This window comes from Ambystoma mexicanum, chromosome 7p (genome assembly GCF_040938575.1).
Source record: "Ambystoma mexicanum isolate Mex_15411 chromosome 7p, UKY_AmexF1_1, whole genome shotgun sequence".
NCBI classification, from domain to species: Eukaryota; Metazoa; Chordata; class Amphibia; order Caudata; family Ambystomatidae; genus Ambystoma; species Ambystoma mexicanum.
The window spans coordinates 487,304,646-487,376,734 of record NC_090939.1 but is presented as its reverse complement, the minus strand read 5'-3'; the positions used below and the strand labels follow the sequence as shown (position 1 = coordinate 487,376,734).

Genomic DNA, 72,089 nt, shown 5'->3' with positions numbered 1-72,089 from the left:
TTGCTTATGTTTCACTTTTTTACTTAAATTGTACTGTATGTTCTCTTGTAAAGTGCTTACGCGTGAAGCGCTATAAAAGTTCAATAGTAATTCAAAATACAAATAATGATGTAACATACAAGCCAGCATGCTAAAGACATAGTTTGGGCTTAACATACAATGTACAAATGACAATATTGGGTGCAGCAAGCGTGCATTAAGATTGTAGACAATATTGGACATGGCAGCACAATGCATTAAGGATTTGGCACAACACGAGAGCTGTGAAGGCATCCTGAGTCAGGATACAGACAACAGATTCAAAGTTCGAAGTAAAACACTTTATTAACTTAATTGTCAGAATTGAAAAAGGCCTATCTTGCTCTAAGCTAAGGTGGGTTTTCCCTACCTGAATGAAACTAAGGAAAGTCTTAGTCAAAGAGTTCAGCTTAAAAGTCTGTCTGTGTCCAAAACCTATACTTGCCCTCACAACTAAATCTATACAATGTGTAGGGATGTCAGCAACCAAAGGAAACTGTGTTCAACATAAAGTTCTATATGATTGATATGCAAAACTTTGTAAAGTTATAAGCATATTATTAATAATAAATACATAAAATAAAGTTCTGTGCATCTTCCAGCTCGCTGCTTCCTTCCATCTCCCTTTCCCAAGTGCAAAGCAGTTCCAAATAAAGTCTAAAAATTACCTTTCTTGGGTTCAAGGTGATAGAGTTTCAAGCATTCCTCCAGGATCCCTTCCCCAAGTTCCAAGTAACACAGTTCAAACACAAAAGAACCTTGAGGCTCTGTCCTCAAGCCAACACATGTAGTTCCTCAAGTCTCAGGGTTCCCTTGATCAATACTTTAATTTCCTCATCACAAATGTACTGTCTTATTATAGATCTCTGTCACACTTTGTTTGTTTGTTTGTTTATGTATTTGTATAGCGTGCCAAGCCCAAGGGTATCTTGTGCCCCTTTCCATACTCTGTTTTCATGTGGGGAGCTTGGTTGTATAGGGTTTAATTTCAGGGTTTCAGTTAATTCTGCTTTCAATTTATATTCATGCGGTTTGAGGCTTTTACTTAATTTGGTATTCAATACTCCTCTCTTTGGTTCAATTTTAAAGTTCCATTTAATTCAATCTTCAGTGTACCTTTGTTTAACTTAATTCTTAAAGGTCCATTCAATTCAGAATTTAACATGTCATGGTTTTGCTTAATTTTACAATTAGGTTCACTGCGGAATTCAACAGGCTGTAGTTTTGCTTAATAATAACGTTTTTATTGAGTTCAGTTTTCAATGGGCATTGGTTTGGCTTTAGATTCAATCTCGGTTCAGCCCGATGTTCAATATTCATTTTTTTAACTTTAAGTGAAACATCCAGCACTCTGAGACTTTCGATAACGCTCTCCCTGAGACATGCATCCACTCTGCTACAAAGTATTCTTCAACAACAGAAATGTTCAAGCATTCGCGAAACAGGTTTCTCATCTGACAGAAACACACTGGTCGATTTGATAGCTTTCCCAGCTAAGCGGAACACACAAGCTTCTGCTGTCAGGGGCCCAACTCCTGCGGCTCAGACACTCCTCTGTTGGCTCCTTGACACAGGGGAAAGAGCACTTATGGTACAAGGGAAAGGGACACCCTCTCCACACAACTCCCTTCCATGCTCACAGTCCAATCCATGGAGCCCCACCTCCCACACCATGCTACCTGAGACCACCTCTCTCTGCAGCCCCCAGCATCTCAGCATGCTGCACATGGCAGACCGACCCACATCAATTTCCTCCACTGGCTCGCCTCTTCTCAAACAAGGATCCCTGCTGACTGCCCAGGCCTTCCTGCTGCTTCCCCCTGCGTTGCTTTCTCCTCCTCATGTTATACACCTGCAGTCATTTAACAGGTTGCAGGTGTGCTTTCCCCATTAGGCTGCCTGACCATGATTAAGGGGCCATGCCTGACCCTCACAACTCTTTGCAGGCATCTTCTTCACAATTAGGGGAGTGGATTTACAATAACCCATAAAGGTCGGGGAAAGGTTAGGTTGCTCAATATTAGGGAAAGGGGGATACCATGTCTTGCCTGGTTGTAATTTTTTCTTTCTTACTCTCTTTCTATGTCTCTGAGGTTTATAATTCTTTCTGATGCTATCTTGACCAAAGGAAATGGGATAACAATATCCTGAAAAACCTTTTGGGAATATAGGCTCATTATAAAATGGTAGGGGGGTGGACCACATCTCTCTCAGGGCTGTCCCCTCCCCAATTCCCAAGAACCCTCCACCCAGGTGATCCTCCCTTGGTTCTCCACCTCCAGGGTCAGGATCCAAGAGTGATGACCTTTCCCTGGCAACCCGACAAGAGGATTCAAGGGAGGTAGATGTGAGGACACCCTAGGTTTCTCACAGAGCACATAGGTCATTACTAATTCTTTGTTTTGAGACCACAAATAAGAGTCTTCTAATTTAGTGCATTTGGGCAGCACAAAAGAGAGGTACAAGTACTCATGCATTCTGACCTAAAGCATAGTAAAGGAACCCCAATCCTATTAATACTAACACCATCCATGCCATGCCCAGTGAAGAAATTGTGTTTTTAACACATTCTTCACCAATTCACCCAATGTGGGGGAAGTGCCATTCAATTACTTATTGGTATATACTTATTGGTATATATGGAGTACGGACATAGCTTTGAGAAAATGTGGAGTACTCTATAATAGGAATACACATATGGGCGCACAATTAACAGACAGGCGTTGTTATGTTACAATTAAGCAACTGGATCCATATTTGGAGGTGAGCTTGGGTAGGCTGGTCGGTTGCCTACAGCGCATGAAGAAGGTGATCCTTGAAGAGGGGAATTGTATGAGATTGAGTGCAAGCTTAATGTTGATGGGGGTGCAGTTTCACAGTCTTGGGGCAGTCCAGCACCGAAATGCAATGGCAATTCCAACCTGAACAAGAGTACCACCAGCAACCCCATACACGTGTTTCACCCTTGTTGGGGATCATCAGTGAGGTGAAGCTGATGCCTCTCTAAGCACAGTGAGAGGGAGACCACGTCTGGTTGCCCCCAGGAGACCTAGGGTTACCAATCCTAGGTTCCTTGAAATTTAGTTTGCAAAGGTAGCCCGCTACCTTTGTAAATCTAAAAGGAAGTACTTGATTATCTACAAAAGAGGGAGTTGTGACCAAGCCGCCTGGGTTTTCTTTGATATGTGTTTTTTAAGGAGTGTTATCCCAGGGAGTTGATGCATGTTGTCAGCTGTGGAGTGAAGCCCTCTAGGTTCATAGCATATGTCCAGGTATGAATAGGGGTTTGTTTGGTGTTATTGGAGAGAATGAGGAATTCTACTTTGATGGGGTTGAGTTTGAGGTATGCACTGTACATGCAGGTGTGTTTCAGGGTGAGGACGTTCTTGAGTTGGTAGATAAGAAAAAAAGATCTCCTTGAGGTAGATTTGAGTATCGCTTGCATATTTCTGGATGTCGATGTTGTAGCTGGCATGGAGGGATCTCAGGGTCTTTATGTTGCAGTTGAAGATCAATGGCGAGAGAATGGTTCCTTGCGGGACAGCTAAGGTGGCTGATATGGGGCGTGATCTAGAGGTATCCATCTGGAAAAACTGATGGTGGTCTTCTTGATATGAGATGAACCACTGCAGGAAAGTCTCAATGATTGTCATGGGATTATATACTATGTCAGTTTGGGCTTAATTATCCATTGTATCCAAGACTGTAGAGAGATCAAGAAGCATCATAGTCTAGGATGAGAAGAGCATTGTCTACCAATTGGATGGTCGCAGTCTCAATGCTGAATATGTGGATGAGGCCAGATTGGTGGGGTTATAGAAGTTTGTTTATGTGTCCTTGAAGTTGAGTGGCTCTGGCTCTTTTGATGATCTTCCCAAAGAAAGGAAGGTGTGTGATGGGGTGATCGTTGCTGAAGACATTGGGGTCTCATATTTTCTTTATAGAGGTGGCAGTATTTGTCTCTTTTTTTAGGGTAGTGGGAAATGTCCCTTGCGTGAGGGATACATTTACAATAGCCAGGAATTAGTGGTGTGCTTCCATGGGTATTGTCTTTATTTTATTTATTTAATTAGATTAATATACTTTCAGCCTTTCGGCTTTGTATATACAACATTAACAATTACATACAAATACACAAATTCAATTTATAAATTACCTTTAAAATAATCCTAATACATCACCATCTAAAATTCGATTAAAATATAATTCATTATTACATTAAACAATTAAAAATGTCCACAATTCGTAAGTAAAATATATCAAATTACAATCATTGCCACTCATTAGCAACTCCAGTACATTGATATATTGCAGGGATAAATATTGTTAAAAGATTTCAGGTATTTAGTTTGCAACATACTCAAACTCTCACATCTTAAAATTAGGTGTTGCAGTGATTCAATCACAGCACAACCACATAGCCTGCATTGTCTACTTTCTCTTGGCAATTTTAACTGGGCCACCTTAGTTTCGAGAGCCTCAGAATGATTAAATGTTATCAATAAATATGTTCTAAATACAGTAGGATCTGGATATGCCAAGATATATCGAGGTACGGTTAATCTGGTCATTCTATATTGACAAAAAAAGCCACTGTGAGATTTAGTAGCCAATTCTACCAAATGGTATTCATGAAAGTGTTCCACAAGCTTACTTTTTATCCATTTCTTAAACTGTGCATACTTGTTATAGTTAGAATTACTAACAAATCCCTGTGCATGAAGTTTTTTCATTCCACCACTGTGCCCATCAAGGAAGAATTTACGATTTTTGCAAAAGCTTGTATGTAAGTTACTGCAATCGTATCATTATCTAGGTTAACTACATTTTCGTAGCACATGATCGATCGTTGAATGTACTCCAACATAATACATTTTATGTCAAATTCTAAGCATATACTTTCAACAAATACACTCCTTGGAAATCACATCAGTTTACGTAAGATCAATGCTTGGAATTTAATCAGGTGGTCAGTGTGTTTGGGACCCCGTACTTCTATTGCATAGAGTAACATAGCTCTAATATTTGATGTGTATAACATTAGGACTGCATGTGCTGAGTATCCAACATTTCTACCAATAAAGCTGCTTAAAGCATAAGTAGATGATAAGCATCTAGATTTTATTGATTCCCATTGCAGTTCCCACCTCAATTTATCATCTACTATTATTCCCAAATATTTATTAGGGAGGATGTCATTAGAGTAGGAGGTAGCTTTGAGCGGTGCTGGTGTGTTAGTTAATTCCTCCATGGATATAGTGTTCCATGACATTGCATTTTTGTGCTATGGGATGACTGGGCCTGTGTGTGTAATGTGGTTGGCGTTGATGTTTTGACAAACCTTGCTGATCTTGTCAATGAAAATGTTGTTAATGGTGGTGGATTTCTTGGCTTCAGCTATGGTCTTCTGGTAGTAGGAGGCCTCCCCTGCTGTCTGTCTGTGGGTAGTCCTGAGATCTTTAAGTCTAATTGGGTCAGATGAGGTTATGGACTTACAACAGGTTTTCTCATGCATTCAGATGATGCTTTTGCTGATTTAAATTCTTGCGTATACCAGAATGCTGAGGTTTATATCTGATGGTTTGTTGGTTTTCTGGTGCATGTATGTTGATGATGTATTTTTATTTTTTATTTTATTGTTTAAAGCATGGACCAAGCTTGAGAAGAGTAGAACACTGTATAGGCTGTGGTAGACAACATTTGGACTGGCATTTCTAACAATAGTATAGTACTGTGAGTTGTGGTCTGTAAATCCGTTTGTGCATCCATTGGGATTAGTCTTTGGTCAGGTGTTGTTGAAAATACCATGTTTTGAGAAATGTGTGAATTTGGGGAATTTTAGGGACATTCATATTTGATACTGGGATCAAATTCCAGAGAGTGGGCACATGACAGGAGAAGGATTGTTTGTGGCTCCTCTCTTTGTGAACGAGTTGTGATTCAGCAGGTTGGTTGATTTGCTGCACGAAGAGAGTGCACCACCAGATATGTGAAGCTGCACAACCACGTACACTTGTGTGCTACTTGTATCTGCTTTATAGATGATACACGCAGTCTTGAACAGCATACTTGCCCGGAGATGAAGCCAATCTAGTTCACTGAGGATGGGGGTGATTTGGTCAAATATCCGTACACCTGTAATAAGACATTACAAGGCACTTTTTGGCCTCCTCTGAAACCGGGGCCTTTTTCAAATCCTCGATCATGGCCGTCGCATTCACAGGCACCGGAGTGCATGTCTTGCTCACACAACCTCCTCTCTGATTGGTCCAATCAACTGCAAAAGGCCCATTCCAGGTCGCCAGCAGCAAAAGCCACCCACATTTTTCAAGGACCTTCTGAGCCTGTCAAGGCCTAGAGGGCTCTCAGGACCCCTCCTTCTTGCAACCCATGGAACAGCCACCAGGCATGCAGCCTGTTACCACATGAACCTGGGCCTCTGGAACTTTGTGCTTCCCTCAAGAATGCATGTTTTTTTAAAACTCTGCACCCCATTTTGGATTGCATTCTCTGCTGCCAGTGAATTTGCATCCTGGTGTGTTTTTTAACATCTCTGCACCCCATTTTGTATTGAATTCTGTGCTTCTGGTGTAATTTGAATCCTGGTATGTTTTTAACATCTAAGCACCCCTTTTTCCATTGCATTCTGTGCTTCTGGTGTAATTCAAATACTGGTGTGTTTTTAACATCTTTACATGCCATTTTTGTATTGCATTCTGTGCTTCCGGTGTAATTCGAATCTAGGTGTGTTTTGTAACATTTCTGCACCCCAGTTTTGCATTGCATTCTGTGCATCCGGTCAATTTGAATCCTGGTCGGTTTTTTAACATCTCTGCACCACATTTTGCATTGCATTATGTGCTTCTCGTGTAATTTGAATCCTGATGTGTTTTTTAACATATCTTTACCCCATTTTACATTCCATTTTGTGCTTCTGGTGTAATTTGAATCCTGGCATGTTATTTAACATCTCTGCACTCCATGTTGCATTGCATTCTGTGCTTCTGGTGTAGTTCGAAACCTGGTGTGTTTTTTAATATCTCTGCACCCCATTTTTGTATTGCATTCTGTGCTCCCAGTGTAATTCAAATCCTGGTGTGTTTTTTAACATCTCTTTACCCCATTTTGCATTGCATTCTGTGCTTCTATTGAAATTCGAATCCTGGTGTGTGTATTAACATCCCTCCACTGGTACTAAAGTGTTCCCACTGCATCTGTTTTCTTGCTCTCCTTGACTACTAGGCTGCCTGGTGAGTTTGTGCTTGTACTGTGCTGTGCAGCCCCCTTCCCTATGTTCCTCCTATCCTCCACAGCCTATATGTCACTCACCATCTCCCCTATCTTCTCTAATTGCTATACTGTAACCTATCCTTCCTCCCTCATGAATTCTGGAGGAAAAAAGCATAAAACAGACATACTGACCACTAGCCCTGGCCTACCTATCGCAGACACCCATGTCAGCACAACTTCCCGACAGATTTTCACTGATATCCTCTTTTCTGTCCCCTCTCCAGATCTATGAACTCCTCATCTTATGTCTACTCTCTCGCCTCTTACATCTTCCCATTAATGGTGGCACTAGGTGGGAAGTACTCTTGGTGGGCTTCTCATTATCCAGGTGTATCATTAATGTCTATCCCAATGGCACTATCTTGGCTAGGGTCCTCAACCCACCCCCTCTTAGACTGGTGCTTGCCATCCTTTATCAACTTTATTCCAACACTGGCTACTCCTTCTTCCACTCTCTCTTCCCCCCTCCAACTGGTGCACCATGCCCCTGTTCCCCTCCTTGGAAAACCTTCAAAGGCAGTGTGCTCTTGCATCGAGCCACACTTAATGCTCGATCTGCTATCAAACACTCTGCCAACATCTGCCACCTCCTTGAAGACCTTGACCATGATATTCTTGCTCTTACCGAGATGTGGTTCAATGACAGGTCAGTCACTGCTTTTGACTCGCTTCTCCCTGATGGCTATAAGATCATCTTCATGCTGTGCCCTAACCACGCTGGCAGTGGAGTGGCCCCGATATTCGATGAGTGGGTCACTTCTTCCCTTATACCCTCCCAGTTGTACTCTTCCTTGAAGAGCCTGGTTTGCAACCTGGTCATCTCTCTAAATTCCTCCCTGACCATTGCCACTATCTACAGGCCACCCTCTACTACCCTGTTCCTCTCTGAATGGGCCGGTTTCTCCTCCTCTCTCCTCTCATCCACCTCTAAACTCCTTTTCCTGGGTGAATTCAATATCCACCTTGACTCCACAATCACGGCTTCCAATCTCTTCCGTGACCTCTGCACCTCACTCTCCCTCTTCATTTTCCCCTCGGCCCTACCCACTTCATTGGACACGATCTCGATGTCATCATCCACACTGATCACTTGCTCTCCTCACCACTCACCACCCCACTCTCCTGGTCAGACCATTCTCTCCTCTTCTCTGACAATGGCCCTCTCTGTTGTCTGACTGCACCTCCCACAGTCCTGCCAACCTCGTTCACAAACCTCCATCCGATGAAACAAGTGTCAACTGCTGCCTCTGTGTCCACGTTCATCCCCCTTATCCCCCCACTACAGACGCTACCTCTGACTCCGCTCTCAGCAACCTCCATCTTGCCATCACTAACACTCTTGACATTCTTGCCCCAGTCATGAGGATCTGCCTGAAACATGCCTCCAAGGGTAACACCTGGTATGACTCTGAATGTGCAGCCCTGAAACACAAGTGCATAGCTACGGAATGGAATTTGCAGACCTCAGGCTCTGACAAACTGGCCTGTCGACTGCTCCAAAAGCTATACCGGCACTCCATCCACTCCAGAAAAAGGACATGTGACCAGGCCTGCATCTCTGGTGCATCAAACAACACGGCTGAACCCAGGCCCTCTGCATTGCACTGGCCACACACTTCACTGCAAAAACTCAGGACATCCTGAGCACCCTCGCTTCTCTTTCCCCCTCCCCGTCCCACAGCGTCCTGATAACTATGATGTCCCATTCCCCCTGTGCCTTTTTCTCCTCCTTCTCTCCTATCACCTCTGACAAGGTCACTAGAGTAATCCGCTCTATGAAGGTCTCCTCCCAACAGGTCTCTTCCAGAACTATTAAGGAACATATCAGCTCTCTACCCCATGCACTTGCTGATTTCTGCAATCACTCTTTTGCTACTGGCTCTTTTCTCTCTTCCCTCAAACACTCTCTTGTGCATCCCGCCTGAAAAAACCTTATGCAGATCCATCCTGTCCGACTAACTACAGCCCCATCTCTATCACCACCTTCCTTGGGAAACTCTTGGAGAAGCTGGTCTTCCCCCAACTGACCCAGCATACTGAGCTTGTTGATTGCCTTCATGACCATCAATCTGGATTCTGAGCATCCAGAGGCACGGAAACTGCTCTTCTGTATACCCCTGCATCTCTTGATTGCAAATCTCCTGCCGTTCTCATTCTACTTGATCTGTCCTCTGCATTTGACATAGTCAACCACTCCATCCTCATAAAACGGCTCCACAATACCGTAGGTATCTCCAAATGGGCATTGGACTGGCTGACCTTCCTCAATGATGTGCCTCTCAGGTTACCCTGGGCTCTGTCTCCTCTCCCACCTCTATCCCCACTTAATTCTTTAACATCTATCTTGCCCCAATTGCATATGTAATTTCCACCTACTCCCCTTACTTCCAGTGTTAATGGAGATGACTCACAACTCTTCTTCAGACTTCCCTCTGATCCTCTCCTTACCTCCTCCATCATTCCAGATTGCCTATTTGCCATCCAGTCCTGGTGTGCCTTCAATGATCTCTGCCTCAATGCCAGCAAGACTCAAATCTTCCCCATTGGGACTCCTGCTCCCTCTTTCTTCGCCTTACTCTGACCCCCTCCCTATGGATTCTCCCGCTTCGCCTTCATCTGAAGCCAAAAACCTTGGAGTCATCTTTGACTCCTCTCTTTCCTTCCTCCCTCAAATCCAGGACCTTACCAAGAAAGTCCACTTTTAACTCCATCTCCTCGATGGAATCCTTCCTTCCTCACTTTTCCCCAGAAGCTCAATGTCACTAGAGCTCTGATACTATTCAGGCTTGACTACTGCAGTAGCCTCTTCCTTAATCTACTCTCCTCCTCTCTACGTCCCCTCCTGTTAATCCATAATTGAGCTGCAAGGTCTAGGAACCGCATGTCTCCAGTCCTAAAAAATCTACACTGGCACCTGGTTGCTGCAAGGATCAAATTCAAATCCCTCTGCATCACCCATAAGGCTGTCTGGGGCCGGGGACCACACTATCTAGAACTGACTCGCACTAAATATACTCCCTCCAGATCTGTATGGTCCTCCAACACCAAATCTATGCATGTCGAGCGATTCACTAAACAGCAGGCCTGTGGACAATCTCTTTCCTAGGCTGGCTCCCTCCTATAAAACAGCCTCCCCCTTCCTCTTTGTCTTGAGCTGGATCTCAAATTCCAGAAGCTCCTCAAAACTTTCCTTTTCACCTCCTCCTTCCCCCTCCCTCCTTTGCCAAACCCCACAGTCGCTGAGATTGGCGACCAGGGCTCTTATGAGTCTACCTGGGTCCTGGCCTCCCACCCCAATCACCTTCAGCCTTTGCCACTCCCAGCACTTGCCTTAGGGGCCCACTGAACTGTGCTATCACAGGCCTGTACTTATTTATTGGCAGTTGACCACTCTCACCAAGTGATTTCTGACAGTCACTTAACATTTTGTAGCTTACTTCCTAGCACTTCCCTCCTTGTTATTCCTAGCACTTACCCCCCACCCTCAGCCTTCTCTTTCTGTACTTGCACGCTCTGAATGGTCAAACGGCCTAGTAGGACCATCTCTCTCTTTCATTGTTATATTTGCCTTTCATTCCCATGTTCCCTCCCTGTTGCCCAGTGGGCGCTTTGAAACACAATTTACTTGATGTATAAGCGCCTTACAAATGCATAATAAATACATAAATTAAAAATACATGCTGGAGTGTGATGGACTGCCTTTTGGGGATCCCATTGTGCAGCTTGGATCCCCATCAGGATGGCATTTTCGCAATTAAAATACAAGACCACATGTGCCTGCAATACAGTCCAGAATCCTGCGCTGGGATGAAGTGTTTGATAATGTGAAGGGTGGAGATTTGCAGGCAGGCTGTTTGGGCCTTTTTGACTGTGTGTTTCTGGAACGACATGCTGCCATCAATGGTGACACCTACGGATGTTGCTGTATCAGGAAGTAGCTGATTCAATTCTTCTAGGTGTATATCTTTGAGCAGTTGATGAACCGGTTGTTGTTTATGGGAGGACCAATGAGGATGAATTCTGTATTGGAGGGGTCAAGGTAGGCAGTCGACATCCAGGACTGGATCACTGTTCGGTAATCTCAGAGATGACTGGTGCAATGTGGGATTTATACTCTCACGTACAACTGAGTATTGTTCACACATTGGTGTATGGCTATATTGGGATCTTTGAGGAGTGTGCCAAGACGATCCATGTAAATGTTAAGAAGGATTGATGAGAGGATGAAGCCTTGGGGGACTCTGCACTCTAAAGGAGACTGGCAGTCAGTAAGAATGCAATGTGTTCATCTGAACAGTTAAGTGTCTACCTGAGCCATAGGAGGTAAACCAATTCAGAACAGTGTGTGAGAATTCCATCCTGTTGATGAGGAGGGAGAGGAGGATGTTGTGGTCAATGGTGTCAAATGCAGCCAAGAGAGCAAGGAAGATGAGGAGGTATAAGTCGCCTTTATTCACGGTTTGGAGGGTTTTATTCACCCCCGTATGGTGGCTATCTTGAAGCTACACTCTAGGCAAAACCACAACTCATGGTCATTTAGGAGGTGGTGCGGTTGTATTTTGCTAATAAACAGGAGTTTCGTAATGGCCATTTAGTTTGCCAGGTTGTCTGGCTCCGGAGTAATTTTTTTCAAAAGAGGTGATATGTGACCAGTTTTGAGGGTGTCTGAAAATGACCCTTCAGTGAGGGAGCCATTATTAATGCTGAAGAGTGCATTGAGTGCCGGGCCCATCAATTGTCTAATGATGGAGACTGGGATGATATCGTCGGAGTTGGAGGTAGCTTGAGGGAAGCAAGTGCTATTAGGAAGTCTGGGTAGAGGGAAGAGAGAATTCAGTCCATAGGGGCAGCACACCTGCTGGTCTGCATGGGGAGCAAACCCTGGGGAGTTTGATTTGATGATCTGTCAGATTTGGTCTTTTTTTAAAGAACACAATTGTTATTTCTGTCAGGGATTGGGTGAATGTGCTCCTCGTAGAGGCTGCTGCAATGGTGGTGGAGTTTTTGGGGTGATGCTGTACTAAGCTGTTGCAGTCCTTGTACCGGTATTAGATAGGGAGGTGGTGAGGTCGTCTATGAGTGTCTTTATAGCAAATGTGTTGAAGGAGCAGAATGCCTGATTGGTGGGTCTTTGTGGTTGGTGGGGATGATATGGCCAATGGTGAAGTGATCAGACCAGCCAAGGGATATGTATAATCAATGGTCAGCTTGTCAGTGATGATGGGGTCTTAGATGTTGCCTTGTTTGTGGTTTGGCACAGTTGTGTGCTGGGTGAGGTTTAGTGTTTCCAATAGTCTTATCAGCAGATCCTTCATAATCTCGGTGGTCGTGATTTGAGGTTGAAGTCCCTGAGGAAGATGTTTTTGGCATGTTTGAAGAACAGTGTGGTGACCACGCCTGCATAGTTGTCAATGAAAGAGGTGTTGAGTTTGTGTGGCTTGTAGATGGGTTTGTAGGTTACTGTTTCAGTGGGTGAGAGGGGAACATGGCAGATGAGTGCTTTGTAGGAGCGGATAGTGGATACTCCTAGTCTGATGCAGGGAGAAGATTTGTGGATCATGTTAAGTGTTCCACCAGTCTTGTTTGGCCTTTCCCTGAGTTAACTGCTATAGCTGTTGGGTGATTGGACATCTAGGCTGTGGGTCGGTAAGGGATGTAAGGAAGGCATGGTATCAAACAGTAAGACAGACACAAGTGATCACAGTTCAAGGGTGTTTATTGAATTTCAATTGGGTTTGAAAAGTACCTATCTAATCCTAAATGTAAAGATCGGAGTAAACTATGACCATCAAATAATAATAATGCAGTCCTAGTCAAGCCTGTCAAAATAAAAGGCCTATTGACAATCCTTACTTCTAAAAACAAATAGTGTGGGAAACAATGTTATAAAACAGAAACAATATGTCAGGATATTCAAGCTGTTGGCTCCCCTTCCACATGTTTTCAGCATGGGACAAGGTGGCACAGTCGATTTTAGCACACTCTCTGACTTCTCTAGCTTGAAGATGCAGTTCAAAACTTCAACATCTGGGCTTCCTGTGCCAAAGTCTCTTTGCCATTCAAAGTCTCTTATTTCAGAGGGCCTGATGCAACACAGCAAACACTGAAATTCATTGAAGTTCCTTGCTTCTTAGGGTAAAACTTCTCGGGTGATTTACACTTCACCCCGGGTCCGACTCTGATGTGCTCAGACCCAATTTGACACTAAATCTTCAATAACGGTTCCTTGTCAAAAAGGTCAAGGGAACTTCCCTCCTTATGATCAGCTTCTGGTTTGCAGTCTTTCCTCTCTTGTTCAGCTGCCATCTCGAAACTGCTGTTTCCTTGTTTGCTTTGCCGCGCTCAGAGTGTGCTCTTGTGCTCTGCCTTTTATCTGTGTGGGGAAGCTTAATGGAAGTCAGGTGTATGTGATGATCAGTAATTGACTGACCTCGCCTCGCCTGACCATTGTTTTGGGACAGGTCAGTTACACTGATCAGCTGTTAGTCTGTTTTCTCTCATAGCAGGCTGTCTGTGAGAAAGTGTTTGTGTTGTAAAAGGGGGGGGGGGTAGAGTTCCTAAATATCCTACCTGATAGGATGGGGTAAAGATGTTAAAGTGGAGGGTACACCACGTCTGACCATCCGGTGTCCCTCCCCCACTCCCCGAAGACCCCTCACCCAAGTGATCCTCCCGCACTGGTCCACTCCAGAAACTGGATCCAAAAGCGGTGGCTGTGTCCTGGCTACCTGGAGGAAAAATTCCTGTGGACTAGTGGTTGAGACAATGTCTGGCTTCTTACAGAGGGTAATCCAGGTTTCAGTGATACAGTGTGATTCCAGGTTCTCAGTGGTAATGGTGTCTGCAATGCCAGTTGTATGTGAATTTGCCAAGTGAGTAACAGCTACAGCTTCTCTGTGTTAGTGAGAAGTGCTTTGTGTGCTGTTTTGAGGGGAATGTGGATGAGGTATGTTATGTGGATTCCATTATGTTGAGGGATTTGTTTGAAATAATTTGCAATGTCCAATAACAGAAGGGATGGGCTGTTAAGAAAGGAGGGGTGGTGCACACGGTTTTTGGCTTCCCTAAAATGTCTAGTGTACGGTGTAGTAGGTCCTCCTGTTTGAACATGGGAATATAAGTCATTGTTGCCTATCAGAGCTCTTCTCTTTTGATGCCCCAGATAGAGACGACCTAAGAAGGAAGGATACAGACCAAAAGGGAGATGGAGGAGCAGCACAGAGGGCCACAGGTGGGGGGGAGGCGGAAAGAAGATAAATAAATTACAGAAAAGCAGGAAGGGAGAGGAGAGGAGCTGCAAAGACAGCCATGGTAAGCACAAGAAAAAATATGTCAGAAGTGGGCCACGAGGAGAGGTCACTTAACCTGTTGAATTTAATGATCTAGACAACACACTCTTTAGCAGGTACATAACAGGGTTAATAGGAAGCAAGCTGGGAGTCAGTGGCTAAATATACACTAATTATTCACCGTATTTCATTACTCATAGGACCTTCAGAGAAAATCTTTCAGGCAGGGAGCAAAGATATCATTCAAAATTCCCCTGACTTCGGTTGGGCTCTTTCAGAAGGACAATATCCCAATTACTGGAAAAAACCTTGCAGAGGAGCTGGGAAATCTCATCATAAAGGAGAGGATGGATCTCACAGCACTCCCAGAAAAGACCTTTATGCCACTTGCTGCACTAGCATCAGGTAAGGCCCAAAGTCCAAACATGAGTCACCAGAATTCTTCAAAAATATCTTTTACTGTTAGAATCCATTACTGGCCTTGTTTGTTTAGAATTCCACAAGATAGCTGGTATTTCCACTATCCTTCAAAAGCGGCATTGAGTTGCCAATGCACAAAAAAGCCCAATCAACCTGATATGTTCCTACAAACCTATCCAACCTGATAGATAATGGGCCTCAATACATGTTGGCCAGCCGGGAATTAACATGCTGGTAATTCCATTTACCGGCGTGTTTCTGGACCTGCCAACTACAGGTTTTCTGGTGGGGTGGCAGGGTATACCTCCACAAACACTACACAATAGACCAGTGGAAGAGAGGAATGATCTCTATCAATATGTATTGCCTTTTTACAAATACCGACCAATACTTTTTTCAATATCAAATAAATTAATTTTAATTAGAACACATATATTAAAAAATACATCAAATATATTTTCGTCAATTTTCACAATATATTGAATTCCAGAGCCCTGTAATAATTCCATGACTGGTTACAAACACCACAGTTCATCTTTCCAATCTTTCTACCATTCATTCACTCTCATACTGCATCACACTCATACTATGTATCCATTATCTCTCTAACCCTTTCGGTTAGATGCTGCTATTTCAATGTTACAATTTCTTTATGCGTTTAGATCTGTTGCTCAATAAACCAATCTGTGTAGTTCTAATCACACAGAGTTAAAGCGTCTACACGTGTTTCAGTTGTCTGTGGACCTCTATTTTGGTCCTGCAGTGCAGCAACCTTCTTCAGGACGGGAGAGACAGCAACCTTTCTATATCCTGTCTCATTTGGTAGGGTGAACCACGGTACCTATAAAAACAATTAAAACAGTCTAAGTTTCTGTGTCATCTCTCTCATGATTTTCTAATACAGTTAATGTATATGAACTGACTATCAAATAGTCATGATCAGATTTCAGTGGTGGTTCCACCAGGGTGTCTTATTAAAATAGATGTGTCCTGCTTTTACAGTTAAAATCTCAAGTAGGTAAGGATGAATGGAAGTGCTCAAGCTAGATTAAGTGGGTTTTCAGTAGCGATTGTGATACTCAGTCTTTTGCAGTCAAGACTATTTCATACAACCAGGTTTTGAGTTTATCTGGTCCCTGAAAGGAAATATGGATGTTGGGGAGTTTTAGTAATACTGCAAGGTTCTTTCAGTGGTGGTTAGCGATTGCAGTAAATCAAGCCCAGTTGGGTAAGCATGCTATTTTTGAGATTAGAAGGAATGTGGCTTGTGTGGAGTGTATGGCTCTGTTGATTAGGGATCAGGAGATATTTTCTTTTGGATGGTATGTTACAGAGCCTTATGGTATTTGCATGTAAGCCATAGGATCTTGAAGGAGATCCTGGATTCCACTGGAAGTCAAGCCATGCTTTTGAATATGTTGTAAACTGGCTGAACTTCCCTACAGCAATATATAAGCCTGCTGTGATGTTCTAGACCTTCTTGTTGCCTTTTGGGTTGATGTACGGAAAACTGGCATACATGGTTTTGCAGTAGACCAGTCTTGATTGTGTAAGTGCTCCTAACACCATTGGGCGAATTTCCGTTAGGAATTGCGTTAGAGAACATGCTATTTTGACCTTTGCACCTACCTGTGAAGTCATTGGGAGGTTCGACTCCCAGATGAAGACTAGGTTGCATAACTTTGTGTTAAAGGGACTATTTTTCCAACAAAGGTGTGCAGGTGCATAATGAGGAGATTTCTTTGAGCAGGTGACCTAGGTCATAGACTAGCATTTCAGTTTTTGCACCATTGAGATTAAGGGTGTTTTCCCCACCCACTCCGCTTTGACTTTGATTCTGTTTGGCACAATCAGAAATGTGCCTTTTTGGTCTGTGACCTTTAGGAAGATTTGTGTTATCAGAGTAGGCGTGGAACTGAAGTTATCATTTTAATGTAGTTCGTGAGTGACTTGACATACATGATAAAAATATGGGGAAAAGCCTTGAGGTACCCACCGCTCCATGTGATGTAATTGGGCTTTATAGACCATCTGAACTGGGATTAATGGGCCTTGAAGCCCAAGTTAAAGGCATGAGCACAACAAGGGTGTTTGGCAAGGTCTTCGACAGGGAGCATAACTCCTGGTACGGCTCGAGGGTGTGGTGCAGAACTGTCATAGAGACGTTTCCATGATGAGAGGGCGCACTGGGCTGACAGCCCTGCAGCCACTGTAGAGCTCTCAGCGCGGCTTTCCAGTGATGAGAAGGAGCACCACACTGAGAGCTTTGCTTCAGCTACATAGCTCTCAGATCGGCGCTCCCTCTTATCACAGGAGCACCATATTGACAGCAGTGACACCGAGGGAATGACACAGTTTACCCTAATTGACTAATTTACAGGCCATACGAAATTTCCAAGCCAATCTGGCTCGTATGGCCCAGAAATTGGCCAATGGGGGGTACCACATCACTCCTACAGGACATCATTTGGGTGATAGGTTTGGTAGTGGCACACTTTGGCTGTATTCAGAAAATAAAGACGTGAAGTATCTCAGGGTTGGATATGAGACCTTGGCACAGTAATGTAGGTCATGCAAAAGTATAGTATGGTCTATGGTATCAAATGATGCAAACAGGATGAGCATGACCAGTAGGGAGGGGAGCAATGGTTCGCAAGGCCTAGTAGATGATATCATACTGAGATCAGAGCAATTTCTGTTCTGTGGCATGAGAGGAATCCCCACTGAAATGCATCTATTATGTGGACCTGAAATTGTGCATTGACATTTTGTTCCTGATGCTTGTAGTGGTATGGTACAGCACCAGTGGTCATGGTGCTTGCTGGAATTCTTTCAATCCCATGCCTTTTTTTATGAGGGGTGTGTGTCGCCATGACAGGTTTGATGACTTTGGATTCTTGTCCTGCTCATAGTGAGCTGTTGATGAATATGGTTATGGTTTTGCCCAGTATTTCAGCGTGAGCTACCACAAAGGTTGTTGGGTAGGGGCCACTTTAGTCTTTGCCTGGTATGAGCTCTTGAGAAGTGGAAGTAAGTCAATGATGAGTGTTTATGATACAAGAAGCATTTTAATGTATTGACCTAACGGTTGAGTTCTTCAAACGGCATGCGAGATTCCTGGTTGTTTTGAGTGATTCATTTCTTAAATTTTTGCACATTTCCTGTGAAGATGCAGGCTAGGCTAGGGTGTTGAACAGGCTTTGGATTTGTGGGTGGAGGATACAATAAAGTGTGCTCAGATAAATGAATGAACCACTACTCCCTTGGATTGCTGATGACATTTTGTAGTGTTCTTTATTGGCCTTGAAAGTTTGCCTGGGATACATTGCTCTAGCGTTTCTTTCAGGTGTGTTCGAATTGAAGAAGGCCCTAGACATCCTTTGCTTTCTGACAGGTCATTTCCAGTTAGTGGCATCTGTAATAAGTTCAACCTTGTCTGGGAATAGTTTTTGTTGGGGACCAGCTTTTGTCACTCTGTGTGGATGCATATGATTCAAAAGTGCATATGCTGTTTGACAGTGCTATGAGGAAAATGTACTGTTGCATTTGTGCCTGACAAGATCATGGCTACAACCTAGGCAGAGCTCATTTTAAATATGATTTTAAATCTACTTCTTATTTACAAATCAGATTTTTTAATACCATGTTTTGTTTAGAACTTCATGCTGGAATCCAACGGCTTCTACATGTTATGATAATATCTATTAGTATTGCTGAGTCAGCCTTATGCTTGCTTAGGGTAGGCTTTTCCCATGCCAGAGGAGAGTGCTATACATGTGAGCTTTCCACCTGAACCGCAATAAAAGTCGATATATTTTGCTCCAGTAACCTAGAAGATAATACTTATCTCCTTATCTTCCACCAACCTGCCAACCAAATTGTATTGTGAGTGTGTCATTGTCTCAATTTTATTGTTTTACATATATGTATTATTAACAATGTACACCCTTACTACACTAGGACAGTTTTAATACGTGTAGGGCCACATTGATGTACGCGGGAGCTCCTCTGCTAGTAGCTCCAATACTGCCGCATGGAAATGCATTATTTTAAAGGTTTTTATAAGCTAATTAAAAAACTTTAAAAAAAGAAATGCATTATCGCTGCACTGGCCCGCCTCCAATCTCGTAACACTGGATTTGACAGGCAGACAGTCGCACCAGCCAGTCAGTGCACCAAAAATTCTAGTATAGCAGACTGTGGTAGAACCAACATTACATTTTCTCCCCTGTTGCTCCCAGCCACTGAAGTGGTTTGGGCCGTCCAGAGTACTGCCCCACACTCTGCAATGTCCTGTTATGCTATGATATTGAGTCTTTCATTGCACACCATCTGCCATTTGGACACTTTCTAGGACCTTCAGGATCTGAAAGAAGTGGGTGTTTCAGACTTAAAGGAGAGAGTTAACTGATTGTAACATTGAAGCTGCACTAGAATAACCTCATTACAAGTAATGAAGTTAAATGCCCTTACACAAGTAAGTTTGCACCCCTCCACCGTCTCTGAAGTTAGTGCTTCTCCCAACAATTGAAGGGTTAGCCCCATCTAAATTATGGCCTAGGTTCACCCCTGGATGTGTGCACTTGTACTTACAAGTTAGTTTATGGCAGAATATTTTCCGCAAGTGTAATAAAATGGTTAAAGGCAAGCCAGACAACTTTGAGCTACAACTCTTTTTGTCTACGGGTCTGATTTTACGTATGCACTGGGTGTATATGGGGTGTATATGTTGGATACCTTTTACTCTCTTGCAAATGAGAAATCTAATTTTTACTCTCTTGAAATTGCATTTACTCTCTAATTTCAAAAATCATGCGTAAAATACTCCCAACTCAAAATCTTATCTGGAGCACTGACTCCACCTCATAATCAATATCCTCATCCAACAAAAGATCAATCTCTTCTTCTATCTCCAAATATATGCCCATATTTATCATTTAGGTTGCCTACTTAATAAGCACTAACAGACAATAACAACAAAGACATGTGACTGACTGGAGAAAACAAATAGCTTCACACAGGGTTCTCAGACACATAAAGAAAGGTGACGAAAACAGAAAGAATATTCTGGTTTCACATGCAGATAAGAACGTTTCACAAATAAGTGGTAATACAAATGGTAACAGATGTTTTTTTTTCATTTCTTACTATTAAATGCAAGATAAGTGAAATGTATGGAATAAATCACACAAGACCTAGTAGGACAGTGAATTGGTATTAGGAATACAAAAGCGAAATTACATTTTGTTTTTCTTCTTAAACCTTTATTGGATTGACAAATAGGGGAAAAGAAAAAGGTAAAAGCACAGGGTACACTTTTTGGGGTGAGGGGAAGTAAGGTAAAATGGATAGATGACAAAGGGAAAATAATAAACTCACAAACAAACAACATGATTCAAATATAGACAAAGAAGGACTCACATAGAGTGTACTGTTAAGAAAGATAATAAAAGTCATCCAAGACCTCCCAAAACCTCTCTAAAAAATAAGTGGGTTTGGCCTGTAAACTACTGCCTCTACAACCTAACATAACCCATGATTAGAACCTGATTTCGTCCATGTACAGAGGACACAAACCTCCCAGAGATCATTGGAACCCCCTGGAACATTCAGCGACTTAAATTAACCCACCAAATAGAGCCCGATCTGCACAAACCTGTGGGCAAAATTGGTGCATGATTATTGGGGACCTTTTCCTAAAGGTCTGTTCTCGGAACATCTGCTTCACTCTGAACAGGGACTAAAAGAGACCTACCTTTTTACTGAGTTAAGGAGTTGATTTCATGAGTTGCCTAGAATAAGGACCTTCTTCTCACTGAGATCAAAGAACATCATTTATGTTTATGTGTTTAATTTAACCAAATTAACTGCATTATCTTAAGGATCCATTCTATGTGTGTTTTCCAATAAAGGATCTAATAAAGTATTCTCACTTGCCAGAGGTCTGCCATGTCTCTTTGGACCAGTCCTGACAGATAGGAAATCTCCAAAAAAGAGAGAAGGGTGAAAGTTACCCTGGATGATCCAGTTCCTTGACCTTCTGGGAAGGCCCTGCAGCCATTGGAAAGTAAACACTTGAAATTTGAGACAGTTATCACTGTGAATACCTAGCTGTGACAACAATTACAATCTATCCAGACACAAGTGAAGCAAATTGTGAATCTTCCATAAACACAGGCTTAGTAAATTAGGCGCTTGATGTGCCTAGATGATTTCCTTTGACTGAAAGATATGATGGATCCTTTAAGAGGGCCTCATTACGAGTTTGGAGGCAGCCATGGTGCTATCAGCACCATGGCTGCCTCCAAAATCGTGTCCCAGGTCTGTGGATGAGGAATTACCGGGTCATTCCAACCTTGGAGGACCCAGTAATTCCTCATTCAAAAAACCATTCCCCATTCGAGCCCCCATAGGGCTCAATGGGAATAGGGATGGAGCTCATAACGGGCCCGTTAATAATGGGCCCGTTATGAGCTCCATGGTCCCCTCGCAGGGACCCAGAAAGGACGTCTGGTTTTACCAGACGTCTGTTCCGGGTCCCACCAGGGAACTTCGTAATAGGGCGAAATGGGTTTACCGGCACCATTACCGGTGCCGGTAAACCCATTCCGCAAGGGTCATAATGAGGCCCTAAAACTTATGTCAATCACTGTCACATTCAATTGCTGGATGTTGTCTTAAGCTTACTTACAGGCAAGGCAGCAAAATGGGCAACTTCCAATTTGGTACAAAGCAGTAGACTCCTGAAAAATTTCACAGAATTTGAACAAGTGTTTAAGTTAATGGGCCTCATTACGACCCTGGCGGAAATTGTGGCGCCAAATGCACCATGGAGCACGGCGGAAAGCTGCCGATAGCGCCATGGGGGTTGGCGGATTTACCGCCCCATTCCGAGGTTGGCGGGGCGGTAAATCCCCATTCCCCATTTTACCCTTCCCCATTTTTGCCCCATAGGGTATAATGGGAGTGGGGAAGGCGTTAATTACGCCACCGTAAAATACGGTGGCGTAATTAACAACAAGGTCCCGTAGCGCCATGGATTTCTCCGCCCGGAAAAACCAGGCGAAAAACGCTCCATGGCGCTACGGGAACTCGTAGTGGGGCGGACGGGTCCGCCGCGAATACCGCTGGCGTAAACCCACTCCGCCAGGGTCGTAATGAGGCCCAATGTCTGCAGTGAGGAAATCAGCATGAGCCAAAGAAGTGGATTTGCTTGAACTCTAACATAGACATTACAATTGAACACCTGTATCTTGAAATTTCGCCATAGCTCGCCTGCTCCCTGTTGGAATGTACTTGCATTTACTGTCCATTTTAAGGGGCCTCATAAAGGACATTATGGATGAGATTCTCTTAGTGGATATCTCAAAGTGTCACTATGGGGTGCCCGATTTGTTGATTAGTGTGGAAGCTCGCCTTAGGGAAAGGAAAGAGGAACGAAGGAGATCATACAAAAGAGCAAGACTGTGGAATCGAAATGAGATGTCATGACCAGGAAAATTCCAGAGTACCACGTCACTGTTGCATCCTATGCTGATTGGATTCAGTCAGCAAACACCAATGATGCTTGAAGAATGAGCTAGATGCAGGAACTAATACCTTTGTGTATACCGTGGCAAGGAAGGGCATTTAATTTATGAGTACAGAGCTAACATACAGGGAAATGCTAGGGTGCGTCAATGATAATCAGCAGGGTATTGGCCCCAAAAAGTTGAAAGCAGATCTTCTTCTTGACAGTGTAATAATACTGATTTATTGGCATGCCATACATTTTAACAAAAACAAAAGAATTGTCTGTTGATAATCTCGCCAGACTTGTTGACGCCAGTGGGGGTAGTAAACACTACAATAGATAACTTATATAATTTCTGGTTCGGTACTCAGTAAATATTAAGTGTAAAACAATAATATTCAAAAAAACATATTTCGTGTGAAAATCTTCCTTTTAATCTTCATTTGCTTAATTTGTTGTACAGAGGCCAATATTGCTGATGCATTTCGGACCTCAGGCCTTCATCAGGGCGATCTCTACAAGAGCAATATGATAAATTGATTTTACCACATGATCCACTCAATAATAAATACATGTCAAAATGAATATTGAATCTGAATTATGATAGACAGGATGACATTGTGATACCTGGTTTGTATTGGAATATTTTCAGAAATCAATGATCCTTTAACTTCTCTATGAGGAGAACTGCTGGTGTGTGGTCTGCGAGGAGAAAGTATGTGTGTGAGCCTGGTGCAATTGTGGCTGTAAATAAATGCTTATCTGCTAGAGTTTTAGCTGAGGTGAACTAACACTTGTTCACTCTAAACTAACATAATGGAACTGGGACCTGTGTATGGCCGGTAATCAAAGCTGCTCCAATTCAAATTACTCTGGTCCACTTATATCTTGGTGATGTGCAAGTCCTCAGTCAAAAATGTAAGGGTGGAGGTCAGTCAGTAGGCTGTCTCCACAAGTTAGATTGGTCCTGGCATTAATGAAAATGCTGAGCTGTGCAAAAATCTTGCCCTGCTGCCACACGCAAAGCGGTTATCTGGGTAACCATGGTAACAGCAAACAGAAGTGTGAAAGGATCTAGTCAAGTATGTGGCGCATCATCGCGCTGCATGATGTTGTTGACGTTGTAAGCCAAAGCTAGTCGTTGTTATGGTGACAGCTTGATGAATCGAGCGTATGTGTGTGCCATACTACGGAGAAGGTGTTTTATTAGAAAAGAGGAAAAACAGTGTTCTAAACCAGCCTACAAGAATGTATAGTGCAAAGTAACCATAACAATTCTGGGTATGTTAGTTCAAATAGGGTAACGCTGAAACTAAATAGGGATCATATGTAATAACTCTCAATGTGACACAATAATCTGCCAGTTGAGCTAACTATCATCTGGAATGCAGTTGATGTGTCTACGTAGATTCACAGATCATACAGGTTGAAATAAAGTAAGTAATATACCGATACTTACAAAAGAAGGCTGCATATGACAGACAGTGCATGATGTAAACAGCATGTAATGATAACAATGTAAGGTTGAGTGGATAACTGCAAAACAAGAGGACATGAGGGTACATTTCAAAATAGTGCACAATTGGTATGTCTACAATTTCCTGCACACACTGGCCCAAATAATACAAAGGATAATATGCTTGTTGCAGCCAGATGGGTATGTATTGAGCAGACAGAGCATCATGAATAAAGACAGAATATATGTCTAAGAGATGGAGGAGAATCGACACCTATGTGTTACAGTGTTATAAATAGTGAGTTCTGACAAAACTCTGTATAATTAACTAATCCCAAAAGAGTAGCCAATCCAGAGCAGGACATGATATATGTGTCATTTCTAACCCATGTGATACATATGCAAGTGTAAAGCACATTTGGATGTTAGTGCATATGAGTATGGACATTGTTCCTTATTTGGCTAGTGTGGAAGGATGACCCTTAAAGAAAGCAGAATAGATCCAGCTCTTCATTGAAACCTTGAGGAGAGACCATTTCAGGTTTGTCAATCCAAAAAGCCTCTCTTTGTTGAAGTCTGTTAGCATTACTCATATTGCGACTTTTTGTGTTGAGGACTTCCAAGATTTGCAATACATTTTTTGTCAGTTGATGTCTCTCTTGTTGGAAATGTCTAGCAAACAGAGATTGTTGGTTGTTGGTCCTTATGTTAGACTTGTGCTCATTCCACCTAATTCTAGCTTCACGGCTGGTTTGGGCTATATACATAAGACAGCAGGGGCATTAGATGGAATATATGACGCATTCAGTGTTGCATGTTGTATAGTTGTTGAGCTTAATTTTAGTACCTATTCTAGGGTGTGTGGCGGTGTCTCCTTTGGTAATTGCAATTATTACAAGTCATGCAGGGAAATACTCCTTTCTTACAGGTTTGCTGTATGTTTGTCTCCTTAGAATGAGTTCTAACTAACAAATCTCAAAGATTGTCGCTCCTTTGGAAGGCAAAAATGGGCTTGTCCTTAAATAGGTCCTGTATTTTGTTTTCGCACTATAAACTTTCCAATGCTTCAATATGATTTTTTTTAATTCCCGTGGTCTGTGTACCGTATTTGCTCACAATACTTAGTTCTTTGTCATCTGGGATGATTTTGGTTTTGTGTGTAGGTAGGGAAGTGCGTTCCTTTGTGGCGACTTTGTCTTTGGCCGCTGCTAGTTCTCTGTGTAGCCCTTTCCTTGAATTTCTGAATAATTTCTTCTTGCTCACAATTATATTCACTCTGAAAATTTACCATACGTTTGACTAGTAAGAGTTTCCTGTATGGTAAGCTTCTGATTGTGGATGGAGGATGAAAACTCAATCTGTGAAAGTGGTTATTGCGATCTGTGGGTTTGTGATACCAAAAGCATCATAAAACAGTTACCATTTAAAATGTACAGTAAAGGTTGGTAAAACATGACACACATTTCATGACACATACAAACACTTTTGAGATTCAATTCCTTTTAGAAAAATGTATCACATTAAATGTGTCAGAAAACATAACATTTCATAAAATAATGATACATGTCTCATACAGTATGGCTGAAAAGCAGATAAAGGTGGAGCGTTGGTCATCCAGAATACGGCTGACTATGATGCAGAATGCAACAAGCAACTTCAAGATAGGATTATTTATGCCACCTTAGATCTGGATCCAACTGTCACGATCAAGCAGAACCTGAAGACTTTACTGGATAAAGTTCTCGAACTAGATTGGATAAACGAACATACCCAACAATTTTTGTTTAAAGACCACCCAAGGATTCCAAACTTCTACACCTTACCAAAGATTCACAAACATCCCACTAATCCACCAGGAAGACCCATTGTTGCAGGTATGGAAAGCATCAACCAACAGCTGGGTATTTACATTGACTTTTTTTTACAGCCTCTTATTCAAAAAACTTCGACATATACTTGTGATACCACACATTTTCTACAGAAACTTAATTGTATAACTCCTACACAGGATGATTTGATGTTCACCATAGACGTCAAAAGCCTATATACGTCTATACCACATGACCTTGGTATAGAATCAGTAGAATGGCTATTGCTACAAGCATCAGAAATTCGAGCACAGAAAGAGTTCATACTGGCTCTCCTACAATTCTTACTTCCAATATCGCAATCAGTTTTACCTTCAAACCTCGGGGACTCTATGGGAGCGACAATGGCACCCTCATATGCCAACAGCTTTATGTATAAGTTTGAGACCGATAATGTGCTTAATAACCAACGTTGGAAGAATGACATTCACCTTTGGACCCGGTACATTGACGATATTTTTGGAGTGTGGAGAGGCACAAGAATATCCTTCGATACTTTCTTTGAATATCTAAACAACATAGATAAACGGATCCAATTCACGAGAAACATTTCTTATGACACTATCACCTTCTTGGATGTTTCCATCAAAAAAGAGACCACATGTTACAGCACTTCAATCTTCCGTAAACCTACTGATCGCAACAACCTTCTACATCGTCTGAGTTTTCACCAGCCCAGTTTACTCAAAAATCTCCCATATAGTCAACTCCTAAGGGTTAAGAAGATTGTCAGCGACCCCAATGATTGTTTAGCCCAACAACAGATTATGAAAGAGAAGTTTTTAGCCCGGGGCTATAAACAAGCAGAATTGGACACAGCATCAGCTAGGGTCAACAGCCTGACACGAGAGACCTTGTTATCTACCCAAAATCCTATAAAAAAGAGAGAACTTAAAACACCTGTCTTTGTATCAAAATTCTCTATCCAGAGCAACAGAATTAAGAAGACCATCAGTAAGCACTGGGGGATCTTTAAAAATGACATCAGAGTACAAATTTTATTCACAGAATTACCGGTGTTTGCTTACCAACGTAGCAGGAATCTGAGAGATGAACTTGTACACACAAGACCACCTCTTAAGGAACCGATAACCCAACGGACGGGTACATACCCCTGTCTGAACTGTACTAACTGCAACTTAGTTATCAAGGGAGATTCCATTAACTATCCCAGAACAGGGAAAAAGATTTTGCTCAAAAACTATGGAACCTGTGACAGCACCAACATAATTTATGGCATTAAATGCCCGTTGTGGAAAATTTTATGTGGGCCAATCCACAAGAATGGCCAAAACAAGGTGGAATGAGCATCGTTCATGTATTCGTAATGCTAACACCAACTCTGCCATAATACGGCACTGGTTGGAGAATGGACATAATTTTACTCAGATTAGATTTGTGGTTTTAGAGGTACTCACAAGAAACAACCCACATGAAGACCTTAACCAGCGGTTGAATCGCAAGGGGTCATTCTGGATTGACAAACTTGGGAGTCTGGTTCCCAATGGGATTAACGAGGAGATTAATTATCACTGTTTTCTTTAATTCTGTAATCTCTTTGCCTTCAAGGTATAATTTCTAGCAACTATTTACTGTGATATCTCTTATGTGTTATGGACTTAGACCACTCGCTGTGTTTCCTGGACTTCGGTCTGGGAGCCAAGGTGTCGTCTGGCGACGACACCATTACAGTGGGTTGGTACTTGCAGCATGACTCATGCATCTGATTTCTCCTATGATTTTTCCTATGACTACATAAAATAGCCTCAGATGCCGCCGTTTGATGACATGATCCAGTGTGGTCATATATATATATATATATATATATATAATAATGTTGATATAGATGTTATTACTATGTATTTACTTTGCAACTTTCTTTTATTAGCCCAGCATTCTTTAGGGCTCTTTTGTATTTGCTATTTCTCTTTTATGACTCTCTTATCTTCTTTCACTAGTTCCACCCCTGTTACTTTGTCTTGTATTGGAGTATTTCTTTTATCTCTATGCTTTCAGTTTCCTTGTTTTTACATTTTTTTGTTTCCACAATTCTTGACATATTCCAATTAAGGCGTATAATTAGTTTATAGCTCTAAATAATCACTTAGAAACCTATTTGCTGTCATTTGTCCCAGAGCGCGCGCCTCGCTAGGCCGCGATCATGTGGTTTATTAAAGGAGCGTTGTCTGGGCAACGCTCCGATGCAAACAACGCAGTTACACGCCGGCAAGCGGGAGAACAGTCCGACTCCTCGCTGGTCTCATGGTAAGCTCCCCTGATGTTATGACACGTACTGCTTACACGGATCCCACCCGGGTTCCTTACAATGTCTCTCTTACATTTCAGCTTATCTGCGCCTTGGCGCCGATTTTGTCCGGGCAGCTTTCTGCCCACCACATGGTTCTGGTTCTCCAAGCCACTGTCCATGCAAGCATTCTGCCATTTTCTCAGGTAAACGCGTTCTGCATTTCTTGTCATCACTAACCTCATTACTTACAGACTTCTTATTGCTCATTCTTTCTCTTTTTCTATTTTTTCTTTTATGTATCAACCGATCTTTCTACCACTACAATGATTGGTATGTTATTTATATTTTTTGTGAATGTGCATTGTGATACACTTTCTTTTGGATGTTATGTAAATATACATGTTAACTACAGACTTGCCCTGACGAAGGATTTGTAAATCCGAAATGCATTGGCAAAAGATTGTTTTGGTCTGACATAAAATGCTATTGGCTTTTTTCTTCCTCACTAAGAAGATATTAGTGACGCCTCATACCAAGAGACGTATTTTTTCACAAAACCAGTGATTGATAAAAATCTTTATGAAATACCACTGAACCTTCATTATTATCGTTATTTTTTGAATATGTAAACAATTTTACTTTGGAGTCTATCAAGCTTTATAGAGTTTCCATAACTTACATACCCTGATTGGGTCTTCTAAGAGAGCGGCTGTGTGACCTTGCATCCGACTTGGTCTTTGGCTTCTTGTGTATTTTTGAATTAGGGTGTCTCCTTATTCGTCACAGCCAGCTCCTTTTTATAATTTTTATAATTTGACAACAAGGAATCTTCAGAGCAACGAAACTTCTACATAGAAACAATTATTTGAGAAATGTGAATATCGTATAATGGTGCCCACTCTTTTTGCTTTCTGAAATAAAATAAATATCTCACAAAAAAGGAACACATTTTGTTATTTATGCAGTACAGAACCATCCATCTCTGTATGATTCGACTTATCAAGGACTCTTAACAGTCCTGCCAGATTCAACACACTGCGGAGTTATATAGCCATCAAATGTATAATGGGTCTATCTGACTCTTATGGAAACAAGTGCATACATATGCACACTTCATTCCATAGGTGGTGGTACTATTCCGCAAATAATTATTGAAAATGTGTACAAACATCATGGTCCGATCACTAAGATGTTGCCAGATTGAGGAAGCCACTTCAAAGTCAACCTTTGGAGAGCCACATGCTCCTTACTCGAAAGTGAGTTAGGCTGGTCCACAAGCCATTACCCACAAACCTATGAACAAACTGCACGCGTAAATATCATTTTCGAACAGTACCTCCATTGTTTCCTACAGTGAAAACATGAAAACTGGTCATTATGTTTACCTTTGACAGAGTTTTCTTATACCAATACTGTACATGCATCTTTGGGAATGTCACCCTTTTATTGTCAACACGAGTTTCAACCCAAGACACCACCCATTGACATAAAGACATCTCCCACTCCGGCCATTAACAAGGATGTCAGACATCTGCAAATAACACTAAGGCATGCACAAGAAACATCTATGCCAAGCCAAAAAGTAGGTGTGAGGTACAAGTGGACAGAAAAGACTCCTGCTCCCCACTTTCACAAGGATCAACCTGTATGGTTAAACAACCAGTATCTACCTCTGCCTGCATCATCAAGAGTTTGAGGCACAATGAAAATGTGACTCCAGAGTCAGAGGAAACACTCTAGAGTACTTTATAGCTATGGTCCCAAAGAATGGTCATTCACATAGACGTTTATCAGCCTTTTTATCATTATTATTATTATTATTATTATTATTATTATTATTATTATTATTATAACAATAATAATGAAATCATAATAAAGTGGCAGTCTATGACTGTAGTGGTGTATAAACCTTGTCCGAGTTAGAAGCATTCAGTCCCTCTTAGGGAACACAAGACCCTAGGACATTAATTTGCTGGACGGCATTGAGTGGAAAATAGGGTATAAGAGATTAATTTTAGAGTGTGTTTTGGCTGCAATGGTGTGTATTTAAAACAAAGAAAATGTGTGTAAGTGAGTGCTCGAAGTATAGAGCTGAGGTGTTCAGAATGCATGTGTACATTTTGGATGAGTGAGGGGCTAGAGATGTGCACGGGCAATCCTAAGTATGTTGTGGGCAAGGTTTGAGAAGACTTTGATAGGTGGGCTGCCCAAAGACCTGAGATGCCAATCCTGAGTATGTGTTGATTGTGTGAAGAAACCTAAATAGGCAGATATCAGTAAGCGGAAGGAGGCTGGGGTAAGGAAGTGGGACGATTTCAGCAAATACGGAAATAGTTTAAGAGTAGTGTACATATTGTTCTATTGACCACCCCACTAAATGTTATGTTAATAGTATTTATCTGCATGCAACCTGTTAGAGTATTTTTTTATTCACCCGAGTGGACCTTTATTACTTACCCATCTGTCACTATTGTATTTTGTACCAAGCCTACCTCCTCCAGAGTCCAATCTACTCCTCACCGATGAGGCCCAACAAGGCTGAAACATATCTGGGGATGCTTGTGGTCTCGTGCAGAAGAGAGGTGATCAAGCAGTTCGGTCTGGACTGCCCCTTTTGGGGTAGGACCAAGCCTTATATACATATGGTCCTTCTCTTTTCTAATGGCTTGGCAGGTGAAGAACAGTGGTCTGGAGGGTTGACAAGAGCAAAGCCAGAGGTTAAGATGTATTCTAAACTTTCAAGCCATCACCTTTTGTGTTTTGCTTTAGTCACCCGGAGTGGGACGGGCATGCCCAGACATGGGTCCCCATGCCTGCTGGGCCTAGAGACACAAGCTACTCCTCACTGATGAGGCCCAACCAGGCTGAAACATGTCCGGGGATGCTTGTGGTCTTGTACAAAAGGGATGTCATTATGCAGTTTGGGTTGAACTGCCCCTTTTGCGGTGGGACCAAGCTTGATTTGCATATGGTCTTTTCATTTTGTAATGGCTTGCCAGGCGAAGAACGATGGTTGTGGAGGGTTGCCTAGGGCAATGCCAGAAGTTTAGATGTATTTTTAACTTTCCAGCCATCACCCCTTTTGTTTTGTCATATTGTACTATTGACAATCCCACTAAGTGTTATGTTAATAGTATTTACCTAGATGCAACCTGGTAGAGTACTTTTGTATTCACCCGAGTAGCCCTTTATTACTTACAAGCCTGTCACCATTGTACTTTACACCAAGCCTACCTCATCCAGAGTCCAGGCCTGACTGCTCTGCCACTCAGCAATTGAGAGGATGATTTGAATTTAGTGTAAAGCTTGTTCGACCATCAAATTAACTTCACAGAACCTATCACCAGACTGTGTTATGAAATTCCTTCTTAGCAGTGAGTGGCACAGGTTCAGGATGCTTCAAATGAACACCAGAAGGCTGCAGGAACATACGTTCCAGAAAATTATGCCAGGTAGAAGGTAAGAGCATGAGCCATGGTTCTTCAGCATGAAGATATGATAAGATATGATTGGTTATTTATATTGCGCTTAATACCCAGAGGTTTCTAAGTGCAGACCCAGGGATCGAACCTGTGTTGCTCCGTATCGTCTTGCTTCCAAGGCGAGAATGTTGCCCCTGAGCTATCCTCCCGAGCCAGAGGCATTGTAATGCTGTTATGATGATCAGGTGTACGCGGTCCAGAAATTCAAGGATCCTCACAGATCCCCCAGCTCTAAATGTTTTTATAACCTAGGTTTCAGCAAAAGGAACTCACTATAATGGCTGGGTTCTCACTATTTATACAAAGGGAAAGTGTGTTAGCACTGCACACCAATTCACAGCTGCACACTTTTTCATGCTTTGGCAGCCATGTTATCTGAGCTGCCAGCCAAACGAAACTATCTCAAGTACACATGCTGATGTTTAGCAGTTTCAATGTGGCCTTAGAGTGCACAGCCTGCTTTTCAGAGACTGGCACATGACCCCCAAGTGCCAAAAACACACCTCATACTTTCTCCCCAAGGCATATTCCTGTGCTGATCTGCAATAGTGCTTGGTACATCAACGTAAAGGATCTGTGCCTACGGTGTCACATGGTGGTATAATAGACTTGGTTGGCATATTCACACCTTCTGGGCCAGTGACTGATGGAGTCCTAGGTGGGACCAAGGACTGTGGTTCGGTACCTCTACAGAAAGGAATGGGTCAACCAGACCCTTCTCTAGCGGGTGGATTACTTTCAATGCATTCCCTGTGCAAGGCGAGTTACCAGTGAAAAAAGAGCCACTTACATTAGCTCGCTATCCATGAAGTCATGTGCAGTTAGTCAGCTCGTCAGTGGGCCTCATTGCAGGTTTGCCAGTATCCTGATGGTAATTCCGCCAGGATACCAGCAAAGGGAAATTCTGTTATCAGCACTTGGTCCGTCAGTATTACCACTGGATTACGAGTGCGGGAAAGGGAGGTAATTCCCCATTCCATGGAGTCCCAATGGACTTCATGGGGAGGATTTGCAGGTAATACCAGCACTGGCTATTTTTGCCGGTAGGGTACCAGAATAACCTACAGCATCTAGTCGGAGGCAATTCCTCCACTCCACCGGCAAACCTGCACTTTACGGGTGGGGAAACGTGCCGGTATAGAGTAATACTGGCACGATAACGCCACACCGACAAAGTTATAGTGAGGGGCAGATGGGTGGAACATGGCACCTTATTATATACTAGTGAAGGAAAAGACTAAGTATGGCCAACTTAGTCACACAGCTGCTCTCCGTTATACCCAAAACAACGGGTTATGAAGTTAAAAAGACTTTCTTCAAAATATTCCTGTATATAGGTAAAAATGCTTGTATCCAATTTCAAAAATGATAGTCAAAAAGAATCCAAGTCAGAAATGAATTCAATAATAATTTATCAAAAAATCATTGATAAGAGCACAACACTAATGGAATCTTAGTGAGGCTGCAGCTACACATCACATGTTAGGTATGGACTTAATATGCCAATGCATTTCGGAGTATAAAAACTCCTTCATCAGGGCAAGTCTGTATTGAAATAATGTGAACACACAACATAGAAACACATGCATAAATCAATAAAGAAAATGTAAACACATACCAGAATGTAGAATGTTCATATGAGCGTTGGAATATGTTAGGAAATAAACAACAAAATAAATGCAGTAAGGAACAAGTAAATCAACAACATAATAAGGCTAAAGGAGTGAAAAACAAATAACAAATGGTACCTCTATACCGGTGTGTAGCCAGTGTAGCTTTTTTTAGGAGTGTCAGGCTGTCAGTAACACCCGTGGTCCAATAAAGGACAGCGGTCACAACGGCTTTCTAAAAGCATGAAAGTTAGAGTAATCAGAGGGCTACATGTGTTTAAGTGAAGCAGTTTATCTATTACAATCTAAAATGCAAAGATACCTGTAAACGCAGCACGGCCGTGAGACAAGCCGTCTGAACGCTGCAGTGCATCGTCGTATTGTGGTGTTGCTAGGAAACGGGTTATATACATAACCACGTGACCGCATCGCGTCTATAAGATGGCGCGATGCGTGTGACTTTCAAATAGCTATGCAATCTCGATTTGTAAGTCCCCAAGGTGTAAACTAAGTAATTATATAGTCTAATGGTGGTCAAGTACTAATTCTAGGGTGCATAATGTCTAAAATAAAATTATAGAATCAGCATAGAAATGAAAAAAATACTCTGTGAAAACAGCTATGTCGTTTACATACAAAATGGCAAATATAAAAAGAATCAACAAAAATAAATAAAATCTGCCGCTAATGGTGGCATTGAAAACAATGCCACCTTGGGTCCCAGACTGGACATCCGGGAGGCACGGCAGCAAAGTGTATACATCTATGTAAATATAAATCAACCAATTTAGCAGATTTAGAGCGACATGAAAATTTCTCAATCAGGGAAACAAACATAAATATTATATGTCACCTGGAAACCCAGGCATCAAATACAGAAAAAAACAACTTCTAAAGCAGATGAAATAGCACAATACAGTGGAATACTGTCATACGTAAAGCATGATGTCCATGTACAACAAATCTGAGGTTCAAGGGAAAGTCTATAGAGTATACTGAACCTTCAATATTGGTTGCCACTGAATCACTATGTCATAGTTAAATGTAGCAATGATAGTTAATCTCTTCATTGAGTCCATGAGGAGATAAACTACCAAGTTTATCTATCCAAAAGGTTTCTCTCCTATTAAGCCGCAGTCCAAGGTCCTCATGTGGATGTTTCTTGCTCAATACCTCTAAGATCAAAAACTTAATTTGGGTTAGGTTATGTCTATTTTCGATCCAGTGGCGGGCCACCGCTGAATTCGAATTGCAGTTCCGGATACAAGAACGATGTTCATTCCAACGTACTTTCGCTGCTCTTGTGGACTGACCTACATAGTACTTCCCGCAGGGACACTTGATACCATATATAATGTTCGTGCTATCGCAAGTTCCAAATGTTCTCAACAGGATTTTTTGACCTGTACGGGGATGGTGTATTGTGTTCCCTTTCAATATTAAATTACAGTTGGCACAATGAAGACAAGGATATGTCCCCGTGCGTTGGGTAACAGGTTCTTTCAATCTCGGGCGTGTATGTACCAGTTCATCTCGCAAATTTCTGCTCCTTTGATATGCAAAAACCGGAAGTTGGTCAAACAGATTCTGTACTCTTGTGTCATTTCTGAGGATGTTCCAATGTTTCTTAATTGCATTTTTAATTTTATTGCTCTGTACAGAAAATGTTGAGACGTATACTGGTGATTTCAATTCCCTTGGCAATTTAACAGTGTCCGATAACAAAGTGCTGCGATCACATGCATTCACTCTCTGGGATGCAGCATCTAGTTCTGATGATTTGTAGCCACGACATAAAAATGTTTCTTTCATCAATAATTGTTGGGCTAGACAGTCTTCGGGATCACTCACTATTCTTTTCACACGCAGTAATTGACTGTATGGCAGATTTCTCAGGAGACTAGGTTGATGGAAACTCAATCTGTGCAATAGATTATTGCGATCAGTAGGTTTGCGGAAAAGTGTAGTCTTGTAACCAGTATCACTCTTGAGTATTTGAACATCCAGAAATGTAATCCTGTCTTTGGATGTTGTGCTGGTAAACTGGATCCGCTGGTCAATACTATTCAAATAATTAAAAAAAAGCGTCAAAAGTAGCTTCTGTGTTCGTCCAAATTCCAAAAACATCATCTATATAACGTACCCATAGATGTATGTGCTTGTTCCAATCTGGCTTATGAAGTACGTTGTCCATTTCAAATTTGTGCATAAAACAATTTGCATAGGACGGTGCCATAGTCGCACCCATGGATGTTCCGGAAACCTGTAGGAAGAATTTATTTTGAAATTGAAAGTATGAGTTTTCTGCTACAAACTGGAGAAGAGCCATTATGAATTATTTTTGTGCACGGACCTCAGGTGACTCCAACAAAAGCCATTCTGCTGATTCCATTCCCAAATCATGAGGTATCGATGTGTATAAACTTTTAACATCAATCGTGAATAGTAAGTATTCTGGTTGAAAAGTGGCAGTATTCAGCTTTTGTAGAAAGTGTGTAGTGTCCTTGATATAAGTGAAAGTCTTTTGAATCAAAGGTTGGAGAAAAAAGTCAATGTACACACCTAGTGGTTGATTTATGCTGTTCATACCAGCAACAATGGGTCTTCCTGGTGGTCTGACTGTGTCTTTATGTATCTTAGGTAGTGTATAAAAATTCGGGATTCTTGGGTGGTTATTGTATAGAAATTTACGAGTATAAATGTGCAGAAACCCTAGGGTTTTCCAACGAGGAGGCAGCTGCCATACTTGAACTTATTAGTGAAACCACCATTGGCACACATGTGACTACGACCAAAGATCCGGCCAAACGGATTAAACAACTTGAATACTTAATACGTAAAGAAATTAATCGAAAGCTTCACGCTATTACATTGGGACGTTATTTTAAGAACCAACGAATTCCCAGAGGCTTGCGAATCCAATTGCGCCCCACGCTGTGTAAAGAAAGTAAAGAATTTGTGTGCAGATGGGAAGCCATTTTGAACAAGTGCAGTCTTAACCTAATTTTGTTAACGATACAAGAATTATCCAAGAATTTGGTCTCCCTCAACATTGAGATCAAAGAAATTGAGAAAGAACTTGTAGACTCTTTGGGCAAAGAAGAATATGATATTATTCTAGCAGACATTAACATTAAACTAGAAGAGTATAAAACTGAACTTGAGCAGAAGAAAGTAAAAAAGTTCAAAAGAGATACCTACGATTACATCAATGAGGAGGTATATACTTGGATGGAGAAATACGTATCTCTAGCTCCTAAAAGGCCATATAAACACCCTTCGGACAACACATCAAGCTCAGATTCAGAAGCACAAAAAGATTCCGATACCCAAGAAGAGCAGCCACAGGACAGCGATTCTAGCCACATGAGGGCTCCATCCACACAAACACCTACAACTTCAGCTTTTATAGGCGCAAGACCAAAAGAACCCGCCGGGGGAGGAGGAAACCCCAGAAACAAACCACAAACACGATTACAACTCAAGAAAACTTAGTTATTAATATTTCCCACAGGACCTTAAATAAGATGGAAGAAGACATACTACAGAAAGGCTTGAGTTTTGTACCGACGTACAGTACTACATTGTTTGACACCAAAATTGAATTATACAAATTTGTGAGGAAATTGAAATTAAAAGTTTTCTTTGATGAGTTAGAAATCCATGAAAAAACATCGGATGCACCAGATTTTCAAGAATTTAGAGCCAAGAGTGGCTTTATACCTCCTATTTCTGTACCATCTATTGACATTTTTCAGAAATTAGTGACCAGGGATCTTGAACGCATCAGCTACAAGACTTCACCACATAAGAACCTCAAACCCCATGAAATGAAAACTATTAGGAATCTTTACTGTGACAAGAACATCACAATACGACCTGCGGACAAAGGAGGTGCGCTGGTGATCATGAACACCATTGATTATGAAGCTGAATGTAACAGGCAATTACAGGATCACACCATTTATGCACCTTTGGATCAAGATCCCACAGTGTCCATTAAACAAAATCTTAAAGTCCTACTTGACAAGGCTATGGAACTTGAATGGATCAATGAACACACTCGTAAATTTCTATACAATAACCACCCAAGAATCCCGAATTTTTATACACTACCTAAGATACATAAAGACACAGTCAGACCACCAGGAAGACCCATTGTTGCTGGTATGAATAGCATAAATCAACCACTAGGTGTGTACATTGACTTTTTTCTCCAACCTTTGATTCAAAAGACTTTCACTTATATCAAGGACACTACACACTTTCTACAAAAGCTGAATACTGCCACTTTTCAACCAGAATACTTACTATTCACGATTGATGTCAAAAGTTTATACACATCGATACCTCATGATGTGGGAATGGAATCAGCAGAATGGCTTTTGTTGGAGTCACCTGAGGTCCGTGCACTCCAGTTTGTAGCAGAAAACTCATACTTTCAATTTCAAAATAAATTCTTCCTACAGGTTTCCGGAACATCCATGGGTGCGACTATGGCACCGTCCTATGCAAATTGTTTTATGCACAAATTTGAAATGGACAACGTACTTCATAAGCCAGATTGGAACAAGCACATACATCTATGGGTACGTTATATAGATGATGTTTTTGGAATTTGGACGAACACAGAAGCTACTTTTGACGCTTTTTTAAATTATTTGAATAGTATTGACCAGCGGATCCAGTTTACCAGCACAACATCCAAAGACAGGATTACATTTCTGGATGTTCAAATACTCAAGAGTGATACTGGTTACAAGACTACACTTTTCCGCAAACCTACTGATCGCAATAATCTATTGCACAGATTGAGTTTCCATCAACCTAGTCTCCTGAGAAATCTGCCATACAGTCAATTACTGCGTGTGAAAAGAATAGTGAGTGATCCCGAAGACTGTCTAGCCCAACAATTATTGATGAAAGAAACATTTTTATGTAGTGGCTACAAATCATCAGAACTAGATGCTGCATCCCAGAGAGTGAATGCATGTGATCGCAGCACTTTGTTATCGGACACTGTTAAATTGCCAAGGGAATTGAAATCACCAGAATACGTCTCAACATTTTCTGTACAGAGCAATAAAATTAAAAATGCAATTAAGAAACATTGGAACATCCTCAGAAATGACACAAGAGTACAGAATCTGTTTGACCAACTTCCGGTTTTTGCATATCAAAGGAGCAGAAATTTGCGAGATGAACTGGTACATACACGCCCGAGATTGAAAGAACCTGTTACCCAACGCACGGGGACATATCCTTGTCTTCATTGTGCCAACTGTAATTTAATATTGAAAGGGAACACAATACACCATCCCCGTACAGGTCAAATAATCCTGTTGAGAACATTTGGAACTTGCGATAGCATGAACATTATATATGGTATCAAGTGTCCCTGCGGGAAGTACTATGTAGGTCAGTCCACAAGAGCAGCGAAAGTACGTTGGAATGAACATCGTTCTTGTATCCGGAACTGCAATTCGAATTCAGCGGTGGCCCGCCACTGGATCGAAAATAGACATAACCTAACCCAAATTAAGTTTTTGATCTTAGAGGTATTGAGCAAGAAACATCCACATGAGGACCTTGGACTGCGGCTTAATAGGAGAGAAACCTTTTGGATTTATAAACTTGGTAGTTTATCTCCTCATGGACTCAATGAAGAGATTAACTATCATTGCTCCATTTAACTATGACATAGTATTTCAGTGGCAACCAATATTGAAGGTTCAGTATACTCTATAGACTTTCCCTTGAACCTCAGATTTGTTGTACATGGACATCATGCTTTACGTATGACAGTATTCCACTGTCTTGTGCTATTTCATCTGCTTTAGAAGTTGTTTTTTTCTGTATTTGATGCCTGGGTTTCCAGGTGACATATAATATTTATGTTTGTTTCCCTGATTGAGAAATTTTCATGTCGCTCTAAATCTGCTAAATTGGTTGATTTATATTTACATAGATGTATACACTTTGCTGCCGTGCCTCCCGGATGTCCAGTCTGGGACCCAAGGTGGCATTGTTTTCAATGCCACCATTAGCGGCAGATTTTATTTATTTTTGTTGATTCTGTTTATATTTGCCATTTTGTATGTAAACAACATAGATGTTTTCACAGAGTATTTTTTTCATTTCTATGCTGATTCTATAATTTTATTTTAGACATTATGCACCCTAGAATTAGTACTTGACCACCATTAGACTATATAATTACTTAGTTTACACCTTGGGGACTTACAAATCGAGATTGCATAGCTATTTGAAAGTCACACGCATCGCGCCGTCTTATAGACGCGATGCGGTCACGTGGTTATGTATATAACCCATTTCCTAGCAACACCACAATACGGCGATGCACTGCAGCGTTCAGACGGCTTGTCTCACGGCCGTGCTGCGTTTACAGGTATCTTTGCATTTTAGATTGTAATAGATAAACTGCTTCACTTAAACACATGTAGCCCTCTGATTACTCTAACTTTCATGCTTTTAGAAAGCCGTTGTGACCGCTGTCCTTTATTGGACCACGGGTGTTACTGACAGCCTGACACTCCTAAAAAAAGCTACACTGGCTACACACCGCTATAGAGGTACCATTTGTTATTTGTTTTTCACTCCTTTAGCCTTATTATGTTGTTGATTTACTTGTTCCTTACTGCATTTATTTTGTTGTTTATTTCCTAACATATATTCCAACGCTCATATGAACATTCTACATTCTGGTATGTGTTTACATTTTCTTTATTGATTTATGCATGTGTTTTTATGTTGTGTGTTCACATTATTTCAATACAGACTTGCCCTGATAAAGGAGTTTGTATACTCCGAAATGCATTGGCATATTAAGTCCATACCTAACATGTGATGTGTAGCTGCAGCCTCACTAAGATTCCATTAGTGTTGTGATCTTATCAATGATTTTTTGATAAATTATTATTGAATTTATTTCTGACTTGGATTCTTTTTGACTATCATTTTTGAAATTGGATACAAGCATGTTTACCTATATACAGGAATATTTTGAAGAAAGTCTTTTTAACTTCATAACCCGTTGTTTTGGGTATAACGGAGAGCGGCTGTGTGACTAAGTTGGCCATACTTAGTCTTTTCCTTCACTGTTACTTTTCGAGTCAGGGTGTCTACAGACTCTTCACTGTTAGGGAGAATTCTCTGTTTAGGCTGAATTTCCCTACCTAGTGAGTCCCCCAGCAGCTTTGCTGGATTTCTGGGGTTTATTTTTTTCTCCTGCCAAGAGTGAGACTCTTTTACCCTCACTCTTGGGCATGTTGAAGTGTGTTTTCTTGGTTAAACCTTGTGTTGAATGGGCTATGGGGTCTTTTACTCCATAGGGCCTCATGTATTTTTTGGATGTGGGTTACACAGCACCCTCTGTGCCGTAACCCAGGGGTGTCCTAGGGACTCCCCAACATAGACTCCATACCCTGGGACTGACTACTGTCTCCCAGGGCATGTAAAGTCACCAAAGACTTTACTAGTCTTAAATCCTGAACAGAACCAGTACAAACCATCATATTGTGGACGTACTGGCTGGGGCAATTCGATTGCCCCAGGGTCTGTTAGTCGAGGGGGCACGTCTCCGTCCCCCATGATCGAGTTTTGGCTGGTGGCAGTGGAAACTACTTTTTATATTCGACCGCGAATATTTTCCTATGGGATTTCCCATTGTTTTAGGCTAACACATTTAATTATTTATTTACGGTAGCCTTAAACATACCGCCGGTTTATATATTTATTATTATAACTCCGGTTGGGATTTTTTGCCAAAACTTGATACTAAAATGGCGTTGGCGTTCGCCTCTGTAACTCTGACCCAAAGTGGAGCCCTTTGTCCCACTTTTGGCGGGCTTCTCCACAGAAGCCCTCCAAAGTGGTGCCACTCTGTCTGGGGTACTTAGGAGGGGTGGAGGGGGATTTAGGCACCCTGGACTGAGTTACCTAGGTAACTCAAGTCGCACTCCGTCCTGATTGGCCCAAGTGGTGAGCCGGCCGGCTCACCACTTAGCATGGTTGAGTGACAGCTAGGCTGGGTGAATGGGGGTTTACTGCATAAAAGCAGGGCTTTGGGGACTGGAACTTCAGAAGTCGCCACAGGACCTAAGAATCCAACGGGGGACGAGCTGAGCTGATCTGCTACGACGACACCGCCGGTGGAGCCCTGCTGAACCATCTCACCACTTTTCCCGACGACCGAGGAGAACTCTTAACGGAGTGGCTCCTTTCCTTGACTGGTGGGGACAACCAGTTTTCACCTTCTTTCCGTGCTTCGAGGTATCCCGTGGCCGCCTTGCCAGTGCCAAGCACCCCGGCAACCGGAACCCCACCACTTTTACTCCAACCGCGAAAGTCGGTACAACCCTTTAACCGGAGGACTCCGCGGCTGGTTTCTTCCCGGGCAGTGCAACGACCTTCTTCTTCTGCTCTTCAGCGAGATCTTCTTCTCCCCTGACCGACGCCGAGCCTTGCTGCCACTGCCTGGAACAACTGCCCCCGCTGGAGGATCCTTTCCGTTAAGGTACCGTGTTCCGCCTGGCTTCCCTTGCCACCGACTGTACGAGGTAGTTTTAGCCCTCGGCTTTCGATCCTGGGATTGCCTGGGACACTTTGGCTAAACTTTCTGAGCCTCTCTAACTCTTTTCCGAACTCTTTTGCAAGACTCTGAATCCCTACCAACTGTGTGATCTTGGGCACGTTTTCGCTCTGTCTGCTCTAAGAGCGGGCCCTGCTTAGTGACTTTTGCTCACCTGTGACTTTGTGCTTTTTTGAGCTTACCAAAAGTGTTCTTGACCTTAGAGTGGTGTGTTTATCCTAATTCTGCTCTTTTTCCCTCCCGTCTTTAACCTACTAGAGTGTCATCTAACGTTAAGCGCTCACCTCTGTTTTAATTGTGTGGTGTTAACCTAGAGTTGTCTAGATAGGAATAAGGATTGGGACTGCTTTCCATATAACTGTGTTTGGAGTGTTTCATTATATTTTGCTAGAGTATTTTCAATTTGTGTGTTCTTAAAAATAAATAACTATATACTTTTGAAACCAAGCTCTGGTCAGTGTTTGCTTGTGCTATTGTGCCTGAGTACATATTGTGTATACTTTGCATACTGCCTAACTCTTCTTGAGGGAAGTCTGACTGCTCAGCCACAGCTACCAGGTAAATCTGGGTGGTGCAGACTGCTACCAAGTGGGTTTACTGCTATACCTGTAGTCTTAAATCTTTTGCAGTGTTCCCCAAGGGAACTGCACAGGTTTCTGCCTAACACTGGTGTACAGCGGTGGGATTTGTATTGAGTATACATTTTATTGTGCTCTAGATACCTTAGTGCAACTAACCACAAAGCTTAGCACTGTAAAAGTAATCCTCTAACATGTCAGTTATAGAAAGCTATAGTCAAGAGTCCCTTGCAGCCAAAACTGCTGATTGTTTAAGAGTGCTCTGTAAACATAAGGATCTCCTGACTAAGGGCAAGAAAATGGAGCTGATTGAAAGATTGTTAGCTAACCAAAGTCTGGGTGATGGTTCAGAGGAACCTACCACTCCAGCAACTGTAGATGACAGTATTGAAATTAACATGGAGCAAAATGTTGATGATTCTGAGGAAGAGTCAGAAGAGGAGGGTGAGGCTGTTGTGACTGTCCCCCCTAGGCCTCTGCCTGCTCTACCTGCTGTACCTACTGGACCTTTACCAGGTCCCACATTTAGTCCTCAGTACTTTGAACTGGAGAAAATGAAACTAGAATTGGAGTATAAGAAACTTAATGCTCAAACTGACAAAGAACTAAGGCTAAGGGAAATGGAGCTCAAGTATGACTTAGAAATGAAGAAATTATCTGTTGAAAATGCTTCTCTCTCTGGCTTATCTAGAAGTTCCAGTCCTAAAAGACCCCGGATGCCTAAAGAATTGGTTGGTATGTATGAGCCTAAGTTGGATGTGTTGGATTGGTTGTCTCTGTTTGAATATAATCATGGGCTCCAGAACATCACAGGAAATAACTTACTCACCTGGTTGTTCTCTAGGCTTCCCCCTGTGGCAACTGATGTGGTAATGGAGATGGGGGAGGAGGATAAGAAGGACTATGAATGTGTGAAGCTAGCTTTGATAGCTAGATTTGGGAAGACCCCTTCCCAGTATCTTAAGAGGTTTAGGAGCCTCAAAAAGCATGATGGTACCCCTTGGGCTACCTGGGTGAGTGAAGGGTTGAAAAACTTAGAGGGATGGATTAAGGGTTACAAAGTGAACACTTATGAAGGTATGAAGAATTTGTTTATGTTGGAGACTATTTATGATGCCTGCTCTCCTGAGCTCAGACAACACTTGGCTAATTCCAAGGAATTAGATTCCCGGAAGCTAGCTAAGGCTGCTGACTTGTGGGTTGCCAACAGGGCCACTCACAAGGACTCTGGGGTAACTCAGAAAAGGGATGGGGAGAAACAGCCTAAAAAGGACTCCAAAGAGAATTCTAATACTACAAATTCCAAAGAGGGCCCCAAACAAAACTATAAGGGTAAGCCACCAGGGAAACCGAATCAGGCTAGTGTACCTTCTGGTCCCAGACCAGAAGGAGGTCAGAACAAGCCTCCATTCCAGCGAGCCTTTGGCTCATGCTTTGTTTGTAAGGCTACTGACCATGTGAAAGGAGATCCCAGATGTAAGGGTAAACCTTCAGGGGTCCAGCTTGCCTCCTTAGCCTTCGCTCCAGAAGAGGAAGTACATATGGCAAGTGGAAACTTTCTATTACTAGCTGATGAACCCACTGGAGTCTCAGCTAGTGTTTCTTTAGTCTCTCTGGGGTTGTGGGAACAACAGAATTTAGATGTCTATAACTCCATCCCAGATAATACTAAAGAGTATTATAAGGACAGTGTCCAGGTGAATGGTCAGGAGACTCCTGCCATTAGGGACACTGGAGCCAGCATAACTGTGGTGGATGAATCATTTTTCAAGGCAGAGGATGTTGCTAAGGCACCCAAATGCCTCACCAAGTTAGCTGGTGGGCCTGTGCAGATGTGTCCCCAGTTACCAGTTCTCATCCAATGTAATGATATGGCTGTAAACATACCTGTCAGTGTACAATGTGAAGTGCCAGGTAGGGTTCTGTTGGGTAATGACCTCAAGGCTCTTGGAGTTGTGTCACATACCCCCAGACCACCTAGCAAAAGGTTACAGGAGCTCACAAAACCTGCAAGAGAGAAAACCCTGCGAGGGTTATCTCAGGAGATGATGACAGAAATCACTCCTCTCCCACTGGAGCAACTTACTGCAGTAACTACCAGATCAGGAGCAAAGGGGCAACCCAAGACTCCTAGGAAAAAGCCAGCAGCAAGCACTCCAGTGCTTCCAACAAGGACTTCCCCTAGGTTGTCCAAAGTTACACCTGTAACTCCACCTCCAGCTGAGGCTGAGAGGGAGGTACAACCCTGTGTGGTTGAGCTAGACTCTGAGGAAGAGCTAGAAGGAGGCCCAAACCTTATTGGAGATTTGGACCCTGAGGACCATCCTGAGCTGCAGTCTTTACTGGCAGAAGGTGGGCCTAGCAGGGCAGCTTTTCGTAAGGGGCAAAGAGAATGTCCAACTCTGGAAGGTCTCCGCCACCAGGCAGCTTCTCAGGCTGATGGGCAAGAGCCTGGGAAGTATAGGTTACACTGGGAAGATGGCCTCTTCTACAGTGAACCAACTGAGTCTGAACCTGGAGACTACAAACGCCTTGTAGTCCCACAAGAGAACAGACAACAGTTCTTACAACTAGCCCATGAGATACCTTTGGCTGGTCACTTGAGTTTCAAGAAGACCAAGGAAAGGCTCTCTCTCTACTTTTATTGGCCAAAGATGGGGGCTGAAGTAGACAGATATTGTAAGAGCTGCCACACCTGCCAGACTTCTGGTAAGGTTGGTTCCAAGAATGTGGCACCTTTAGCGCCTCTCCCAGTTGTGGGAGTCCCATTTGAGAGGGTAGGGATTGACATTGTTGGTCCCCTTGATCCCCCAACCTCCTCAGGCAACAGGTTTATCCTTGTTGTAGTAGACCATGCTACTAGGTACCCTGAGGCAATTCCTATGAGGACTGTTACAGCTCCGGCTGTGGCTAAGGCCCTCCTTGGTATTTTTACCAGGGTTGGGTTTCCTAAGGAGGTAATCTCTGACAGGGGGTCAAACTTTATGTCCCACTACATGAAAGCCATGTGGAAAACCTGTGGAGTTACCTACAAGTTCTCAACCGCATACCACCCTCAGACAAACGGGTTGGTTGAAAGGTTTAACAGAACCATGAAGAGCATGATAGGTGCTTTAGAAGAACCCCTTAAGAAAAAGTGGGACCTTCTACTGCCATGCCTTCTCTTTGCTTATAGAGAAGTCCCTCAGGAGGGAGTAGGTTATTCTCCCTTTGAGCTTCTCTATGGCCATCCAGTCAGAGGTCCATTGGCCCTGATTAAGGAGGGATTGGAAGGTGCTCCTCCCCTCAAGCCAGTCAGAGTGACTGACTATGTGATAGGTCTCCGGAGGAGAATGTCACACATGATGGCAGAAGCAAGTGACAACTTGAAAGCTGGTCAAGCTCTGGTCAAACATTGGCACGACCAGAAGGCTAACATGGTTGAGTTTACTCAAGACCAGCTAGTTCTAGTTATGCTCCCAACAAGGCAGAGGGCCTTGCAAGACAAATGGATGGGACCCTTCAAGATTGTGGGAAAACTTGGAGAGGTCAACTATCTGGTGGATCTGGGCAGACCCAGGGAAGCTCCTAGAGTCTTCCACACCAACCGACTAAAAGCATACATCTCCAGACCTGATGTAGGAGCCTTGCTTCTAGCTTCAGCTGCAGAGGAAGAAGAGAGTGAATCTCTCCCTGATCTCCTCAGAGGTGTGCCTTTAGATGAAAAAGTTGAAGGAGTCAATCTCTCTTCAGACCTGACACCTGAGCAACAAGAGGAGTGCAAATCTATGTTAAATCAGTTTGCCTCCCTGTTCTCACTGTCACCAGGCTTGACCCCTTGGGGCCAGCATGAGATACTCACTGGTGACTGTCTGCCAGTCAAAAGCAGAGGATACAGAATGTCAGAACATATCAGAACCCACATCAAAGGAGAGGTCAAGAAGATGCTTGATCTCAGGGTAATAGAGCCCTCTACTAGTCCATGGTCTAGCCCAGTTGTGTTAGTACCAAAGGCAGGATCCAAAGACTTGAGATTCTGTGTGGACTATAGAGCTCTAAATGCAGTCACCAAGACTGATGCCCACCCTTTGCCCAGGACAGATGAGTTGGTGGATAAACTTGGTGCAGCCAAGTACCTCAGCACATTTGACCTGACGTCAGGCTATTGGCAAATAGCCCTGACAGACCATGCCAAGGAGAAAACTGCATTTTCAACCCCAGTTGGCTTGTACCAGTTTAAGGTCATGCCTTTTGGACTAAAAAATGCACCTGCCACATTCCAAAGGATGGTGAACCAAGTTCTAGCTGGGATGTAAGATTTCTGCATGGCATACTTGGATGACATTGCAGTCTTCAGCCACTCCTGGGAGGAGCATGTGAACCACCTAGGACATGTGTTGCAGGCCCTTGAACAGGCCCATTTGACCATCAAAGCCAGTAAGTGCCAGATTGGTCAAAGTAAGGTGGTCTACCTTGGACATGAGGTAGGAGGAGGAGAAATCAGGCCTTTGCTCAGCAAGATTGAAGCTGTGCAAAATTGGACAACACCAACTACTCAAACCCAAGTGAGAGCTTTCATAGGCCTCACTGGGTATTACAGGAATTTCATTGAGAACTATGGGACCATAGCTTCTCCACTGAATGTAATCTCCTCTCCCAAATTCCCTAAAAAGGTAAAATGGAATGAGGAGTGCAATCAGGCCTTTGAAAAACTGAAGAGAGCTCTTTGCCAAGCTCCAGTGTTAAGAGCTCCTGACTACCACCAAACTTTCATTGTACAAACTGATGCTTCCAATGTAGGTATAGGTGCAGTTCTAAGCCAACTGGATGAGAAGGGTAGGGAGCACCCCATTTGCTTCATCAGTAGGAAACTGAAGGATCCTGAGACAAGGTGGGCAACTATCGAAAGAGAATGCTTTGCTATTGTGTGGGCACTGAAGAAGTTTAGGCCATACTTGTATGGTTCTACTTTTGTTATTCAGACTGACCACCAACCCTTGAGATGGTTAATGCAAATGAAAGGGGAAAATCCAAAACTATTGAGATGGTCAATCTGCCTGCAAGGGTTTGATTTCACCATTGAGCACAGGTCAGGGTGTCACCATCAAAATGCTGATGGACTCTCTAGGATGTATATCATCGACTAGAGGTATGAGGTTCATCCAGGAGTGGATTAAATCCTCCTGTCCCTTAGTCTGGGGGGGGCGAGTGTTAGGGAGAATTCTCTGTTTAGGCTGAATTTCCCTACCTAGTGAGTCCCCCAGCAGCTTTGCTGGATTTCTGGGGTTTATTTTTTTCTCCTGCCAAGAGTGAGACTCTTTTACCCTCACTCTTGGGCATGTTGAAGTGTGTTTTCTTGGTTAAACCTTGTGTTGAATGGGCTATGGGGTCTTTTACTCCATAGGGCCTCATGTATTTTTTGGATGTGGGTTACACAGCACCCTCTGTGCCGTAACCCAGGGGTGTCCTAGGGACTCCCCAACATAGACTCCATACCCTGGGACTGACTACTGTCTCCCAGGGCATGTAAAGTCACCAAAGACTTTACTAGTCTTAAATCCTGAACAGAACCAGTACAAACCATCATATTGTGGACGTACTGGCTGGGGCAATTCGATTGCCCCAGGGTCTGTTAGTCGAGGGGGCACGTCTCCGTCCCCCCTGATCGAGTTTTGGCTGGTGGCAGTGGAAACTACTTTTTATATTCGACCGCGAATATTTTCCTATGGGATTTCCCATTGTTTTAGGCTAACACATTTAATTATTTATTTACGGTAGCCTTAAACATACCGCCGGTTTATATATTTATTATTATAACTCCGGTTGGGATTTTTTGCCAAAACTTGATACTAAAATGGCATTGGCGTTCGCCTCTGTAACTCTGACCCAAAGTGGAGCCCTTTGTCCCACTTTTGGCGGGCTTCTCCACAGAAGCCCTCCAAAGTGGTGCCACTCTGTCTGGGGTACTTAGGAGGGGTGGAGGGGGATTTAGGCACCCTGGACTGAGTTACCTAGGTAACTCAAGTCGCACTCCGTCCTGATTGGCCCAAGTTGTGAGCTGGCCGGCTCACCACTTAGCATGGTTGAGTGACAGCTAGGCTGGGTGAATGGGGGTTTACTGCATAAAAGCAGGGCTTTGGGGACTGGAACTTCAGAAGTCGCCACAGGACCTAAGAATCCAACGAGGGACGAGCTGAGCTGATCTGCTACGACGACACCGCCGGTGGAGCCCTGCTGAACCATCTCACCACTTTTCCCGACGACCGAGGAGAACTCTTAACGGAGTGGCTCCTTCCCTTGACTGGTGGGGACAACCAGTTTTCACCTTCTTTCCGTGCTTCGAGGTATCCCGTGGCCGCCTTGCCAGTGCCAAGCACCCCGGCAACCGGAACCCCACCACTTTTACTCCAACCGCGAAAGTCGGTACAACCCTTTAACCGGAGGACTCCGCGGCTGGTTTCTTCCCGGGCAGTGCAACGACCTTCTTCTTCTGCTCTTCAGCGAGATCTTCTTCTCCCCTGACCGACGTCGAGCCTTGCTGCCACTGCCTGGAACAACTGCCCCCGCTGGAGGATCCTTTCCGTTAAGGTACCGTGTTCCGCCTGGCTTCCCTTGCCACCGACTGTACGAGGTAGTTTTAGCCCTCGGCTTTCGATCCTGGGATTGCCTGGGACACTTTGGCTAAACTTTCTGAGCCTCTCTAACTATTTTCCGAACTCTTTTGCAAGACTCTGAATCCCTACCAACTGTGTGATCTTGGGCACGTTTTCGCTCTGTCTGCTCTAAGAGCGGGCCCTGCTTAGTGACTTTTGCTCACCTGTGACTTTGTGCTTCTTTGAGCTTACCAAAAGTGTTCTTGACCTTAGAGTGGTGTGTTTATCCTAATTCTGCTCTTTTTCCCTCCCGTCTTTAACCTACTAGAGTGTCATCTAACGTTAAGCGCTCACCTCTGTTTTAATTATGTGGTGTTAACCTAGAGTTGTCTAGATAGGAATAAGGATTGGGACTGCTTTCCATATAACTGTGTTTGGAGTGTTTCATTATATTTTGCTAGAGTGTTTTCAATTTGTGTGTTCTTAAAAATAAATAACTATATACTTTTGAAACCAAGCTCTGGTCAGTGTTTGCTTGTGCTATTGTGCCTGAGTACATATTGTGTATACTTTGCATACTGCCTAACTCTTCTTGAGGGAAGTCTGACTGCTCAGCCACAGCTACCAGGTAAATCTGGGTGGTGCAGACTGCTACCAAGTGGGTTTACTGCTATACCTGTAGTCTTAAATCTTTTGCAGTGTTCCCCAAGGGAACTGCACAGGTTTCTGCCTAACATTCACAGCCAGCTCCCTAAAAGTATTTTTTGAGAAGCTTTATTCTCCTGTTTACTTTGTTACTTCATTTCAAGAATCATCATACAAAGTGGTGCCCACTTATTCCTTTCCTTTACCTTATTATATACTCCCATGATTAATACTGCTTGAAAATCCTCTACTGCAAGTTTAGAGACACCAGAAGAGGTGCCCTACATTTTATTTCACCGACCCTCTTGTTTTCACTTATGAAGATGTAAAACAAGCCCCTCTGTTTAAATACCAGATAGGAATTTGAGGATCCATTACAACAGTAGCTGTCAATGCAATGATCCTTCTAGGTAATTTCCTGCATAGCTGAAAGAAAGCAGTTGTTGTTCGAGTATATAAGTAGGAAGGTAGATTGGACCCGAAATGCTATCAGCCTATCACTTTTGTGGACAATTCTGCTAAGCGATTCAACAGAGCAATCTAGCTAAAATACTAAGCTTGAAATAAAATGTATCCTAGGCAAGTATGTCCAAAGACATAATACACTCCATGTATTTGGGGTTTATGAACCTAACTGAAGCTTTCAAAAGTGTCAACAGATTGAAAGTGTGGATCACTTTGACATCTATGAGGATGTCAACATCATTTCAATTTTACACAAAATATACTGTGGCTTGATTGTGTCTGCTATGGTCATTTGGTTGAACTGAACTGTCCTGCCCATTTCCAAGCTCTCAGAAGTTAGGCTAACGCTTTTGTTTTAAGTAAAATAAAACTATTGCAAATACAACCAGGTTGGTAACTAAGAACATTTGGACCCTGGCATGCACTGATGACATGGCTCTGATGGTGTGAACGCCACTCACTCTGCAAACCTTGGTTGATGGGGACATTGAATTTATGTATTTGTGAGACCTACAATTTGTTATGTTTTGTTATCGTGCTCCAGATAAGATTTTGAGGTGGGAGTATTTTACACATGATTTTTGAAATTAGAGAGTAAATGCAATTTCAAGAGAGTAAAAATTAGTTTTCTCCTCTGCAAGAAAGTAAAACGTATCCAACATATAAACCCAGTGCATACGTAAAATCAGACCCATAGACAAAATGAGTTGTAGCTCAAAATTGGCTGGCTTGCCTTTAACCATTTTATTACACTTGCGGAAAATATTCTGCCATAAAATAACTTGTAAGTACAAGTACACACATCCAGGGGTGCACCTAGGCTATAAATTAGACGGGGCTAACCCTTCAAATGTTGGGAGAAGCACTAACTTCAGAGATGGTGGAGGGGTGCAAACTTACTTGTGTAAGGGCATTTAACGTCATTACTTGTAATGAGGCTATTCTAGTGCAGCTTCAATGTTACAATCCGTTAACTCTCTCCTTTAAGTCTGAAACACCCACTTCTTGCAGATCCTGAAGGTCCTAGAAAGTGTCCAAATGGCAGATGGTGTGCAATGAAAGACTCAATCTCATAGCATAACAGGACATTGCAGAGTGTGGGGCAGTACCCTGGACGGCCCAAACCACTTCAGTGGCTCGGAGCAACAGGGGAGAAAATGTAATGTTGGTTCTACCACAGTCTGCTATACTAGAATTTCTGGTGCACTGACTGGCTGGTGCGACTGTCTGCCTGTCAAATCCAGTGTTACGAGATTGGAGGCGGGCCAGTGCAGCAATAATGCATTTCTTTTATTTAATTTTTTTTATTAGCTTATAAAATCCTTTAAAATAATGCATTTCCATGTGGCAGTACTGGAGCTACTAGCAGAGGAGCACCCTCGTACACCAATGTGGCCCTACACTTATTAAAACTGTCCTAGTATAGTAAGGGTGTACACGTAATCATTTATAAGCAGTTCATTTTTTGCAGTTGAAGTTAGGGTGATATTACAATATTTGCCCAGGATCACACACTTACGCTAAACAGCGAAGCAGGGATTTTAACCCACTCTTTCAAATTTCAACTTTCTTCCATTCCAGACTTACACATATTTAAGTTTTGGGTGTCAAGACTTACAAAAATACTGTCCTATAGAGTTTACTTGCAAAATACTCAAATTGCATAGTAAAGCATCATGACAACATGTAAATCCTTATAGCAGCAAGTTGGGGAAAAATAATATCACTGTATGGTACCTTTATTTTCCACATCCTGAATGGAAAACGATAAGATGCAAAAGAAAAATATCCTGATTTAGCCACTTTATTTTCAGCGTTTAAAAACACACAACAAAATAAGTTGTGCGCATGACACATGGTAATGGGGGGATGGGGGCACAGAGACAGTCAAGGGGGACGGGGGGACATGACATGGTAACGGGGGGATGGGGGCAACAGAGACAGTCAAGGGGGTGGAGGGAGGGAGGGGAGGCATGAAACGCTAACGGGGGAAGGGGGCACAGAGACAGTCACAGGGGCGGGGGGAGGGAGGAGGGAGGGGAGGCATGACACAGTAACGGGGGCATGGGGGCAACAGAGACAGTCACGGGGGGTGGGGGGAGGGAGTGGAGGCATGACACAGTAACGGGGCAAGGGGGGACAGAGACAGTCACGGGGCGGGGGGAGGGAGGGGAGGCATGACACGGTAATGGGGGCATGGGGGCACAAAGACAGTCACGGGGAGGGAGGAGAGCATGACACGGTAATGGGGGGCATGGGGCAGAGACAGTCACGGGGGCGGGAGAGGGCAGGCATGACACGTAACAGGGGTAAGGGGGCTCAGAGACAGTCATGGGGGGCGGGGGGATGGAGGGAAGGCATGACACGTAACGGGGAAAGGGGCACAGAGACAGTCATGGGGGGCGGGGGGAGGAAGGGGAGGCATGACACGGTACCGGCAGGCAAGAGGGCACAGACAGTCAAGGGGGGAGGGAGTGGAGGCATGACATGGTAACAGGGTCATCGGGGCACAGAGACAGTCATGGGGGAGGGAGGGGAGCATGACACAGTAACAGGGGGCATGGGGGCAGAGACAGTCATGGAGGCGGGGGAGGGCAGGCATGACACGTAACGGGGGCAAGGGGGCACATAGACAGTCACGGGGGCAGGGGGAGGGAGGGGAGGCATGACACGTAACGGGGCAAGGAGGACCAGAGACAGTCACGGGGAGGGAGGGGAGGCATGACACTGTAACGGGGCAAGGGGGCACAGAGACAATCACGGGGGTGGGAGAGGGAGGGGAGGCATGACACGTAACAGGGGGCATGGGGGCACAGAGACAGTCACGGGGGAGGGAGGGGAGCATGACACAGTAACAGGGGGCATGGGGGCGCAGAGACAGTCATGGGGGAGGAAGGGGGGGAGAGAGGAGGGAGGGGAGGCATGACACAGTAACGGGGGCATGGGGGCAACAGAGACAGTCACGGGGGTGGGGGGAGGGACGGGAGGCATGACATGGTAACTGGGGCAAGGGGGCACAGAGACAGTCACGGGGGAGGGAAGGAGGGGAGGCATGACACAGTAATGGGGGCATGGGGGCAACAGAGAGTCACAGGGTTGGGGGACAGGCTATGCTGCTGATGACAAAGGAAACGTGTTTTCCAGAGTCACAGCCCCCCCCCCCCGGGACACACAGGCTGCGTCGACAACACTGTATTGGAGTTCATCAGGGACACAGCCTGTGTCTCAGGGGGACTGTGACTTTAGGAAATGGGCAGTTGGTTGATCATCCGACCCGAGCAGATGGATTTGCTTTGGAAGAAACAAAATACTTTGAACTGGTTTAAATTGCGGTTTTATTTCTCTCTGACAGCCCGGACCATGCGAGATTAGATCAGATAGTGATCCGGGCTGTCAGACAGAAAATAAAAATGCAATTGAAAAGCGCCTGCAGCAGAAGGGCGGGTTGCTTACCTGGCTGGTGTCACCGCGTTTGTGGCCTCCTCTCTCAGATTACTCTGCAAATGAAATAACGCAGCAGAAGGAACGTGCGTTTCTGGAAAGGTCTTCCAGGGCCGAGGGGTGGGTTGAGCCCTGGATTAGGAAACATGTCTCAGAGAGACTGGCAAGGGAAGGGTCTGCCTGCCTCAAGGCAGGAGCTTGCTTGCTACAGTGCCATCTAGTGGTGCAAAGTATGCTCTTGTTAATTAATAAACACAGCGTACATGGTACGCAGTAGAAACAAAAATCATCCGTATTTCCCATAATAAGATGCGTAAATAAACACAATACGCACCTTATCTAGAGGGCTGTTTGTTATGTTAACATTATTTATAAAAGGCGACGTTCACCACAAGAGGCATCTTGGTGCTACTCATCATGACAGTGGGGAAGATAGGTCAAAAATGGTTTGTATTCAGTGCCTGATGGAAAGAGAAATTATTAAATGTAACCCTGAGCACAAGGAAGAGAGGATTCAACAAAGAGGCAGCTGCGACAGAAAATGAACCTCCACAAATCCAACTAAATTTGAACCTAGAGATGGGGACGCGGCAAGCATCCACAGAGCACAGTGCTCAACCAGGCACATATTGGTGGAATTTCGCCTCAAGGTACTCAGTGCCAGGACCATAAAAGGCACAATGCATTAAGCATAATGCCTTAATTTGAATACACTGAGCTACAGGAGCCAATGTAATGTCCACAAAACAGGCGAGATATAAGCAAAGCGTATAGTAGAAGTAGCTATTTGTGCTGCAGAGATTGGAAGAACTTGGAGATGTTGCAATAAGTATGCAGACTGGGCCAGAAGCAATGAATCACGGTAATCGATAGAAGATGTAACCAAAGCTAAAACCATCAGGCCATGCAGCGGCACTGGGAAAAATGAGAAGACATGGCGAAGCATTTTTAGTTGGAAGTAGCGCAGCTGACCCACTGCACCAACATCAGGCTCCATTGACAGTGAATCGGATATTTTCCCTTCCAAATCCTTAACTACCGGAACCAGGGAAGGAAAAGGATCTAGAGAGGATGGCCAAAACACAGGAGTCCAAAAAGAAGATGCAGAGGGTGGGCGGCCCACCCGGCCCACCCCACCATCTTCAGTTTTGTCGCTGTTCAACTTCAGCTATTTATTACCCATCCATTACCCCACAGCCTCCAGACAAATCCGGAACCTGGCTGCCTACTCAGGAAGAGTGAGATCAAGGTGAACCAGGATCTGAGTGTCATCTGCGTATGAATAGCAGAGGAAAGCGTGGGAGAAGATGATTTTGGTCAGAGGTTGAATATACCAGTTGAATAGTACTAGTGAGATGGCAGACCCTTGAGGAACACCACAAATTAGAGCGAACAGGTAGAATAGAAAAAGTTTAACACCGATACAAGAGAAAAGAAAAGAAACAAGATAATACGGCACCAGAGAGGCCAGCCCCCTTAAGTCGATCGAGCAAGATGGTCGACAGTGTGAAAGGCTGCATGTGGTCAAGCAAAAAAAGAGCCCCACGCCGCCTTGATTATATAGCTGGGCCAGATCACCCACAATGGAGACCTGCACACTCTCGGTTCAGTGTGCTGGTCAAACACCAGACTGTGAGGGATGAAAAACCAAAGATTTTTCAAGAAAGGAACTAATTAACCATTGACATTGTAAACAACAAAACATTAAACAGTAAACACAATAAACAATTAAACATTGAAAAGTCAGAAATAATGTGTGATGGCAAGCCAAATCAGCAATTTGGATCTACATGGGCCTTAGGATGTAAATTGAAATAGGTAAGACATTGTTGCTAGCTAAGCATGACATGCTTAGACAATGTAGAGTGGGTAGGTAACATTGAATCTTTAGCGACCAAAATAGCCCATGCCCATGGTATCCTAAAAAGCTACAGGAGGAAACAGGGTGGTTTTCCTATGGATCTGTTCTTTTGTAAATATAAAGCTAAGTCAATGTATGTAGCTTAGAAAGGATTTGGGTTGGGGGCAGGGATGTAATTTCACCAAAATATCAGGGGTATCGGAAGTGACATCACACGACACGTGACCTCCCCAATGACATCACAAGGAGTGATGTATTTTGACCCAGCCCCCAAGTGACATCACATGAAGTGGTGGCCCATGACCTTTCGCCACTTGACATCACAGTAAGTGGCATGATCTGTTTTCATACACTTTGTGTGTGTGCTTGCTAAAAGGGTATCACACCAACATAAGGTGAGCACATCTGGGAACCACAAACTTATGAGATGGGCCAGGCAGATTCGACCCAACTCCCAGAAATCACAACTTGTCAGAGCGTGGTGTGCACAACGCCTGTCACATGTTCTAGCTGCTATCCTGGTTTTGCCCTCAGCGATGGGGTCAACATGTAGGCTAGCCCTGCTCAGCAATGTACACACTGATGCTAGACAGTTATGAGTGCATTCAATCATGTAGGATTCTTTGTGTGATGCGCTAGAAACTGCGTTGCAACCACGTCAAGGTGTTGTAGATGAAGGGTGCAAGGAGGAAATCTAGTAAAAGGGAGGCGCTGGAGTTAAGGAGCATGTTCTTGAGGTGCACTCTTCAGATAATGCTATGGATGCTGCCTTCATTTAATTACGTTATTCATGGCGCTAGACATGTGTATTCTTGGTGCTAGTGAATCGTCTTAAGCGTGCAAGCAGTAAGAAAAGCAGCCGGTCGGCGTGAAGGTCTTAGGGTGCACACCTGAGCCATCGCTGTAGCAGAAGCCCAGTCCCGGTTCAGAGTGTTTCCGAGCTTTATGAAGTTGGTGCCTTTCTCAGGTGAGGGATGGATGGAGAGGCCGTGTTTCCGAAAGGAACTACCACCAAAACCTGTGCACCTAGACAACAGGATTGGTTGAGCGCATGGATGCTGATGGCCCAAATCCTGTCGCTGGCTTTCCCATATTTCCACGATGTGTGTGTGTGTGTGTGTGTGTGTGTGAGAGAGAGAGATAGATCCTGGACACATCACCTTACCTATCATACATTGTGGTGCTTTAGAAATAGGCCTGCAACATTACTAATTGTCGATTAGCAATTGTTCATTTGCGTATCTTTGTGGGGAGGGAAGGGGATCTGGGGCAGCACGCCTACCTGCCCAATCTAAGGCAATTTCTAGCCAAGACTGATCCTTCATCCACTAGCCTGAATTACCATATTGACCCAGCAGCCCCACACAACTCATACTCATCACGTCTGCCATGATTTACCATCCCCGGCAGAGGGATCCGTTTTTACTTTTTACACCCCTGCACTCCTGACTGTAGACAACGTAGCTCATTTTTGGTGGACTGTTCAGCCTGCCTTCATTCAGCATTTTGCAATCCTTTTCAGTATTACAGTTTCAACAAAAGGGGTTCCAGAGGTACACAAACAAAGGGAGGTAAACAAACAGGAAAAGAGGTGTACTGACTGGGAAGGATGGAAATCAAAGGGGTGGGTACAGTTAGTATGCACACACGTGGATACAAAGCCTGCAGACAAGGAGGACACCTATAAACAGGCACATGGAGAGATAAACACACAAAGGCAGGGAAAGAGATGAACAATGGAAGAAGTACACGGAAGTAGAAGGGGTAACGACGTACATAAAGGTAATTACTATTACACAGAGACAAATGGTGAAACGCGCACATGGTGAATCGCGTGGATTTACACACAATATACCCGACGTCACTAAAACAAAAAGAGCACCGGTGATAGATAATCTGATCAGTACATGGCAAGAGCAGATCAGCAGCCCAGCCGGAGAGCACAGACACATGGCTGGACGTGGGGCAGGAGCAGACACACAAGAAACATTGAAAGGCAGACAGGAAAAAGCAGATCTGCAGAGACAGATGAAAAAAGCAGACAGGGGAGGGTGGCAACTGCAAAGGAGGCCGGCAGATGCCCAGAGGAGAGTGACAGCTCACAAAGCATGCAAGAAAGAGTACGCCCCCCTGTGGACTGAGAGGGAACGTGCACACGTCTGAGAGGGCGGGATCATGAACAAATACCCAAGCACAAAAAGGTGGTGCATCCCTTCCATGCACTGTCAAGATAAACAGAAATGTGTGCAGCCGCCTTGCCAAAAGAAAAGACATTCACAAAAACAGCATCAGCATATACAGCCCCCAGAAAGCACTAGCCATGAGTTCGGCCTAAGATCAGAACCAGCACACATACCGGGGATAGGAACGTTCCCCAGAGGAGACCAATCCATTGCACTTTTATTTTAGTCCCACTCTAATCAAGACTGACATGCCCTCTTCCTGCATGGTGGTGCTGGCGCAGCGTGGAAATAATGCTCTCGGGAAGCAAGGTCTGTTAATAGTTGAGACTGGCAGGAAGCTGCTCCACCTATTTAATAAGAGGGTCACATGGGTGATCATGTGAGCCATCTCATGTGACTAGGCAGGTGCTCTTGACCACAGCCCACCCGCAGCCCAGGAAGTTCAGTTTAAGGAGGGGTGGCAGCTGTGACTGCTGGGGTCACAGCTGCAACCCCTGGTGACCCTGAAATGATGGCCCAGTTGGGGGGGGGCTACTCTGATCTGTCTTTAAAATCAATACACGTGAAGGAGAAACAAGTTTTACAGGCTTCTCATGGCGTGTATCAGAGCATTCCAACACATCCAATTAGTTTTTAATGTGACCTGGGATATTTCCTGGATATGATTTGTCTGACTCTGCTACTTCATGTGTCGGCTTCCTTCTTTTGCAACATTAATCTTGTCTTAATTTAAACAATTATTGTAGCGTTGTGGACCTCAGAGATCAGTGAAAGCAGCAACTGTTTAATATATGTTTAGAGGTGGGTGACGGACCTGGTTTATTCACAACTTTATCAACGTCCTGCGATGTTACAAAAGCTGAGAGAAAGGACTTATCCCAGAAATTCTTTTGATTTAAAATCAACACTTGAGAGAGTTGTGTGATGGCTACACTCTCAGTATAAAACTATCTTTCGATAAAGTGATATCACCATTATGAAACATTTTTGGAGTGCTTTGTTAAATCTGACTTGTTTCCTCTTCTTTTTCGCAATTTAGTTACATAGAAGGAACACATTGTCAGGCCAATTCATGGAATGAATGTGCACTGAAAATATCGGCGCAAGCGTGTGAAAACGTGCGAATCGCAGTGAAAGAGAGAAAAATCGCAGTGCAAGTGCGAATATCGCAGGGAAACCAGCACACATCTATTCATGGAAGTCTGTGCGCGCGTAAGGTCTGGGATGTGCGCTGAAAAAGTGCGTGGCGCACGCCGGCGCACATGTCATCTAACGGTGTGCGCTAAGGCCACAGCGAAAGCGCACATAGCGCGGCGCACATAACAAAAGTAGGCGGAACACGGGGCGTGACATGCGGAATGGGGAACAACTTGTGAAAATGTGGGCATCGCGGGGGAAGTACAGGAGGCAAGTGCACGGAACGCCCACACGCTCGCCTACAACACGTATTCATGGAATCGAATAGGGCAAAGCAGCGCATGGGCAAAGACGCGCACATGCCTAAACACGTCCGCCACACGAAGGCAGGCGGTCGCGTCCCTGCGCATGAAAAAATGTGCGCCAAAATGTGTGCCCACAAAAAGCAGGTATATACAGCTATGTAGAATGTCCCATACTGTGGGCCTCTAGGACAAAAGACGTGCAAAGGGGTACGCGACAAATACGGACACCCGCTGTGTGAAAAATAGCATGTGCGTGTATTTCGGGGGTGCGCGGGAAGTCCTACATGCTATTTGCCCTGGGGGAGCGGGGTACGTGTATTACGGGTGTTCGCGTGAAGTTTCACACGCGATTGGCCTGGGTACGTGTATGTCAGGGGTGCGCGTGAAGTTCCACATGCGATTGGCCTGGGTACGTGTATTTCAGGGGTTTGCGTGAAGTTTCACACGCAATTGGCCTGGGTACGTGTATTTCAGGGGTGCGCGTGAAGTTTCACACGCGATTGGCTTGGGTATGTGTATTTCAGGGGTGCGCGTGAAGTTTCACACGCGATTGGGCCTGGGCAAGCGGGGTACCACTCACCGTCTGCCTTGGGTGTAGAAGAACGCGTAACCAACACCCACCCGCCGTGAAGTAATAGCGTGTGAACCCCAACGCCTGGAAAACACACGCACCGCACCCCATGAAAAGCACGTACAGGCCAGTGCGCGATACGTCACAGCACGCATACGCGCTAAGGGACTTTCCTCGAATATACACGCTGACGTGCAAGAATTTCACGTGCCAAATCACTCCGTATCAAGCTGGCCACGCAAAAACACACGGAAGACCACGCTCCTGCCCAAAAGGCCGAATTACTGCCTCCCAGAGCCCCGACCAGCCTCCCACGAGCCATCTGCTGCTGCCTGCCTGCCTGCCTGCCATCGTGCCCTGGCATTTTGTGCCTGCACATCTGCCATCTGCAGGGGTCCAGTTGCTGTGTCCATACCTGACTGGTATACCATCGCTCCACAGCCCAGCCCCAGGACCCAGTTGCCCACCCACGCCTGCCTCAGGGGTCGCCATGTCGGGGCAAACACCATCTGAGACCACTGGCGACCCCCAGCCAGAGGGGCAGAGGGCCACCAGCTTCAGTCAGAAGGAAGTTGGTGTCCTGGTGGAGCTTGTCCTGGGGCATTATGATGCCCTCTTCGGATCATCACGCGCCAACAAGGAAGGACGGGACAGGATCTGGGACGACTTTGTGGTTGCCATCAACGCAGAGGGGGTGGCAACCCGCAACATCAAGCAAGTCAAGAAGCGCTGGGAGGACTTGAGGTCCAGGACCCTCTTAAAGGCCCAGCGCCTCGTGGAAGGGGGCCGCATGAGTACCATCCAGCTGAGGGTCCTGGAACGTGTACACCCAGCGCTCCACGCCCAGATCCTTGAGAGGCAGACCCGTCTGGAGTTGAGCGGTAAGTGGCCAAGCATTGCTGTGTGAGACAGGGCATGTTGCAGTGTGCTGGTTGTCTGATACTTGCCTGTATGTGTGACATAGGCCATGTACTGATGTGTGTGTGCAGAGACATCATGGTCATGCATGTGAGACCAGTAATGTGTGAACCACATGGTTGGTGCATGTGTTTAAATGCAACATGGGGAGCTCTATGCGGAATGGACACATGAGAGCATGCCAGTCTCTGTTCCTGGACATGGGTGGGGGTGAAGGATGGGTGCTGATGCCATGTACATGTATGGTGTCCATGTCTGTGTGTATGACCTGCGTGTCTGTGACTTGTGAATGCCATGGATGCATGACACATGTCTGTGACAATGTTCAGATTCACTGATGCAGCCTAGTCATCCTTGTATCCACTGTGTCTGGGGTGTACGAGGCCAGATGGATGAAACTACGGTGAAGTGTGTGCATGTGATAGGCATGACCCATGATGCATGTGAGTTTCAAACCAACATTGTATGTTTCAAGAGTCCCTTGGACATGTATGCTAATGTCCATAGCATGCGCCATGCCTGTTACTGAATGTGTTTTGCCTGCACTGACCCATGTGTTGTGGAGGGACATGATGTAAGTGATGTTTGACAGTGCCACTCATCTGCCATTGCTTCCTGTCTAGGGGACCATTGTACAGTACCCTGATGCTTGTGTTCTATGTCTCCCTCTACACAGCGGCAAGTGAAGAAGAGGGCGAGACGGCGCTGTGGAGCAAAGCGGCGGGGATGCCCCCACGGCTGCAGCGGAAGGGGTGGGTGAGCCCCCACAGGGGCTTGCAATGGCAGAAGAAGGTGTGGAGCCATCCAGGTTGGTGGTTTCCACAGAGGAGGAGGAGGCCGCTACTGAGCTGCACATGGGGCCTGGTGGGGGTGGTACCACTGGTGCAAGTGGTGCAGTCCAGGGGCAGGGGCAGGAGGCAGCACAGGTCGCCGTGGAGGGGCCTGTGCATGTCACTGTCCCTGACACTGTGACTGCACCACCATGCACCAGCAAGGATGCCCCATCCCAGGCCCGTCCGCAGGTAGGGGTATGTCCATGTCATCTGACACTCCTCTACCTGGGGACGAGGGACCCCCTGGCCGTATGGAGAAGGTCCTGATTGGTGTCGCGTTGCGCACGCGTGACATTCGTGATGACGTGCGTGCTTTCCGGGGGGAGCACGGACGTCATCACGAAGATCAGCGTGCCAACGTGGCCCAGTTGGGAGCGACCATGGTCGGGGGTTTCGTACATGTGTCGGCCACTCTGGCGACCCTCTCCTCCTCTGTGGAGGCTATGCGCCAGTCGTTCTCCATGCCGTCTTCCGGCCCAGATGCCACCAGGGCCCCCTGTGGACCTGCCCCGACCAACGCAGCCAGCTCGGTGGGGCTCACATCCCTGCCACAGTCGGGAGTCGGAGGTTCAGCAGGGGTGGACACACCAGCAACTGGACCCCAGCAGTTGGAGGATGTGCCGGCATCATCGGGCAGGGCACGTGCACAACGGCGTCGGTGGATTCCATCAGCCTGGATGCTGTTGTGCTGGCAGAGGCAGTTGCGTCGGAGGCAGAGGCAGGCTCGACGTGGGAGGCATCATGGCTCGGGGCCATCTACATCAGAGTGGCAGGCATCGGCCATAGGGCAGGAGAACCCTGGAATGGGAGTGTCTTCCATGTGGCAGCGGTTGGGACAGCAGATAGGTGTGGAGCGGCGGCGGGCGGAGGAGGAACGGCTCACAATGGTCAGGGCGGAGAACTCCATGCGCAGGGCGCTGAGGCGGGCTGAGTGCCTCGAGGGTATTCGCAGCTAGTTGGAGCTGGACACCGCATTATCCCTGCGAGACCTCGGGGCCAGTGAACATGCCTGCCTCCAAGCCATTGAACAGGAGTTCGAAGATGCCCTGGCCCATGACATCAACCAGTGAGCCGTTGGACTTGCCCGCCGCCATTGTATATAGTTCATTAGTGTCAAGTTTCCTTTCTTTTTTTCTTCCCTTTGGGGCGCATGGACTATGCCCCACATTTTTTTATATAGTTGTTTATTCTGTAGGCTTTTTTGTAGGTTTCCTTTGGACAGTTGGGCTCATGGACCCAGGATTTCATCCTTGTAAATAGTTGGAGTGTGCATTAGTCAGCTTTTTCTTTTTTGATTTTTCCATGGAGCAATGGATTTTACTTTTTCATTTCGGTTTGGATTTGCTTTGTTGGAAGGAGACTTTGGAGACATTTTTGATTTCATATATTTTGGATTCTGATTTCCTTTTTTTATCATTATGTGACATTCTGCATTGTTTTCCTTATGTCCATTGTTTGGTATTTGATTTTCTTTCACCACATTCTTTGTTCAATACATTTGTTCCCGTACTTCAATGTGTGGTATTCTCTCATTGGTTTCATGCATGTCACGATGTGGGTGTTCACATTCACTGGCACCCATTGTGTGTGTGTGACGGACATGTGCTGATGTACATACATGCCATTTGGGTTTTTTCATGTAATGGGCATTTCAATGTGGGGTGTATGTTATGCTTGGTTGGTTATTTGGGCAGGGGTGGCGTGCCGTGGGATTTTGGTGGACATGAGGGCCATGATTGTGGGTCATGTTGACATGTTGGGGGGTGACATGAGTGGGACATGAGTGGGGGCCTGCTGGCAGGTGCCCCTGACTGCTGGGGGGTGGGGGTGCTGGGGGACATGAGTGGGGCATGAGTGGGGGCGTGCCTACAGGTGCCCCTGACTGCTGGGGGGTGGGGGTGCTGTGAGACATGTGTTGGTGATCATATTGCAATGTGACATGTGGCTTGGCTTGGGGGCATGCCCATGGTGGATGGGCTGCCTGCGGGACATGACCAGGGGTGCACGGTAGTCCCCTGTGGTGTGGGCTGCCTGCAGGGGCCGTGGAGGGGGTAGAGGGGACACCTGGGAGGACCCACACTGCCAATTCACGTGTAAAACTTCCTGCGCACCCCTGAAATACACATACCCAGGCCAATCGCGTGTACAACTTCCCGCGCACCCCTGAAATACACATACCCAGGCCAATCACGTGTGAAACTTCCCGCGCACCCCTGAAATACATGTACCCAGGCCAATCGCGTGTGAAACTACCTGCGAGCCCCTGAAATACACGTACCCTGTTCCCCAAGGCCCAATCACGTGTGAAACTTCACGCGCACCCCTGAAATACACGTACCCAGGCCAATCGCGTGTGAAACTTCACACGCACCCCTGAAATACACATACCCAGGCCAATCGTGTGTGAAACTACCCGCGAGCCCCTGAAATACACATACCCCGCTCCCCCAGGCCCAATCGCATGTGGAACTTCCTGCGCCCCCCTGAAATACATGTACCCAGGCCAATCGTGTGTGAAACTACCCGCGAGCCCCTGAAATACACGTACCCCACTCCCCCAGGCCCAATCGCGTGGGAACCTACCCGCAAGCCCCTGGAATACACATACCCAGGCCAATCGCGTGTAAAACTTGCCGCGCTCCCCTGAAATACACGTACCCCGCTGCCCCAGGCCCGATCACGTGTGAAACTTCCCGCGCACCCCTGGAATACACGTACCCAGGCCAATCGCGTGTAGAAATTCATGCGAACAACAGTTATACACGTACCCCAATCGCACAGGCCCTTTCGCGTGTGGAAGTTACAGCGAAACCCGTAATACACGTTCCCCGCTTGGCGTTTGCTGTTTGGCAGTCCGGTAAACTGGTCCAGGGTTGGTGCAGCCCTCTGCGCTGGATTGGGGATTTTTGATGGCCTTTCCTTGCGCGAGGGCGTTCTTGGGGGCGTAACTGGCGTTGCTGTAGGGTCACTGCACCACTCTGCGCCACGGCTGCTTTTGGAGGCTAAAATCCATGAATACGCTGTGCGCGGAAATTGATTTTAGCGCATGCGGCTGGCGCAGACATTCGCACGGGAACACTGTGCGCCAGCCGCGTGCGCCACTTTTGTGCAAATTTCTATGAATTACCCTTTTATTCTTCCACTCCACAGGTCACCTTACCTGAAAAACATATTGTCACAGTGCTTTTTGCAGTTTGCTAACAATGCACTATTAACAAGTGTGCATTGTATAAGCCAAAGTGATTTGCATTGGAAACTATTTTAAATTTGACATTAGCATGTTATACATGGTTGCATATTGATATTATTGTTTTCTGGTTTTATGTACGTTTATTGAAATATTAAAATTTGTTAGTATAAATTAACCTTCTTGTGTGTCTATTTATATTATGTAAAATGTGTATTCACTTGCTTCATGAGTTTTTTTTTCGAAATAATGTTTTTTTGGTTGGACTTATCTTGTAGAATAGATATTAGAGCATTAGAAAATCTACTTTTGAAAATGATTTGATTTCAGCAAACCACCATATTGAATAGAGAAAGCGAAACACAACCACTATTCTAAGTTAGCAATGATGTGATCTGAATTTAAAAATGGGATGTAGCTGTGATTTATTAGAATGATGAGGTGTTCATGGAGTAATGTTCGCATGTGAGCAGATAGGCCGAAATTGATTGATGGGTGTAGCTTCACTCTAATTGTTTGTTGGTGTAGAGTAGAGAGTGAGCATATGGGAGGTGAGTGTTTGGGTGGAGTTATAAACTAAGGAGTTCGCTATTCTGGATTTCAAGCGTGCGTTTGCTTGATAGTGACTTAATAAGCGTATTCAGTGGTGTCATTGCTCGGGATCTCATTGAGCATTGTCATCGGGTTGCAAGAACTCAGTCGCCTCAGATATTCATAGTGGGCATTACGGAAAGAGTCACATTTCTAGAGTTTTGAGGAAGGTCATATAGTGTAGCTAGCTACTGTGCTTTCAAAACAAGTAAAGTACTGCTAATTGCATTTTTGGGTGTCCAAATAATCAAGGTTTATTTTGGAAAGAATTCTTGAAGCTATTATTGTGCAGCTTGTCTTGTAGGCACTAACAGTTTGGAAACAATGTGAAAGTATCCAGTGAAAAGCAAGATTATTGATTTTTTTCATTTAGCTAAATGTAAGCTTTGGCACACAGACCACTTAACGCACGTGCCCTCTCACAACACGTGAACACACTAGCAGTCATGATTGTAGCTGCATCTTTCCCCTTCTGCTGCCTACGGTTCTTTATTCCTTCGTCATTACAAGAACTGGTCCTCTATAATGTACCCAACCCAGTGTATACCAAAGTGACCACTATTCCCATGTTCAATGTAGCAATAACACAGTCTTTCTGTATTGCTACTAAGCAGGTGAAAAGAGAAAAAAGAAATGCTGACAATAATTTCGGACACATAAAATACCTATGTGGCTGACTCTGCCCAAGTGACTAATAATATGTGGTATCAGCACATTTGCTCGGTGGGTAGAGGGGCATCTGATGGGAGCTGCTATGTGTGCTCTCTTATTCCCTACTCCATGAGCGCTTCCAGGACATTTGTGCCCACATAAGTACCTGCACATGATGCACATTGCCTTACCCATTTAGCACTCTACACGGCTAGGGGGCAGTTTGAGATAAAATGGGCCACTTCACGATGGATGTCAAAAGACACATTCCCCTGCGAGGATAGTTACATAAAAACAAAGGCTATGATGGATGACCCAAAGATGAAAAATAAGATGATACAATATATATTAGATGGCCCAAGCAAAGGAGACTCTACAACAGTAGACCACAAATTGTTGCAATGCCCACATGTTGTAGGGAAGGAGATAGGGGGGCTCAGGATGCTGGGAAAGACCCCAGAAACCGATATATGAACAGTTACACACTTCAAGCAGATGGGTTGAAGAGATGATGGTGTGTAAAGCACAAGCACTCATGTCAGTGCTAGCAGAAGCAGTACCGAATGCAAATGATGGATGCCTCAAAGAATGGACTAAATATTCCAAGCTGCTCACATAGAAAGGGGGGTGAAGCATTCCCCCTACCCATAATTCCCCAGAAAATTCCACATTAAGCTCCAGAAATATTGGCCCTGTGAAAGTAGGGGAAAGCCAAGAGTGCAAACGTATTTTTGATGTGCCCGGCATGAAAATAGGCAGTACCGTATTGATAGACCACTTTTTGGCTTGTGGCTCCACAGCATATATGAAGCTGCCCCCGAATTGGGGAGGGCTGTGTTCCTAAGTGCTGATAAGCATACACAAATTGGTAGTGCCCAAAAGCGATGTACACATTGCAGATTTCCCTCAAATGAATTTTCACATGAGAAAGAAAAGATTCTTAAACATCGAATTAGCAAAAAAAAAGTAGCATCTATATCTCAGACAAAATGGAAGAGGCATTTGATGACATACCATTTGTGCATAGATTGTTCAGCAGGACAGAAATGTTATTTTACTCTATTATTCCCAGGGTGCAAGCCAACACAAATACCAAGTGGTTGCAGACTGGCACCGAGAAGAACAGAAAATGATGATTCCCAAGCGTAAGGCACATTTCTCTTTGATTAAGTGAAGCAACAAACAGCCCTTGAAAGCCAGGTGCTCATTAATTAATGCTTGATATTAAAAGAAAAGTAACTCAAACAAGACCCCAGTGGCCAGGAAGGGTAAAAAGACCCATATTAATATGGGCTAAAATCCTAGTAAAAGTCTAGCAAAATAATTCAAAATGTGGTCTCCTCACACGTGACTTTTAGATGGAGAAGAGTAGCTATTCATTAACTCCAAACACAGATAGGCTGTGACCTTCACTCCCCTCAAGTTCTCAGTAAAAAGATACAGGACAAAGCCAAGTTCAGAGCTACAGTCCTGGCTTGTGGCCTAGGAAATCATAGATGGTGTCTTATTCATTGGGAAAAGCAGTACCTTGATGCTGCTCCCCCTACCACTATTGTTGCTCATGTGCTGATTTATTTATTTATTTATTTATTTATTTATTCAGATTTATTTAAAGCGCACGTCAGCCCGGGGGCATCGTGGCGCTGTTACATGAGGACATACATAATCTGGTTACCGTGGAAGGAAGATGGTTACAAAGCAGTTTTCATTACAAGGCACATTTCGTAACAGACGTCTGCGAGCTGGTGTGGGTGAAAGAAGGAAGGAGTTAGTTGAATAGAGTGGTTTTGAGAGATTTGCGAAAGGCGTACAGAGAAGGTTCTGCTCTGAGTGAGTTAGGGAGGGCATTCCAGAGCTTAGGAGCTATGTGTGGGAAGCCTATGCCGCCGGCTTTGGCTCTTTTTACAGTGGGTACTCGGAGTTGGTTGGCGTGATGGCTTCTTCTGGGACGGATGGAAGAGTTCTTAGTTATAGTTTCAGATAGGTAGGGGGGTGCTGTGTGATTGATGCACTTGTGTGTGAGAGTGAGGATTTTAAAGTTGATTCTTTCCTTGACTGGGAGCCAGTGGACAAGTCTTCTGGCCTGTGAAATATGGTCAGTTTTAGGGATGTGTAGTGCAGCGCGGAGGGCATTGTTTTGCACTATTTGAAGCCTGCTTAGGTTTTTAGACGATGTGCCTGCCAGGAGGGCGTTGCAGTAATCCAATCTGGCTCCTATAGTAGCTCTGGCTATGGAGAGGCAGTTAGGCGTGGTGAGGTAAGGTTTGATGGCGTAAATGAGTTTGGTGGTCAGAGCAGACGCTGAGGCGATGGCGCTGGTTTGTCTAGTCATTGAGAGTGTGGCGTCGATGTAGACTCCTAAGGTCTTGACGGCAGAGGAGACAGGTATGCTAATACTGTCGATGGTCATGTGAGAATAGTTGGGGCTGAGTTTGGTTAGTGTTTCGTTGGGGGCTAGGATGATGATTTCGGTTTTGTCTCCGTTTAGGCAGAGACCATTGATAGCCATCCAGGTTTGGATAGTCGAGTAGATTTTGAAGAGGGCTTCTGAGTCTAGGTCGTAGTCTCCGGAGAGGGGGAGGAGAACTTGCGTGTCATCTGCGTAGTTTGTGTACGCTATGTTGAGGGAGTCCAGTAAGTCAAAGAGGGGTTTGGTGAATAGGTTGTAAAGGGTCGGTGCAGTGCAGGACCCTTGTGGGACTCCACAATTTATAGTGGTGGGGGGGGCGCTGTCCTGGTCGGAGTACACTTTCATGGCCCTACCTTCGAGGAAGGATGTGATCCAGGTGGTAGCCTTGTGAGAGAAGTGTGCAGCATTGAAGAGGTGAGATGTGAGAATGCTGTGGTCGACCAGGTCAAATGCTGCAGAGAGGTCGAGCAGGAGGAGGAGAGCAGGTTTGCCTGTGTCCATTATTTTGGTAATTTGATTTTTTAAATCTAGAAGGGCAGTTTCAGTCCCATGGCCTTTGCGGAAGCCTGATTGTCTTTTGCCTAGGATGGTGTTGGTTTCCAGGTAGTGTTGGATTTGATTGTGTGCGGCTTTGTCTAGGATTTTTAGGAGAAAGGGGACGGTGGTGATGGGGCGATAGTTGTTAGGGGAGGAAGGATCGAGAGAGGGTTTTTTTAGGAGCGGGCGGACCCAGGCTTCTTTTAGGCATTGTGGTACAGTTCCAGATGCGAAGGAGGCATTGATGAAAGCTGTAATGATGGGGGTGAGGGATTCTGAGCACTCTTTGATTAATGAGGGTGGGCAGATATCCCCTTTGCAGGTGGAAGGTTTGATTTTTTTGAGGAGGTCCTTGACTTCCGTCTCTGAGACTTCTCTAAAAGCAAAAAGGGGTGTTTGTGAGAGGGTGTTGTTGGTGGAAGATGTGGGCGAGCAGGTAGGGGTGTTGAGAGCTTTGCGTTGTGAGGCTATTTTGTCTTGGAGAGTTTTAACTTTGTTGAGGAGGGCAGCCTGGATGCCTGTGCACCAGGCTTCATCCTTGATGATTTCAACTGGGCCGGGGGCAGGTGTGGTGAGTTCTTTGAATATGGAGAATATTTCTCTTGATTTGGAGCTGGCATTTGTAATTCTCTGATTGTAGGATTCGGATTTGGCGAGGAATATGGCTTTTTTGTAGGTCAAAGAGATCTCTTTAAAATCTTTAAGCGAGGATTGATTAGGCGCTGCTTGCCATCTGGATAGGGCTTTGCGTTTCTTGGTGCGAAGGTCCGATAGTTCTTGAGTGAACCAGGAGTTGCAGTGCATTGATTTTTTCCCTTTTTTTTCTTCTAGGGGGGCAATGAGATCGATGGCTTGAGTGAGCGTGCTGGAGTAGATGTTGGCTAGAGAGGTAGGGTCATGGATGAAAGGAGGCTTGAGTTCAGGGATATCGAGGAGAGGGGCGAGGTTGGAAGCAGTGAGTTTTTTGGAGCTTCTTACTTTAGCGGGTGGGGCATGAGTTAAGGTTTTATGAGTGGGCGTGGTAGGAATGGAGAATTGAATGAGGTAATGGTCTGTCCATGGGAGGGCCGAGATGGAGGTAATTGCGGTTGAGCAATTGTGATCAGCTAGCCAGTCAATGGATCTGCCTTTGTTATGAGTGGGGGCAGTAATTTTGTGTTCGAACCCCATGTTTGATAGTTCTTTGGCTAAATTTGCGGCTGCTTTGTCCTTTGGGTCAGCTAAACCAAGGTTAATGTCCCCTAGAAGGATGCTTTTGGTGGTGCTTTTGAGGTTGTTGCCTATGTTTTGGAGGAGTTGCTTTTGGTAGTCGAAGGGTGATCCTGGTGGTCTGTAGGTGATAAAGAAGTTTATGGTGCAGTTAGGTGAGAGGGCTAGTTTAGCAGTGAGGAGATCAGCGTTGTTGTCCCATTGTTGATTACACATTCTTATGGAGAGGGTGTCTTTAAAGATGAGGGCGACGCCGCCACCACCTTTGGAGTTTTTACGGTCCTGTCTGAGAATGGTATAGTTTTGAGGGAGAGCGAGGTGGATGGATGGATTGGAAGCTTCATGGAGCCAGGTTTCGGATATGGCAAGTAGGTCAAGATTGTGGGTGGTGATAAGGTCATTGATTTCAATGGCATGGGCATGGACAGAGCGTGCATTGATGAGAGCGCATCTTAAGTCTGGTCGTAGAGTGTGTGTGTTGGCGTTGGTGGTGTTGGGGGTGGGCGATGCGTATTTGGGTGAGTGAGGCTGGGGCGTGATAGATGCAGCGTGATGGGTGCTAGGGTAGTGAGTGTGGTCAGAGAGGTAAGTCTGGGCGGCTGATGTATGGGTGCGAGAGCTGAGTCTGTTGTTCCTAAGGAGTGTGGAGTGAGGAGTGCTGCGGAGAGTTAGGAGGTGTTTGGTGCGTGTTCTTAGTCTACAGAGCCTGAGGTGGAGTGGGTGATGTCCAATCGGGTTGGTGTGGTGGTTGAGTGTGGAATGGAGTGCAGACGACGCTGTGGTGTGTATGAGGTCAGATGGTGGGGTAAGGCATGGGTGGGCATGCAGGTCTGGGTGCGCAAGCTGCATGCTGCAGATGGCCAGAAGGGAGAGGGATGTGAAGAAGATGGATAAAGAGGAAGGGGGGTGTGTAGGCGCTTTGGGGTGTGTGCCAGGGGGCTGCATTTGTAGACAAGAGATGTACAGGTAGGTGGGCAATAACACTGTTGGTCGGGGTGGGCAGTTAACACAGTAGATCAAGGCCGCTAAGGGCAGGCTAGATTCGAATGGCAGAGTATCACATCAAAATGGCTAAATTCGAATGGCAGAGTATCACATCAAAATGGCTAAATTCGAATGGCAGAGTATCACATCAAAATGGCTAAATTCGAATGGCAGAGTATCACAACAAAATGGCTAAATTCGAATGGCAGAGTATCACATCAATAATGGCTAAATTCGAATTTGTAAGGGCACACTAAGGAATGAAGGCTGATTTATTGAGATGGGGTAGGCATACACTTTTTTAGTGGCATAGACTGGGCAGAACAAAGAGTGGCTAGCAAAGGTACATATGCATTGAGTGCGTAGCTAATGGTAGGACTAAGGCATTTTGGGCAGCACATATGAAAGTAACATGCATGTCTGGGGGTAGTGCAAGGGGTAGATAAAGCCCGCAGGCTTACCTTATATGACAAAAGGTCAAAGGACAGGGTGTCTCTGTGTTGCTCCTGTAGTGCGGGTTGCTGTGGGGGAGCTCCTGCTCTGACCCCGGTGCTTAACGGTGTGGCGTGGCAGTGCAGAGCATTAAAGGTGGGAGTAGTCAGTGTCCGAGCAAGTAGTTGTGGCTAGTGGATGCTGGTCGAACATATGTGGCCGCAGGTCCGTAGCGTCCCGGATGACCTGCCAGTAAGTCAAGGTTGGTAAAGATAATGGCAAGCAATCACCATTCTCAAATTATGCCGTCTTGTAACTGTTGCAGTAGCCAATAGTTTGTTGTTGTGATGATGTCTTTTTACCTGTAATCAATTTAGGTGTGGTCTCAGGTGGAGCCATCAGATAAAGCATAACCAATGAGAAAACTAACCGCTATAGGTTCTATATTTACACAAATCCCTTAACCAATCCCACCGTCCCATAGGTTTTTGTAACCAAGATTGTAATGAGAGTTCAGTTATGATATATTATTTATTCTTAAACTGTTGTCAAGCTAGAGAAGGATGAGAGCGTGGAGATTTTTGGTGTTTACTGTTGTCCCTGTTTTATCTGTTAATAAAACAGGTATTTGTCAATTACCTTGACTCTTTGGTTATTGAGTATGGGATTTCCCAGCTTGCCTGTTTTCACTCAGGACTGGGGTTTCCACCCCTTCATAACACTTGAGCCGTCCTTGACTCCCAGTGCTTGTAGGGGGAAGCCAGACACTGTAGG

The 72,089-nt window shown here is 44.5% G+C and overlaps 1 long non-coding RNA gene across 1 annotated transcript; it reads right to left on the bottom strand.

Annotated features, from left to right (window-relative positions):
• Positions 1-22,948: 22,948 nt before the first annotated feature.
• On the bottom strand, positions 22,949-57,844 carry LOC138526592 (uncharacterized). The gene is made up of 3 exons (XR_011283643.1): positions 57,724-57,844; positions 23,990-24,066; positions 22,949-23,045 (listed from the first exon to the last, which is right to left on the bottom strand). It is a non-coding gene; the product is annotated as an uncharacterized lncRNA (long non-coding RNA).
• Between the last annotated feature and the right edge of the window lie 14,245 nt (positions 57,845-72,089).